This window comes from Salvelinus fontinalis, chromosome 11 (assembly GCF_029448725.1).
Source record: "Salvelinus fontinalis isolate EN_2023a chromosome 11, ASM2944872v1, whole genome shotgun sequence".
Lineage (NCBI taxonomy): Eukaryota > Metazoa > Chordata > Actinopteri > Salmoniformes > Salmonidae > Salvelinus > Salvelinus fontinalis.
The window spans coordinates 6,997,650-7,062,136 of NC_074675.1; the positions used below are offsets into that span (position 1 = coordinate 6,997,650).

At 45.4% G+C, this 64,487-nt stretch overlaps 1 protein-coding gene across 1 annotated transcript; it reads left to right on the forward strand.

The window, feature by feature from the left end:
- Positions 1-51,242: 51,242 nt before the first annotated feature.
- On the forward strand, positions 51,243-59,947 carry LOC129864938 (red-sensitive opsin-like). Its single transcript, XM_055937275.1, has 6 exons — positions 51,243-51,333; positions 51,830-52,126; positions 58,470-58,638; positions 58,751-58,916; positions 59,031-59,270; positions 59,582-59,947. The coding sequence occupies exons 1-6, from the start codon at positions 51,243-51,245 to the stop codon at positions 59,678-59,680; spliced, it is 1,062 nt and encodes a 353-aa protein (XP_055793250.1). The 3' UTR covers positions 59,681-59,947.
- Positions 59,948-64,487: the final 4,540 nt, after the last annotated feature.

Sequence of the window (64,487 nt, forward strand, 5' to 3'; positions counted from 1 at the left end):
ACTATGGTAGATTCTACAGAACTCTAACTACACTAACACTATGGTAGATTCTACAGAACTCTAACTACACTAACACTATGGTAGATTCTACAGAACTCTAACTACACTAACACTATGGTAGATTCTACAGAACTCTAACTACACTAACACTATGGTAGATTCTACAGAACTCTAACCCTACACTAACACTATGGTAGATTCTACAGAACTCTAACTACACTAACACTATGGTAGATTCTACAGAACTCTAACTACACTAACACTATGGTAGATTCTACAGAACTCTAACTACACTAACACTATGGTAGATTCTACAGAACTCTAACTACACTAACACTATGGTAGATTCTACAGAACTCTAACTACACTAACACTATGGTAGATTCTACAGAACTCTAACTACACTAACACTATGGTAGATTCTACAGAACTCTAACTACACTAACACTATGGTAGATTCTACAGAACTCTAACCCTACACTAACACTATGGTAGATTCTACAGAACTCTACCTACACTAACACTATGGTAGATTCTACAGAACTCTAACTACACAAACACTATGGTAGATTCTACAGGACTCTAACTACACTAACACTATGGTAGATTCTACAGAACTCTAACTACACTAACACTATGGTAGATTCTACAGAACTCTAACTACACTAACACTATGGTAGATTCTACAGAACTCTAACCCTACACTAACACTATGGTAGATTCTACAGAACTCTAACTACACTAACACTATGGTAGATTCTACAGAACTCTAACCCTACACTAACACTATGGTAGATTCTACAGAACTCTAACTACACTAACACTATGGTAGATTCTACAGAACTCTAACCCTACACTAACACTATGGTAGATTCTACAGAACTCTAACCCTACACTAACACTATGGTAGATTCTGACAGGACTCTAACCCTACACTAACACTATGGTAGATTCTACAGAACTCTAACTACACTAACACTATGGTAGATTCTGACAGGACTCTAACCCTACACTAACACTATGGTAGATTCTACAGAACTCTAACCCTACACTAACACTATGGTAGATTCGTACAGAACTCTAACCCTACACTAACACTATGGTAGATTCTACAGAACTCTACCTACACTAACACTATGGTAGATTCTACAGAACTCTAACCCTACACTAACACTATGGTAGATTCTACAGAACTCTAACTACACTAACACGATGGTAGATTCTGACAGAACTCTACCTACACTAACACTATGGTAGATTCTACAGAACTCTAACTACACTAACACTATGGTAGATTCTACAGAACTCTAACCCTACACTAACACTATGGTAGATTCTACAGAACTCTAACCCTACACTAACACTATGGTAGATTCTACAGAACTCTAACCCTACACTAACACTATGGTAGATTCTACAGAACTCTAACTACACTAACACTATGGTAGATTCTACAGAACTCTAACCCTACACTAACACTATGGTAGATTCTACAGAACTCTAACCCTACACTAACACTATGGTAGATTCTACAGAACTCTAACTACACTAACACTATGGTAGATTCTACAGAACACTAACCCTACACTAACACTATGGTAGATTCTACAGAACTCTAACTACACTAACACTATGGTAGATTCTACAGAACTCTAACCCTACACTAACACTATGGTAGATTCTACAGAACTCTAACTACACTAACACTATGGTAGATTCTACAGAACTCTAACTACACTAACACTATGGTAGATTCTACAGAACTCTAACCCTACACTAACACTATGGTAGATTCTACAGGACTCTAACCCTACACTAACACTATGGTAGATTCTACAGGACTCTAACTACACTAACACTATGGTAGATTCTACAGAACTCTAACCCTACACTAACACTATGGTAGATTCTACAGAACTCTAACTACACTAACACTATGGTAGATTCTACAGAACTCTAACCCTACACTAACACTATGGTAGATTCTACAGGACTCTAACTACACTAACACTATGGTAGATTCTACAGAACTCTAACTACACTAACACTATGGTAGATTCTACAGAACTCTAACCCTACACTAACACTATGGTAGATTCTACAGAACTCTAACTACACTAACACTATGGTAGATTCTACAGAACTCTAAATACACTAACACTATGGTAGATTCTACAGAACTCTAACCCTACACTAACACTATGGTAGATTCTACAGAACTCTACCTACACTAACACTATGGTAGATTCTACAGAACTCTAACTACACAAACACTATGGTAGATTCTACAGGACTCTAACTACACTAACACTATGGTAGATTCTACAGAACTCTAACTACACTAACACTATGGTAGATTCTACAGAACTCTAACTACACTAACACTATGGTAGATTCTACAGAACTCTAACCCTACACTAACACTATGGTAGATTCTACAGAACTCTAACTACACTAACACTATGGTAGATTCTACAGAACTCTAACCCTACACTAACACTATGGTAGATTCTACAGAACTCTAACTACACTAACACTATGGTAGATTCTACAGAACTCTAACCCTACACTAACACTATGGTAGATTCTACAGAACTCTAACCCTACACTAACACTATGGTAGATTCTGACAGGACTCTAACCCTACACTAACACTATGGTAGATTCTACAGAACTCTAACTACACTAACACTATGGTAGATTCTGACAGGACTCTAACCCTACACTAACACTATGGTAGATTCTACAGAACTCTAACCCTACACTAACACTATGGTAGATTTGTACAGAACTCTAACCCTACACTAACACTATGGTAGATTCTACAGAACTCTACCTACACTAACACTATGGTAGATTCTACAGAACTCTAACCCTACACTAACACTATGGTAGATTCTACAGAACTCTAACTACACTAACACGATGGTAGATTCTGACAGAACTCTACCTACACTAACACTATGGTAGATTCTACAGAACTCTAACTACACTAACACTATGGTAGATTCTACAGAACTCTAACCCTACACTAACACTATGGTAGATTCTACAGAACTCTAACCCTACACTAACACTATGGTAGATTCTACAGAACTCTAACCCTACACTAACACTATGGTAGATTCTACAGAACTCTAACTACACTAACACTATGGTAGATTCTACAGAACTCTAACCCTACACTAACACTATGGTAGATTCTACAGAACTCTAACCCTACACTAACACTATGGTAGATTCTACAGAACTCTAACTACACTAACACTATGGTAGATTCTACAGAACACTAACCCTACACTAACACTATGGTAGATTCTACAGAACTCTAACTACACTAACACTATGGTAGATTCTACAGAACTCTAACCCTACACTAACACTATGGTAGATTCTACAGAACTCTAACTACACTAACACTATGGTAGATTCTACAGAACTCTAACTACACTAACACTATGGTAGATTCTACAGAACTCTAACCCTACACTAACACTATGGTAGATTCTACAGGACTCTAACCCTACACTAACACTATGGTAGATTCTACAGGACTCTAACTACACTAACACTATGGTAGATTCTACAGAACTCTAACCCTACACTAACACTATGGTAGATTCTACAGAACTCTAACTACACTAACACTATGGTAGATTCTACAGAACTCTAACCCTACACTAACACTATGGTAGATTCTACAGGACTCTAACTACACTAACACTATGGTAGATTCTACAGAACTCTAACTACACTAACACTATGGTAGATTCTACAGAACTCTAACCCTACACTAACACTATGGTAGATTCTACAGAACTCTAACTACACTAACACTATGGTAGATTCTACAGAACTCTAACTACACTAACACTATGGTAGATTCTACAGAACTCTAACCCTACACTAACACTATGGTAGATTCTACAGAACTCTAACCCTACACTAACACTATGGTAGATTCTACAGAACTCTAACTACACTAACACTATGGTAGATTCTACAGAACTCTAACCCTACACTAACACTATGGTAGATTCTACAGAACTCTAACTACACTAACACTATGGTAGATTCTACAGAACTCTAACCCTACACTAACACTATGGTAGATTCTACAGAACTCTAACTACACTAACACTATGGTAGATTCTACAGAACTCTAACCCTACACTAACACTATGGTAGATTCTACAGAACTCTAACCCTACACTAACACTATGGTAGATTCTACAGAACTCTAACCCTACACTAACACTATGGTAGATTCTACAGAACTCTAACCCTACACTAACACTATGGTAGATTCTACATAACTCTAACCCTACACTAACACTATGGTAGATTCTACAGAACTCTAACCCTACACTAACACTATGGTAGATTCTGACAGGACTCTAACCCTACACTAACACTATGGTAGATTCTGACAGGAAAGCCCTTAGTTGTTCTTAGTTGTATTGAATGTTTTCTGTCACGATCTCTCTTTTCTTATAGCATAGATGCACATAAACACAGCGGCAAGAAATAACATACTCTTTGCGGGATTGCTTAGTACTTTTCTTGCGTGTTTGCGTTAACTTTTGTCTAAGCAAAAGTGCTCAAAACAAAGTGCCATTGACTTCCTTGTCTCTTAGGCGTCAGATTGCAGCAGGCTAGGTTCATTGGGTTGTAATATTAATATGTTTATGAAAACGATATCCGCTCCCGCTAAGAAAATGAACTGTCAAATGGCTTGCCTGAACGCAGAATAAACAGAAAACAGATAGGGCAGACATTTTTTTTTCATCTTTCAACCCGGACAGCTTACATTACGTGGCTGCTGTCACTTTAGATAAACAGGGAAATGAATTAATGCATTTAGCTTTTTTAAAAGATCCATGGCAATAACCTCTGTGGGGGCTCGCGAGGTGACATGATTTATTTGTGAATGTAATCTTAGTTTTCTGTTCCTCAAGGACCAAAATGAATTACACTTGTCGGTTGTGGTGTAGATGGAACTGCATTTGAAGTAACACGGGGGCACCAACGTTAACAGAGAGCGCACATTTTAACCAATCAGATTAGAGAGAATGTTCCGGATGTTTACTTTGTCGTTATATGGTTTCAGGCTGGTGTTTGACTGGCTGAGGTCAGGTTAGGTCTGGTCATCAACCTCAATACACTTGAGAAAATATGTGTTGTACCAGATTTATACAACAGGCTTGATGATTTATCCAGCAGGGGTGATGGTTTATCCAACAGGGTGATGAGGGGGAGTGTGTCCATGTGACTGGGGTGATGATTTATCCAACAGGGTGATGAGGGGGAGTGTATCCATGTGACTGGGGTGATGATTTATCCAACAGGGTGATGAGGGGGAGTGTATCCATGTGACTGGGGTGATGATTTATCCAACAGGGTGATGAGGGGGAGTGTATCCATGTGACTGGGGTGATGATTTATCCAACAGGGTGATGGTTTATCCAACAGGGTGATGAGGGGGAGTGTATCCATGTGACAGGGGTGATGGTTTATCCAACAGGGTGATGAGGGGGAGGGTCTCCATGTGACAGGGGTGATGGTTTATCCAACAGGGGTGATGGTTTATCCAACAGGGGTGATGGTTTATCCAACAGGGGTGATGGTTTATCCAGCAGGGGTGATGGTTTATCCAACAGGGGTGATGGTTTATCCAACAGGGTGATGAGGGGGAGTGTCTCCATGTGACTGGGGTGATGGTTTATCCAACAGGGTGATGGTTTATCCAACAGGGTGATGGTTTATCCAACAGGGGTGATGGTTTATCCAGCAGGGGTGATGGTTTATCCAACAGGGTGATGAGGGGGAGTGTCTCCATGTGACAGGGGTGATGGTTTATCCAACAGGGTGATGGTTTATCCAACAGGGTGATGGTTTATCCAACAGGGTGATGGTTTATCCAACAGGGTGATGAGGGGGAGGGTCTCCATGTGACTGGGGTGATGGTTTATCCAACAGGGTGATGAGGGGGAGTGTATCCATGTGACTGGGGTGACCCTAGATGAATACTTATGAGGTGGTATTGATTAAACAATGAAGTTCTGAGCATGAGGTGAGTCACACTTGTGTGTGTCACCTCATTAATTGTACACTGCCTAATTTTTCCTATGTGACACCATTATTTAGATTCAGTGAATTACTGTACGTCTCCTCCTGTATCCACGGAGACAGTGTTGTTGAATTACTGTATATCTCCTTCTGTATCCACGGAGACAGTGTTGTTGAATTACTGTATATCTCCTTCTGTATCCATGGAGACAGTGTTGTTGAATTACTGTATATCTCCTTCTGTATCCACGGAGACAGTGTTGTTGAATTACTGTATATCTCCTTCTGTATCCATGGAGACAGTGTTGTTGAATTACTGTATATCTCCTTCTGTATTCACGGAGACAGTGTTGTTGAATTACTGTATGTCTCCCCCTTCTGTATCCACGGAGACAGTGTTGTTGAATTACTGTATGTCTCCTCCTTCTGTATCCACGGAGACGGAGACAGTGTTGTTGAATTACTGTCTCCTCCTTCTGTATCCACGGAGACAGTGTTGTTGAATTACTGTATGTCTCCCCGTTCTGTATCTACGGAGACAGTGTTGTTGAATTACTGTATGTCTCCCCCTTCTGTATCCACGGAGACAGTGTTGTTGAATTCCTGTATGTCTTCCCCTTCTGTATCCACGGAGACAGTGTTGTTGAATTACTGTATGTCTCCTCCTTCTGTATCCACGGAGACAGTGTTGTTGAATTACTGTATGTCTCCTCCTTCTGTATCCACGGAGACAGTGTTGTTGAATTACTGTATGTCTCCTCCTTCTGTATCCACAGAGACAGTGTTGTTGAATTACTGTATGTCTCCTCCTTCTGTATCCACGGAGACAGTGTTGTTGTATTACTGTGTCTCCTCCTTCTGTATCCCCGGAGACAGTGTTGATGAATTACTCTGTTGTCACGTTCCTGATCTGTTTTCCTTTATTTTGTCTTTGTTTAGTATAGTCAGGACGTGAGCTGGGTGGGCATTCTATGTTATGTGTTTCTATGTTGGGTTCTTTTCAATTAGCCTGATATGGTTCTCAATCAGGGGCAGGTGTTTTACGTTTCCTCTGATTGAGAACCATATTAAGGTAGGCTGTTCACACTGTTTGTTTGTGTGTGATTGTTTCTGTGTCAGTGTTTGTGCCACACGGGACTGTTTCGTTTGTTAGTTTGTTCCTGTTCGTGCGTTCTTCGTTGTCTGTAAGTTCTCATGTTCAGGTCTGTTTACGTCGTTTATTGTTTTGTAGTTTGTTAAGAGTTTTTCTGTCTTCGTCCTTCTTTAATAAATCAAACATGTATTCTACCCAAGCTGCGTTTTGGTCCGATCCATGGTCCGATCCATCCAGAACGAACATTACATCCTTCTCCTCCGTCTGTATCCACGGAGACAGTGTTGTTGAATTACTGTGTCTCCTCCGTCTGTATCCACGGAGACAGTGTTGTTGAATTACTGTGTCTCCTCCGTCTGTATCCACGGAGACAGTGTTGTTGAATTACTCTGTCTCCTCCGTCTGTATCCACGGAGACAGTGTTGTTGAATTACTGTGTCTCCTCCGTCTGTATCCACGGAGACAGTGTTGTTGAATTACTGTGTCTCCTACGTCTGTATCCACGGAGACAGTGTTGTTGAATTACTCTGTCTCCTCCGTCTGTATCCACGGAGACAGTGTTGTTGAATTACTGTGTCTCCTACGTCTGTATCCACGGAGACAGTGTTGTTGAATTACTCTGTCTCCTCCGTCTGTATCCACGGGGACAGAGTTGTTAATAATAACCTGTATATAATTACTCTGAAGCTCTGAATGATACGAGAGCTTTGCTTGATTAAGTTGACGTGTTTTTCCGTAGATAGATAGTACTTGGGGAATTGCAATTCCTCACCTTAGAAAGGAATGGTTTAATGAATGTTGATAAGAAAAGCCATTTATATAAAAGGTGAGGTACTGGTCATGTCTCTCATCAGTTATAACTGATGAAGCAGAGTGTCAATATGAAATGGTACAGTACTGTATGTTTTGCAAACTAGCATTGGAGATGTCTTGGGATTTCATATCTGACCTTATCAAGCATTAGTATAATGAACGTTGAGGGGAAAAGTCCTGCATTCAAAAGGTGAGTTAGAGGCTATGAGAGTCATTAAAGAAGGTCAACACTGTGTGTTGTAATGAAACTTCTTCAGAGGAGCTTCAGACAAATAGAGACCTGTCATGTTGTCCTTAGGATTCATTCAAGATGAGGCTTTGAGAGGTGGAAGACTGAAAGTTATTGTTTCTGTAGCTGGAGTTTCTCCTATGAGCCTATCAACACCCCTACAAGTCAGTCACTCTTCCTCTATCAACACCCCTACAGTCACTCAGTCAGTCACTCTATCTCTGTCAACACCCCTACAGTCACTCAGGCAGTCACTCTTTCTCTGTCAACACCCCTACAAGTCAGTCACTCTTTCTCTGTCAACACCCCTACAGTCACTCAGTCAGTCCACCTTCCTCTGTCAGCACCCCTACAGTCACCCAGGCAGTCACTCTTTCTCTGTCAACACCCCTACAGTCACTCAGTCAGTCCCCCTTCCTCTGTCAACACCCTTACAGTCACTCAGTCAGTCCCCCTTTCTCTGGCAACACCCCTACAGTCACTCAGTCAGTCCACTTTCCTCTGTCAACACCCCTACAGTCACTCAGTCAGTCCCCTTCCTCTGTCAACACCCCTACAGTCATTCAGTCAGTCCCCCTTCCCCTGTCAACACCCCCACAGTCACTCAGTCAGTCCCCTTCCTCTGTCAACATCCCTACAGTCACTCAGTCAGTCCCTCTATCTCTATCAACACCCCTACAGTCACTCAGTCAGTCCCCATTACTCTGTCAACACCCCTACAGTCACTCAGTCAGTCCCCATTACTCTGTCAACACCCCTACAGTCACTCAGTCAGTCCACTTTCCTCTGTCAACACCCCTACAGTCACTCAGTCAGTCCCCTTCCTCTGTCAACACCCCTACAGTCATTCAGTCAGTCCCCCTTCCTCTGTCAACACCCCCACAGTCACTCAGTCAGTCCCCTTCCTCTGTCAACACCCCTACAGTCACTCAGTCAGTCCCCTTCCTCTGTCAACACCCCTACAGTCACTCAGTCAGTCCCTCTATCTCTATCAACACCCCTAGAGTCACTCAGTCAGTCCCCTTCCTCTTTCAACACCCCTAGAGTCACACAGTCAGTCCCTCTATCTATATCAACACCCCTACAGTCACTCAGTCAGTTCTCTTTCCTCTGTCAACACTCCTACAGTCACTCAGTCAGTCTCTCTATCTCTATCAACACCCCTACAGTCACTCAGTCAGTCCCCATTACTCGGTCAACACCCCTACAGTCACTCAGTCAGTCCCCATTACTCTGTCAACACCCCTACAGTCACTCAGTCAGTCCCCTTCCTTTGCCAACACCCCTACAGTCACTGTCAGTCCCCTGCCTCTGTCAACACTNCCCCTACAGTCACTCAGTCAGTCCCTCTATCTCTATCAACACCCCTAGAGTCACTCAGTCAGTCCCCTTCCTCTTTCAACACCCCTAGAGTCACACAGTCAGTCCCTCTATCTATATCAACACCCCTACAGTCACTCAGTCAGTTCTCTTTCCTCTGTCAACACTCCTACAGTCACTCAGTCAGTCTCTCTATCTCTATCAACACCCCTACAGTCACTCAGTCAGTCCCCATTACTCGGTCAACACCCCTACAGTCACTCAGTCAGTCCCCATTACTCTGTCAACACCCCTACAGTCACTCAGTCAGTCCCCTTCCTTTGCCAACACCCCTACAGTCACTGTCAGTCCCCTGCCTCTGTCAACACTCCTACAGTCACTCAGTCAGTCCCTCTATCTCTATCAACACCCCTAGAGTCACTCAGTCAGTCCCCTTCCTCTTTCAACACCCCTAGAGTCACACAGTCAGTCCCTCTATCTATATCAACACCCCTACAGTCACTCAGTCAGTTCTCTTTCCTCTGTCAACACTCCTACAGTCACTCAGTCAGTCTCTCTATCTCTATCAACACCCCTACAGTCACTCAGTCAGTCCCCATTACTCGGTCAACACCCCTACAGTCACTCAGTCAGTCCCCATTACTCTGTCAACACCCCTACAGTCACTCAGTCAGTCCCCTTCCTTTGCCAACACCCCTACAGTCACTCAGTCAGTCCCCTGCCTCTGTCAACACTCCTACAGTCACTCAGTCAGTCCCCTTCCTTAATCAGGACGCCTACAATCACTCAATTCAAGGAGAGGGAACCGTACAGGGGTTGAGAAGGGGAGGAGTTAGAGCCAGATCATTACAGACTGTGATGAGTTGAGAAGGGGAGGAGTTAGAGCCAGATCATTACAGACTGTAATGAGTTGAGAAGGGGAGGAGTTAGAGCCAGATCATTACAGATTGTGATGAGTTGAGAAGGGGAGGAGTTAGTGCCAGATCATTACAGACTGTGATGAGTTGAGAAGGGGAGGAGTTAGAGCCAGATCATTACAGACTGTGATGAGTTGAGAAGGGGAGGAGTTAGAGCCAGATCATTACAGACTGTGATGAGTTGAGAAGGGGAGGAGTTAGAGCCCGATCATTACAGACTGTGATGAGTTGAGAAGGGGAGGAGTTAGAGCCAGATCATTACAGACTGTGATGAGTTGAGAAGGGGAGGAGTTAGAGCCAGATCATTACAGACTGTGATGAGTTGAGAAGGGGAGGAGTTAGAGCCCGATCATTACAGACTGTGATGAGTTGAGAAGGGGAGGAGTTAGAGCCAGATCATTACAGACTGTGATGAGTTGAGAAGGGGAGGAGTTAGAGCCAGATCATTACAGATTGTGATGAGTTGAGAAGGGGAGGAGTTAGAGCCAGATCATTACAGATTGTGATGAGTTGAGAAGGGGAGGAGTTAGAGCCAGATCATTACAGACTGTGATTAGTTTTTTTGGTTGTGCAGATAGAGGGCCTGAATGTAGGCTGATCCATTAGTCATGATGAACTCCCAACATGATCCTCTCAACCAAAGTCAATTAAGTGAAATCACTGCATTTATCTCCTAGCTGCTGACTTGGCTGGTATTGGTATTGTTTCTAATCAGATGGAATACTTCACGCATCGCTGTGCCCGGACACAATCTAGGCCGGGCCCATCAGTATGACTGCCACCGCTGTTATGAGAGGCATTCATAATCACAGAAGGCTCAATATTCATAATGCTCTCAAGGCTTTCCAGTCTTCATACGTAGTTAGACCGTAAGAAGGACATCTTGGACATTGAGTGAAAGACGTGAAGAGTGGAGACGGACTGACTGCCTTCTCTCAACGGGACGGCTGTGGATGACTGTTTGTTTCAGAAAACAACATCATGTTTGAATTTTGTGTCTCTTCCGTTGGGAAAAACAGTGATGCTGAAAACTATGTGGAATATATCACACCTGATATATATATATATATACCGAAGGCCAAAGAAACGGTTTTCAATTTTACAGAGAATTGTAATATTAAAAGATTCTCTTATAAAATGTAATAATGTTCTCTCATCTGCACAGAAAATTACTTTAAGGGTAAGGTTAAACAAAAGCATATTTTCTGATTCAATTTAATGGCCTCGAAAAATAGTGCAAGCGAAAAAGAGCGAGAGAGAGAGAGAGAGAGAAAAAGAAAGAGAGAGAGAGAGAGAGGGGGACAGACGGACGGACGGGGAGAGAGGGAGAGAGGGAGAGATATCCATGACAGAAAAGGTCAGAGTGACATTTGCTACCTCTTTCTCTCTCTCTCTCTGAAAACAGGTATTAATTACTTCCTGCCTTGTTTAGGGCTGACGATGCAACTTCCTGCCCTGAATAATGAGGCTGTGTTTACTCACAGGCCTTAACAAGGTCCTAATGTCACATGAATGTATTCATCAGCAAACAGGGAGCCACTCCACCTGTGTGTGACTGGAACACCAAATGTCTGGCAGAGCTGGGGCCGGTCACAATAATCTCTCCTTTCTCCTGAAGTGTGCACTTGTTCACTTCCCTTCACTGATTTTAAAGTAAATGACTGGTATGTAGACACTCTCTCTCGCCCCATGCCGACACCACCCCAAACCACTGGGTACAGACGTCAGTTCAACGTCTAGTTTGATTTTACATTTGGTTTTAGTTGTCAACTAACGTGAATTCAACGTGAAATCAACCCACAATGTTAACCCGTCATTGGAATTATGTTAAAAGTAGCGTAAAAACAAATATGAAATTCCCTTACGTTGATGACTTTTTTTCAAATCCAAATCAGTTTCCTACGTTCATTCAACGTCATTACACAGAATTTTTGGGGGATGAAATAACATGAAAACAACATTGATTCAACCAGTTTTTGCCCTGTGGGAACGCTTGTGGGGAACAAGTGCATATTTCAGGAGGAAGGTGAGATTATTGGGACACAACCTTGGAATTTTGTCTGGGGGAAAAACTGGTTCACATTTCTCACATCAAGGATGCCTTGATCTCCCTCGATACCTGAAACCCTCATCAGTCTGCTTTTACCCTCCCTAACGACGAGGTCCTGGGGGAATTTGGGAGGTCAGATGGGAGGGATGTATGGTTGCAGGAACGGTTTCTTTTGAGAGATGCAGTGAATTGTCTTGGGTGGTGATTAGGTCCAGGGCCTTGCTAGTGCAATATGTTTTTATATGGGTTAGAGAAAAAAATAGTCCAAAACAGTCACTAAAAAATGTCGAAAGCTCATTTTCCGTTCATATTCTTGTCAAACTAGAAAAAGTTCTGACAAAGAGATTATAATGAAAGACAAAACAAAGAAACAAATGAAAATAATTAGCAGTCTAACCCTGTAACAACGACACCTTGGACTTCTGGAGGAAAGCTGAGGACAATGCTGATATAATAACACGAGGTTATTCCCAGACAACAGAGATGTCCTGAGGACATTATCCCTCTGACGTTCTGGGAACGTTCTGATACATGATGGTCCCAAGGGAATGTTCTTTAGGGGGACCTTTGTCTAGTTCCCTGTAAGTTCCCAGGACCTCACTGAGGACCATGTCAGGACCTATTTAGAACGTTCATTTTACTAGGCCTTAGGACTTTGGGTCTCAACGGAACGTTTTCTGGGGGGGAGCTTTATCTAGCTCCCGGTTTGATCTGGGGACACCCTACAAGACGTTTTTAGGATGTTCTTGGGACGTTGTGTCATGGTGCCCTGGAGGTTTTGTATAGTTCCTGATTTGTCTCGGGGATGTCCCTGAGTACGTTTTTGGACGTTGTCTCATGGTGCCCTGGAGGTTTTGTATAGTTCCTGATTTGTCTCGGGGATGTCCCTGAGTACGTTTTTGGACGTTGTCTCGTGATCCCCTGAAGCTTCCCTGATTATAAGTAAAGTCTTGAAATGGTTTGTGGATTTTTAAGGTAAGTAGTACGCTGTTCGGCTAATGTAGCGTTAACATCTTTAATCAATGACAATATGATTACATTTGACATGATTACTCAGTACTGACTTTTCAATATGATCCCACCTGGTATTTGAACTCACAACCTCTGGATTTGAAGTATGCTGTGAGCTGTACCACAAAGTCTGTAGAGTTTCAGAAGTCCTCTACACATTCATTTACCAATAATGCATCTCTGCACTTAACAAAAGAGTACCATCCACACTGCTATTTTAGTCATCAGTTAATCTATCTATGATTTTTTAGAATAGTTGTCTAATGTTGGTGAGGCAGATTATTCTATGATAAATATAATCGTTTTTCTTGAGTGCATTTTTTTTTAACAGTGCTGAGATTTACTTTGATGTGCAAATAGCAGCAAGATTGCCGGGAACCAAGAGGTTGTGAGTTCAAATCCCAGGTGAGGACATGTTAAGTAATAATTACTGTATGTCATTTACATTTACATTTACATTTAAGTCATTTAGCAGACGCTCTTATCCAGAGCGACTTACAAATTGGTGTATTCACCTTATGATATCCAGTGGAACAACCACTTTACAATAGTGCATCTAACTCTTTTAAGGGGGGGGGGGGGTTAGAAGGATTACTTTATCCTATCCTAGGTATTCCTTAAAGAGGTGGGGTTTCAGGTGTCTCCGGAAGGTGGTGATTGACTCCGCTGACCTGGCGTCGTGAGGGAGTTTGTTCCACCATTGGGGTGCCAGAGCAGCGAACAGTTTTGACTGGGCTGAGCGGGAACTGTACTTACTCAGAGGTAGGGAGGCGAGCAGGCCAGAGGTGGATGAACGCAGTGCCCTTGTTTGGGTGTAGGGCCTGATCAGAGCCTGAAGGTACGGAGGTGCCGTTCCCCTCACAGCTCCGTAGGCAAGCACCATGGTCTTGTAGCGGATGCGAGCTTCAACTGGAAGCCAGTGGAGAGAGCGGAGGAGCGGGGTGACGTGAGAGAACTTGGGAAAGTTGAACACCAGACGGGCTGCGGCGTTCTGGATGAGTTGTAGGGGTTTAATGGCACAGGCAGGGAGCCCAGCCAACAGCGAGTTGCAGTAATCCAGACGGGAGATGACAAGTGCCTGGATTAGGACCTGCGTCGCTTCCTGCGTGAGGCAGGGTCGTACCCTGCGAATGTTGTAGAGCATGAACCTACAGGAACGGGTCACCGCCTTGATGTTAGTTGAGAACGACAGGGTGTTGTCCAGGATCACGCCAAGGTTCTTAGCACTCTGGGAGGAGGACACAATGGAGTTGTCAACCGTGATGGCGAGATCATGGAACGGGCAGTCCTTCCCCGGGAGGAAGAGCAGCTACGTCTTGCCGAGGTTCAGCTTGAGGTGGTGATCCGTCATCCACACTGATATGTCTGCCAGACATGCAGAGATGCGATTCACCACCTGGTTATCAGAGGGGGGAAAGGAGAAGACTAATTGTGTGTCGTCTGCATAGCAATGATAGGAGAGACCATGTGAGGATATGACAGAGCCAAGTGACTTGGTGTATAGCGAGAATAGGAGAGGGCCTAGAACAGAGCCCTGGGGGACACCAGTGGTGAGAGCACGTGGTGCGGAGACAGATTCTCGCCACGCCACCTGGTAGGAGCGACCTGTCAGGTAGGACGCAATCCAAGCGTGGGCCGCGCCGGAGATGCCCAGCTCGGAGAGGGTGGAGAGGAGGATCTGATGGTTCACAGTATCAAATGCAGCCGATAGGTCTAGAAGGATGAGAGCAGAGGAGAGAGAGATAGCTTTAGCAGTGCGGAGCGCCTCCGTGACACAGAGAAGAGCAGTCTCAGTTGAATGACTAGTCTTGAAACCTGACTGATTTGGATCAAGAAGGTCATTCTGAGAGAGATAGCAGGAGAGCTGGCCAAGGACGGCACGTTCAAGAGTTTTGGAGAGAAAAGAAAGAAGGGATACTGGTCTGTAGTTGTTGACATCGGAGGGATCGAGTGTAGGTTTTTTCAGAAGGGGTGCAACTCTCGCTCTCTTGAAGACGGAAGGGACGTAGCCAGCGGTCAAGGATGAGTTGATGAGCGAGGTGAGGTAAGGGAGAAGGTCTCCGGAAATGGTCTGGAGAAGAGAGGAGGGGATAGGGTCAAGCGGGCAGGTTGTTGGGCGGCCGGCCGTCACAGACGCGAGATTTCATCTGGAGAGAGAGGGGAGAAAGAGGTCAAAGCACAGGGTAGGGCAGTGTGAGCAGAACCAGCGGTGTCGTTTGACTTAGCAAACGAGGATCGGATGTCGTCGACCTTCTTTTCAAAATGGTTGACGAAGTCATCAGCAGAGAGGGAGGAGGGGGGAGGAGGGGGAGGAGGATTCAGGAGGGAGGAGAAGGTGGCAAAGAGCTTCCTAGGGTTAGAGGCAGATGCTTGGAATTTAGAGTGGTAGAAATTGGCTTTAGCAGCAGAGACAGAAGAGGAGAATGTAGAGAGGAGGGAGTGAAAGGATGCCAGGTCCGCAGGGAGGCGAGTTTTCCTCCATTTCCGCTCGGCTGCCCGGAGCCCTGTTCTGTGAGCTCGCAAGGAGTCGTCGAGCCACGGAGCAGGAGGGGAGGACCGAGCCGGCCTGGAGGATAGGGGACATAGAGAGTCAAAGGATGCAGAAAGGGAGGAGAGGAGGGTTGAGGAGGCAGAATCAGGAGATAGGTTGGAGAAGGTTTGAGCAGAGGGAAGAGATGATAGGATGGAAGAGGAGAGAGTAGCGGGGGAGAGAGAGCGAAGGTTGGGACGGCGCGATACCATCCGAGTAGGGGCAGTGTGGGAAGTGTTGGATGAGAGCGAGAGGGAAAAGGATACAAGGTAGTGGTCGGAGACTTGGAGGGGAGTTGCAATGAGATTAGTGGAAGAACAGCATCTAGTAAAGATGAGGTCAAGCGTATTGCCTGCCTTGTGAGTAGGGGGGGAAGGTGAGAGGGTGAGGTCAAAAGAGGAGAGGAGTGGAAAGAAGGAAGCAGAGAGGAATGAGTCAAAGGTAGACGTGTGGAGGTTAAAGTCACCCAGAACTGTGAGAGGTGAGCCATCCTCAGGAAAGGAACTTATCAGGGCGTCAAGCTCATTGATGAACTCTCCAAGGGAACCTGGAGGGCGATAAATGATAAGGATGTTAAGCTTGAAAGGGCTGGTAACTGTGACAGCATGGAATTCAAAGGAGGCGATAGACAGATGGGTCAGGGGAGAAAGAGAGAATGTCCACTTGGGAGAGATGAGGATCCCAGTGCCACCACCCCGCTGACCAGAAGCTCTCGGGGTGTGCGAGAACACGTGGGCAGACGAGGAGAGAGCAGTAGGAGTAGCAGTGTTATCAGTGGTAATCCATGTTTCCGTCAGTGCCAAGAAGTCGAGGGACTGGAGGGAAGCATAGGCTAAGATGAACTCTGCCTTGTTGGCCGCAGATCGGCAGTTCCAGAGGCTGCCTGAGACCTGGAACTCCACGTGGGTCGTGCGCGCTGGGACCACCAGGTTAGAGTAGCAGCGGCCACGCGGTGTGAAGCGTTTGTATGGTCTGTGCAGAGAGGAGAGAACAGGGATAGACAGACACATAGTTGACAGGCTACAGAAGAGGCTACGCTAATGCAAAGGAGATTGGAATGACAAGTGGACTACACGTCTCGAATGTTCAGAAAGTTAAGCTTACGTTGCAAAAAATCTTATTGACTAAAATGATATAGTACTGCTGGCTGGTGAAATAGGCTAGCTAGCAGTGGCTGCGTTGTTGACTTTGTTTGAAAGTGTAGCTGGCTAGGTAACCTCTAACTGGCTAGGTAACCTCGACAATTACTCTAGACTACACAATTATCTTGGATACAAAGACGGCTTTGTAGCCAGCTAAGATCAAACAAATCAAACTGTTGTACTGTAATGAAATGAAATGTAATACTACCTGTGGAGCAAAGCGGAATGCAACTACTCACTCCAACCCGGAAGTGCGTATCGTAGAGGGAGAGGCAATAGAAGTGTTGTTTCTTGTATTATTGTCTTTTGTGTCTTTAGAGGACTGCTTCACCTTAATGTCCCCTTTCCCCCCTTTCCCTTTTGTCAAATGTCAAATATCTAAGTAGAAATTCACTGTTTGCCAAAAGACAAACAGCTGTGAGTGGTTCACCAATCAGAGTCTTGATGGGCCTGGTAACATTAACAAGGGGTGATGGGTAATGAAAATAGGGTCCAGGTGACCTAGGTAGAATGTTTTTTTTCTTCATGTTTATTTAAGGCCATCAGGTGACGTCCATCGGGACAAACCAGGAACTAGACAAAAATCTCCAGGGGTCCATGAGACAACATCCGAAGAATGTCCTCAGAGACATCCCCAGGACAAACCAGGAACTACACAAAACCTCCAGGAGACAACATCGTAAAAATGTCCTCCGAGACATCCCCAGGACAAACCAGGAACTACACAAAACCTCCAGGAGACCATAAAACAACATCCTAAAAATCTCCCCGGGGACATCCCCAGGACAAACCAGGAACTACACAAAACCTCCAGGAGACCAGGACACAACTTTAGGGGACCATTTCCATCTGGGCATTTGACCTGCAGGATGGAGATGTTGTTTGTTTGTTATTTATTTTATAGTGACTTGGTTCCTGGCCCTGCACCCCACTAAAGCATGTGTGTTTGATCAAGCTTGACTACAGGGTTATAGTTGACACCAGATCAACTCTATAGCAGGGAACCTTTGATCCAGGGGCAAACTAACAATTCGTGATTCTCTTTCATCCATTTAACAATAACACTATCCAATCCACTAACTATACACTCTCTGTGTTTGGGATGAACCATGGAGGATATGTGTGGATGTGTCCCCAAAAATGGCACCTTGGCTGTCACAGTTTTGTCCCCTCATGACAGTGTGTGTTTCACGTTATGTCTGGCCTTATGCCACGTCTCTCTTTTCTTCCTCATGAATCTATTCCTATCAGAGGTAAAACAACAGAAACAAAATCTGTGAAAAAAAGACAATGAAAAAATATCTAATTGAATCTGTTCCCTTCATAGAGGGATCTGGTCTAAAGCAGTGCACTACAGAGGGAACGGGGTGGGCTCTGGTCTAAAGCAGTGCACTACAGAGGGAACGGGGTGAGCTCTGGTCTAAAGCAGTGCACTACAGAGGGAACGGGGTGGGCTCTGGTCTAAAGCAGTGCACTACAGAGGGAACAGGGTGGGCTCTGGTCTAAAGCAGTGCACTACAGAGGGAACGGGGTGGGCTCTGGTCTAAAGCAGTGCACTACAGAGGGAACGGGGTGGGCTCTGGTCTAAAGCAGTGCACTACAGAGGGAACGGGGTGGGCTCTGGTCTAAAGCAGTGCACTACAGAGGGAACGGGGTGGGCTCTGGTCTAAAGCAGTGCACTACAGAGGGAACGGGGTGGGCTCTGGTCTAAAGCAGTGCACTACAGAGGGAACGGGGTGGGCTCTGGTCTAAAGCAGTGCACTACAGAGGGAACGGGATGGGCTCTGGTCTAAAGCAGTGCACTACAGAGGGAACGGGGTAGGCTCTGGTCTAAAGCAGTGCACTACAGAGGGAACGGGGTGGGCTCTGGTCTAAAGCAGTGCACTACAGAGGGAACGGGGTGGGCTCTGGTCTAAAGCAGTGCACTACAGAGGGAACTGGGTGGGCTCTGGTCTAAAGCAGTGCACTACAGAGGGAACGGAGTGCTATTTGGTAGGATAGTAGGAGTGCACCTGATGAGACAGCAGTCTTACGACACCCTCCTGAGGGGAGACTGAGGGCCCTGAGGTAAAGCTTAGCTGCTCTGATATGGATGGTATAATTAATGTTCGTTTAATTCAGCAAGGCGTCATTACCTTTGTACCGGAACAAATTGAAATTATGCTACAGAAAAGGGCCTCGCATTGTCTTGCCTTACAATACGTTCAAACACAGAAGAAGAAAAAAAGATAGATAGGACGCCTGGCCGCTTTTCTGACAGCTAATTCACCTGATGATTAAGCATTTTTCTCTGCCAACCCGCGCATGTGTGTCACCTTTTAAAACATTCCTCCGTTTCTGAGGTAATGGACTTGGGAACGAGCACTGTGTAGCAAAGCGCTGACCGACCGTCAGAGTTCGATTTGGGCTAAACGCAACGCAGTGAGGCAGAAAATGAGCGATCGTCTCTCGCTTGCTGCTGCTTGGCCGTGAAAGGACCATGATAGGGCGGGCGGGTCGCGGGCGAGGTTTGAGCCTCCGCTGGCTGTGGACACACACCAACCGGCTTAATGAGCCACAGAGGGGATCCGTTTAGCCTCCGTGTGCTAACGTGGTGATGTGGCCCCTGGCCGCGCTACATTAGACATGGAATGAATTGACCCACATTCAGAAGTTCTGTAGGAAAAGACAGTGCTCACTACGTTAACCAAGTGTCAGCCCAGCTTTTGTGTCTTCTCCTGGTGTTGTTTTTTGATTGTTGGATTTAATCCCGCCTGATAATCATCAAATCAAGTTTATTTTATATAGCCCTTCGTACATCAGCTAATGTCTCGAAGTGCTGTACAGAAACCCAGCCTAATACCCCAAACAGCAAGCAATGCAGGTGTAGAAGCACGGTGGCTAGGAAAAACTCCCTAGAAAGGCCAAAACATAGGAAGAAACCTAGAGAGGAACCAGGCTATGAGGGGTGGCCAGTCCTCTTCTGGCTGTGCCGGGTGGAGATTATAACAGAACATGGCCAAGATGTTCAAAATGTTCATAAGTGACAAGCATGGTCAAATAATAATCAGGAATAAATGTCAGTTGGCTTTTCATAGCCGATCATTAAGAGTTGAAAACAGCAGGTCTGGGACAGGTAGGGGTTCCATAACTGCAGGCAAAACAGTTGAAACTGGAATAGCAGCAAGGCCAGGTGGACTGGGGACAGCAAGGAGTCATCATGCCCGGTAGTCCTGACGTATGGTCGTAGGGATCAGGTCCTCCGAGAGAGAGAAAGAAAGCGAGAAGGAGAGAATTAGAGATAATCACTGATAATATGACGTTCCAATGGGATGCGTGATGTCATGGTATTTAAAATTGACGGTATTCATTACAAAAAAAAGATAGAAAATACAAAATGAATGAAAAGATGTGTCTGCATAGCAGAGATAGAGGACCTCACAGTCAAATGCCTACTGTATTACCTCCCAAGAGAATTCAGTTAAAGTCACAGCCGTGTATATTCCCCCTCATGCAGATACCACGACGGCCCTCAGAGAACTTCACATATCCTGAGGCTGCATTTACTGTAGCTGAGGATTTTAACAAAGCAAATGTGAGGAAAACGCTACCAAAGTTCTAGCAACACATTGACTGTAGAACTCGCGCTGCTAAAACACTCGACCGCTGCTACTCCAACTACCGGGATGCCTACAGGATGCCCTGCCTTCGGAAAAACTGATCACGACTCCATTTTGCTCCTCCCTTCCTATAGGCAGAAACTCAAACAGGAAGTACCCGTGCAAGGACTATTCAACACTGGTTTGACCAATCGGAATTCACACTTCAAGATTGTTTTGATCACACGGACTGGGATATGTTCCGGGAAGCTTCAGAGAATAACATTGACGAATACACTGATACGGGGACCGAGTTTATCAGGAAGTGTATAGGAGATGTTGTACCCACTGTGACTATTATAACCTACACTAACCAGAAACCGTGGATAGATGGCAGCATTCCCAAACAACACCCTATGTCTTATCTTTTTTAATTAACCTTTATTTAACTAGGCAAGTCAGTTAAGAAGAAATCCTTATTTACAATGTTAGCCCAGGAACAGTGGGTTAACTGCCTTGTTCAGGAGCAGAACGACAAATGTTTTCCTTATTCAGCTCGGGGATTCAATCTAGCAACCTTTCGGTTACTGGCCCAACACTCTAACTACTAGGCTATCTGCCGCCCCATATAGTGCACTGCATTTGACCAGGGCCCATAGGGCTCTATTCAACAAAAAGGGTCAGATGACAATTAGGGGAAAGAAAAAATAAATCTATTGAAGCTCCCTCTGAGGAGATCTGTGGTGCTCTCCATCCTGATTGCTTCAGGAAAGTCTGTGGTAAGAGTGAGTGCATTCAGAAACTATTCAGACCCCTTTACTTGTTCCACATTTTGTTACATTACAGCCTTATTCTAAAATGGATGAAATAGTTTTTTTCCTCATCAATTTACACACAATACCCCATAATGACATCACAATACCCCATAATGACATCACAATACCCCATAATGGCAAAGCAAAAACTGGTTTTTAGTTTTTTACATTAAGGAAATATAACATTTACATAAGTATTCAGACCCTTTACTCAGGACTTTGTTGAAACAACTTTGGCAGCGATTACAGCCTTGAGTCTTCTTGGGTATGACGCCACAAGCTTGGCTCACCTGTATTTTGGGAGTTTCTCCCATTCTTCTCTGCAGCAGACCAGAGCCCTCTCAAGCTCTGTCAGGTTTGATGGGAAGCGTCCTATTCCCTACTACATAGGGAATAGGACTCTGGTCTAAAGTAGTGCACTATATAGGGAATAGGGCTCTGGTCTAAAGTAGTGCACTATATATGGAATAGGGCTTTGGTCTAAAGTAGTGCACTATATAGGGAATAGGGCTCTGGTCTAAAGTAGTACACTATATATAGGGAAAAGGGCTCTGGTCTAATGTAGTGCACTATATAGGGAATAGGGCTCTGGTCTAAAGTAGTGCACTATATAGGGAATAGGGCTCTGGTCTAAAGTAGTGCACTATATAGGGAATAGGGCTCTGGTCTAAAGTAGTGCACTATATAGGGAATAGGGCTCTGGTCTAAAGTAGTGCACTATATAGGGAATAGGGCTCTGGTCTAAAGTAGTGCACTATATAGGGAATATGGTGGCATCTGGGACACACATCCTGTGACACGTCTATCATTTTGGGACAAAAAGATATCCCAGCTATGAGAGCATTTGTTATTTGTCAAGTAGAAAACTTGACAAGATGCAATCATCCCCCCAAAAACCTGTTTCAAAGGGTACAGGGGACAACACAAAGAGGAAGTGACACGGAGATACGAACGCATCGGAGAACAGCAAATAGAACGAGATGAATATGGAAATGTCTCTGTTTGATTTCCTGCCATTATCTAGTGACAAATAAATGGAAACAGAACTGCGATGTAATTTTCCCTCTGTGTGTGTGAGACCTGTTATTACGTTGGCTATTTGCCTGACATGGAACTACTTCTTTTTTTCCTCTGAAAAAGGCCATTTAGATGGAAAATCAACGGAGAGCATATTAACCCTTCTTCTGCTGGAGTCAATCGATTGTTTTAAATGATTTACTTACTTTGATTCAATTCAGTTTGATTCCTTTAACTACGGCGTAAATGTTCCCGGAGTGGCGCAGAGGTCCATGGCACTGCATCTTAGTGCTAGTGGTGTCACTACAGACCCTGGTTCAATTCCAGACTGTATCACAAACAGCCGTGATTGGGATTCCCATAGCACAGCGCGCAATTGCCCCAGCGTCGTCCGGGTTAGGGTTTGACCGGGGTTAGGCTGTCATTGTAAATAAGAATGAGTTTTTTACTGACTAGTTAATTAAAGTTGAATCAAAAAATATGAATATGTTGAAGTGCACACTGTCTGAATGTGTTCATACAATCACTTACCATGCCCCAAGTTGACACAAATACTGACCTGCACGTGTGTAAAGGACGTCACGCTACCTGCTTAGCAACTACCACTTCCTCTTGACTCGAACCCAGGAGATCTGCCCCTCAAACCCACACGACCACCCTCCCGATGCATCTTACCAGCCGCTGCACTGGAAAACTAACTCAAGTGGGGACACATCAGGCTGAGTTCCACAGTTCTCCATCTGCGTATATAGAAAGTCCATCCACACAGACATACACACCTGTAAGTATTGAGAGATTGTGAGACAAGTACCTCTCTTGACCCATTGTGGATCCACACTCCTCAACCATCCTCTGTATCGTCCTGTAATGACACAACCAGCCTCTGTATCGTCCTGTAATGATACAACCAGCCTCTGTATCGTCCTGTAATGATACAACCAGCCTCTGTATCATCCTGTAATGATACAACCATCCTCTGTATCATCCTGTAATGATACAACCATCCTCTGTATCATCATGTAATGTTACAACCATCCTCTGTATCATCCTGTAATGATACAACCATCCTCTGTATCATACTGTAATGATACGATGAGTCCACATGAACACAAACAGCCTTTTACCCAGAAGAACTCATTCACTTACTGTACTCCGGTGTTCTGATAGAAGGACCAGAACGGGGTGCTACTAATTTACAATTCTAACAACTTGTTTCATTATGTGTCCATGTGTTCAATCAGGCAGGGTGGCCTGTCTTTTATTCAGGCGCTAAGTAGCCCAGCGGGGAGTCCAGACTGGGCCCGGTGGCTCCCTCTAGCTAGGTGACCTGGAGGTTAGGGTATTTCCATATCTGTGTCCCAAATGGCAGCCTGTTTCCTTTATAGGACGCTACATTTGGCCAGGCTGGTAGTGCTCTATAGGGTGTCATTTGGGACACATCCCATTTCTGTTTGAGGTTTTACTCCACCAAAACGGTCCGTGAATTCCTTCAGTTGTTCCGTCAAACGGCTGCTTGGTTCTGTTCTGCATTAGTGGCCACTTTTCTCTAACAGTATGACTGTGTTGGCATCCCAAATAGCAACCTATTCCTCATAGGGCTCAGGATAAAACTAGTGCACTATATAGGGTATAGGGGGCCATTTGGGATGAATATTTGGCTGTGTCTCGCTGGTCTGAGACATTTTTCTTATTATTTTTTTGTTTGTTTGTTATGTTGTTGTTGATGTTGTTGTCCTTTGTTGTTCATTACAAAGCCACTTTGAGGCCCTTATTCATCATATGCTGACAGTACGTTTCATAACTCCAAGTGTCGGACTGTAAGAGGCCACTCAAGTCTCACCCTGCCGGCTCGCCCCCTTCTCTCCACTCATCCTCCACATCCAGCCTCAGGCCATGTGGACCATGTGGAGCCTGGCCTCCCAGCTTCCTTGTCTCCCAGCCTCCTTGTCTCCCAGCCTCCTAGTCTCCCAGCCTCCTTGTCTCCGAGCCTCCTTGTCTCCCAGCCTCCTAGTCTCCCAGCCTCCTTGTCTCCGAGCCTCCTTGCCTTCTTGCTTCCCAGACTGCCAGCCTCCCAGCCTCCTAGCCTCCTAGCTTCCCAGACTGCCAGCTTCCCAGTCTCCCAGCCTCCTAACTTCCCAGACTGCCAGCCTCCCAGCCTCCTAGCTTCCCAGACTGCCAGCCTCCTAGCTTCCCAGACTGGCTGCCTACTAGCCTCCTAGCCTCCTAGCTTCCCAGCCTCCTAGCTTCCCAGACTGCCAGCCTACTAGCCTCCTAGCCTCCTAGCTTCCCAGCCTCCTAGCTTCCCAGCCTCCTAGCTTCCCAGCCTCCTAGCTTCCCAGCCTCACAGCATCCCAGCCTCCCAGCCTCCTAGCCTCTTTTTCTGCTGCTCAGCCAACAGCCATGTTTTCTATTTCCCATTGTGCATAACTCTCTCTCTGTCACCTACGATCTACAGCCCTCAGCTGTTAACACCTCCCTCCCTCCTGTCCTCCTGTGAGAAGCCAAGCAGAGTCTTCTCAGACGTCGGTTCAGAGCGTAATGTATTCCTCCAGAGACTCCCAGATTCTTAGGTATGCATGTGACTAAGAATCCATCCGTCCACCTCCATCCCTCTACCTCCATCATTCCATCCCTCCATCCTCCTCCTCCTCCTCAGCGAGTGTACAAGAGCAGCCGTTGAGAAGTGTAAAGGTCACAGATTCTCATTAAGGCTGTGTTCAATCCAAGGAAATACTATATTAGCTGACAGCAAACACTGATTCTAAAAAGGAGAGAAAAAAAATGAACGGTTTGACGGCCATTTTAAGTTGTCTGTTTTTATTTGTCCAATTAGCCAAGTTAGAATCCCTCTACCCCTCTCCTACCTCTCTTCTGTAAGCTACTACTTCTGATGTGGGTCGCGCTGTTGGTCACGTGGCAGTAAATCCTGACAAAATGGTACATATTATCTCCACTACTACAGAAGTGGTGTGAAAAGTACCATTAGCGCACCAGAGAAGCTGGGCCTTTTGTTTCCTGAGACATCCAGCTGTACTCCTCAGATCTGCAGGCCTTTGACTTTCTCTTCCAATTAAAAGCTAATTAGTAAAGTGATTAAGATGGATGTAGTAGGAGTGCACCAGATAAAAGTTCACAGAAACACAGTTTAAACTCCTTTCTATGGATCCACTAAAAATCTTATATTATTTTCTTATAACTAATGACTGTTTAATGGGCGTCGTCGATCTGGATTCTGGAGAAACAAAACAATACTCTTGCCGCTACGCTTCATAAAATGTCCTTTAGTTTGGTTTAGTGATAAATTAAACAAACAAACAAACAATGGGCAAGATATGTGGGGAAAAAGTGAACTGAGAAATGGTGATAAAGTAGCCTCTACAGAGACAATAACAAAGGAGGATGAGACTGACTTGATCAATTATCGGACACACATCCTGACGAATTCTGTCACCGCTAGACATTAGAAATACAGTAATCAAACCTATTGGCCCTGATCTTTTTCTGCAGTGAAATATAAATAATGTGAGAGGTACTTGTTTTGGATCTGCTGTTCAGGGTGTGTTTTGGCTGAGGCATGGTGACTATGGTGACTATTTAACACAGTCAGAAAGATATCACCTTCACTCCATGTCTCCTGTCCTCACTGGCTTCACAAAACACTTGTGAACGTTTGTTAGACGACATCTCTGCTAAAGTAATGAAACGCTCACTTTCAAATGTTCTCTACATGGACTCTTAGCAGGAGGAGGAGAAGAGAGGGAGAAGAGGAGAGGAGAAGAGGAGAGGAGGAGGAGGAGGAGATGAGAGGGACACGAGGAGAGGAGAAGAGAAGAGGAGGAGGAGGAAGAGGAGAGAAGAGGATGGGAAGAAGAGAGGAGGAGGAGAGGGGGGAGAGGGAGAAGAGGAGGAGAGGAGGAGAGAAGGAAGAGGAAGAGAGTAGGAAGAGGAGAGGAGAGGAGAGGAGAGGAGAGGAGAGGAGAGGAGAGGAGAGGAGAGGAGAGGAGAGGAGAGGAGAGGAGAGGAGAGGAGAGGAGAGGAGAGGAGAGGAGAAGAGGGAGGAGGAGAGACTGACATTATCTCCTGTGGGACAAAGCAGTGCCATGTCTACTTCAACCCGACCCCCAAGACAGACACATTCTACTGGCCATGACAACTGTCTCACCATGAGGAATTACTTCCTACTTCCCTTTTAAAGCTCTTTATTCTCTGCTCTTTCTCAGTCATCACCAACTGTGAGTCTCAATAGAGAATATACAATTTTCTGTACTTGCCGTCTACAGTGTCAAACCAGGCGAGCAACGCCATTAGCGAAACTGACTGTTCCGTTTCCTTTAATACATTTTAATTCACTAATCATATTTGTCTGAATTGAACGAAAATATAATTGTTCACTCCACTGAGATAATATAAAGACTCATTATTCCTGATCTGGAGTGGTCCTCCATTACTCTGCTGATAATATAAAGACTTGTTATTCCTGATCTGGAGTGATCCTCCATTACTCTACTGATAATATAAAGACTCATTATTCCTGATCTGGAGTGATCCTCCATTACTCTACTGATAATATAAAGACTCGTTATTCCTGATCTGGAGTGATCCTCCATTACTCTACTGATAATATAAAGACTCGTTATTCCTGATCTTGAGTGATCCTCCATTACTCTACTGATAATATAAAGACTCATTATTCCTGATCTGGAGTGATCCTCCATTACTCTACTGATAATATAAAGACTCATTATTCCTGATCTGGAGTGATCCTCCATTACTCTACTGATAATATAAAGACTCGTTATTCCTGATCTGGAGTGATCTTCCATTACTCTACTGATAACATAAAGACTCGTTATTCCTGATCTGGAGTGATCCTCCATTACTCTACTGGTAATATAAAGACTCATTATTCCTGATCTGGAGTGATCCTCCATTACTCTACTGATAATATAAAGACTCGTTATTCCTGATCTGGAGTGATCTTCCATTACTCTACTGATAATATAAAGACTCATTATTCCTGATCTGGAGTGATCCTCCATTACTCTACTGTTAATATAAAGACTCGTTATTCCTGATCTGGAGTGATCCTCCATTACTCTACTGATAACATAAAGACTCGTTATTCCTGATCTGGAGTGATCCTCCATTACTCTACTGGTAATATAAAGACTCATTATTCCTGATCTGGAGTGATCCTCCATTACTCTACTGATAATATAAAGACTTATTATTCCTGATCTGGAGTGATCCTCCGTTACTCTACTGATAATATAAAGACTCATTATTCCTGATCTGGAGTGATCCTCCATTACTCTACTGACAATATAAAGACTCATTATTCCTGATCTGGAGTGATCCTCCATTACTCTACTGTTAATATAAAGACTCGTTATTCCTGATCTGGAGTGATCCTCCATTACTCTACTGATAATATAAAGACTCGTTATTCCTGATCTGGAGTGATCCTCCATTACTCTACTGATAATATAAAGACTCATTATTCCTGATCTGGAGTGATCCTCCATTACTCTACTGATAATATAAAGACTCGTTATTCCTGATCTGGAGTGATCTTCCATTACTCTACTGATAACATAAAGACTCGTTATTCCTGATCTGGAGTGATCTTCCATTACTCTACTGATAACATAAAGACTCGTTATTCCTGATCTGGAGTGATCCTCCATTACTCTACTGATAATATAAAGACTCATTATTCCTGATCTGGAGTGGTCCTCCGGTCTTATAGTTCAAGGGCCTAAAAACATTTTGAAAGTGAGTGACTTGCGGTTTGAGTAGGAAACGGGTAATAATTGAAAAATTCTTATTATTCAGTTGTGTTCTGTGATTACAGACAGACAGTAGAAGGGTTGTATTGTCTTCACACCTCGTTTTACAGTTCCACAGCAGGAATGGATTTCTATTGGCTCAATTCAATGTTCTCTTTTCATGTTGACCAAGTTACTTCTCATCAAACTGGTACGAGTGGCCCAGTGTGTTAAATACGATGAATACTCCTGGCTGGAGGTGGGTTTAGTGATCCAGTGTGTTAAATAATGCAATGTCTCCTGGCTGGAGGTGGGTTTAGTGGCCCAGTGTGTTAAATAATGTAAATTCTCCTGACTGGAGGTTGGTTTAGTGGCCCAGTGTGTTAAATAATGTAATGTCTCCTGACTGGAGGTGGGTTTAGTGGCCCAGTGTGTTAAATAATGTAAATTCTCCTGACTGGAGGTTGGTTTAGTGGCCCAGTGTGTTAAATAATGTAATGTCTCCTGACTGGAGGTGGGTTTAGTGGCCCAGTGTGTTAAATAATGTAAATTCTCCTGACTGGAGGTTGGTTTAGTGGCCCAGTGTGTTAAATAATGTAATGTCTCCTGACTGGAGGTGGGTTTAGTGGCCCAGTGGGTTAAATAATATAAAGTCTCCTGACTGGAGGTGGGTTTAGTGGCCCAGTGTGTTAAATAATGTAATGTCTCCTGACTGGAGGTGGGTTTAGTGGCCCAGTGTGTTAAATACGATAAATACTCCTGACTGGAGGTGGGTTTAGTGGCCCAGTGTGTTAAATAATGTAAATTCTCCTGACTGGAGGTGGGTTTAGTGGCCCAGTGTGTTAAATAGATGAATTATCCTGACTGGAGGTGGGTTTAGTGGCCCAGTGTGTTAAATAAGATGAATTCTCCTGACTGGAGGTGGGTTTAGTGGCCCAGTGTGTTAAATAGATGAATTATCCTGACTGGAGGTGGGTTTAGTGGCCCAGTGTGTTAAATGAGATGAATTCTCCTGACTGGAGGTGGGTTTAGTGGCCCAGTGTGTTAAATAGATGAATTATCCTGACTGGAGGTGGGTTTAGTGGCCCAGTGTGTTAAATGAGATGAATTCTCCTGACTGGAGGTGGGTTTAGTGGCCCAGTGTGTTAAATACGATGAATTCTCCTGACTGGAGGTGGGTTTAGTGGCCCAGTGTGTTAAATACGATGAATTCTCCTGACTGGAGGTGGGTTTAGTGGCCCAGTGTGTTAAATACGATGAATTATCCTGACTGGAGGTGGGTTTAGTGGCCCAGTGTGTTAAATAGATGAATTCTCCTGACTGGAGGTGGGTTTAGTGGCCCAGTGTTTTAAATACGATGAATTCTCCTGACTGGAGGTGGGTTTAGTGGCCCAGTGTGTTAAATACGATGAATTATCCTGACTGGAGGTGGGTTTAGTGGCCCAGTGTGTTAAATAGATGAATACTCCTGACTGGAGGTGGGTTTAGTGGCCCAGTGTGTTAAATACGATAAATACTCCTGACTGGAGGTGGGTTTAGTGGCCCAGTGTGTTAAATAATGTAATGTCTCCTGACTGGAGGTGGGTTTAGTGGCCCAGTGTGTTAAATAAGATGAATTCTCCTGGCTGGAGGTGGGTTTAGTGGCCCAGTGTGTTAAATACGATAAATACTCCTGACTGGAGGTGGGTTTAGTGGCCCAGTGTGTTAAATAAGATGAATTCTCCTGACTGGAGGTGGGTTTAGTGGCCCAGTGTGTTAAATAATGTAATGTCTCCTGACTGGAGGTGGGTTTAGTGGCCCAGTGTGTTAAATAATGTAATGTCTCCTGACTGGAGGTGGGTTTAGTGGCCCAGTGTGTTAAATAATGTAATGTCTCCTGACTGGAGGTGGGTTTAGTGGCCCAGTGTGTTAAATAATGTAATGTCTCCTGACTGGAGGTGGGTTTAGTGGCCCAGTGTGTTAAATAAGATGAATTATCCTGACTGGAGGTGGGTTTAGTGTCCCAGTTTGTTAAATAATATAACTTTTCCTGCCTGGAGCGGTTTATGAAATAGATCAATATTACTAATGGCTAAAGCTAGAGAGTTACAGACTGTACAACTGTACCGCCAGAGCAACCTTGCAGATAGAGTTAAATATACCAGACGTACTGCTTTCATCTCCACATAGAAACCAATCAATGTTATGTATCCGCTCCTCTCCTGGTCGTCTTTAAAACGCCCACATGCTGTTAATGTATTCAGTACATCGTCTTAGCAGCCGTCTGTTCCACAGTGGAGACATTCTGTTCTCCTTCTAGGTTCAGTAGGTACTGAGCAGCTGTGGACTGTACTTTTCATTTGAGAGGCAAGTGTCCTGACAACAGAGTAGTTTTCTTCTGTTTTCTATGTCAGTGAACCCCCCCCCCCCCCAGCTCTGGTTAGATAAGAAATAAAATAAATGGTTCGTCTAAATGACGGCCCCAAGCCGACATACAGCATTTCTTCTCCACCGTCACACCTGTGTTTTGTTTTTTTATGGGACAGATCAGCTTTAATATCGCAGATAGATTGTGATCTGATTGTGATCTGATTGTGATCTGATTGTGATCTGATTGTGATCTGATTGTGATCTGATTGTGGCTTCTATCAATGTAATTGTCTGCATCATCTCCAGTCCACCATATATATATAAATCTGCAGAGCTGGAAAGTTTGTATCCCCCATATAACATTCTATTGGTTGCAAGAATTTTGTATAATAATTTAAAAACCTCTAAAAATCTCTAAAAAATCTGTCTCCCAACCTGGAGGAATGAAGCTGTCGGTTTTTTTGTTCCTTAAATTAAACTGGAATAGTTTTCAAATGGAATCTTTATGCTGTTTTTGTCTTCAATGCAGAGGCCTTCAGACAAGGTCCTTACCTTCTCCCCTTTCCACTTGCCTCCTCCATTTTGCTGTAATGGTGCATTCAGTTGGCTGTAATTTTGGGTATTTGGGACATTTCCGTATATTTTTGTTAACTGCATATTTGACATAAGTCCACCAGTCCTATTTATGATATAGTTTGCAAAGATTATACCGATTATACATTTGAGTTTAACCATAATGTTTGTTCTAACATTTGTTGTCTTTTCTCATGTATTAAACATGGGATGAGCGATTCTTACTCATCTGCTAGAGACCAGTTTGGATTGAAGTATAGTTGTATGATTGAAGTATAGTTGTATGATTGAAGTATAGTTGTTGTATGATTGAAGTATAGTTGTAGTATGATTGAAGTATAGTTGTTGGTTGATTGAAGTATAGTTGTAGTATGATTGAAGTATAGTTGTTGTATGATTGAAGTATAGTTGTTGGTTGATTGAAGTATAGTTGTAGTATGATTGAAGTATAGTTGTTGTATGATTGAAGTATAGTTGTTGTATGATTGAAGTATAGTTGTAGTATGATTGAAGTATAGTTGTAGTATGATTGAAGTATAGTTGTAGTATGATTGAAGTATAGTTGTAGTATGATTGAAGTATAGTTGTTGTATGATTGAAGTATAGTTGTTGTATGATTGAAGTATAGTTGTTGTATGATTGAAGTATAGTTGTAGTATGATTGAAGTATAGTTGTTGGTTGATTGAAGTATAGTTGTAGTATGATTGAAGTATAGTTGTTGTATGATTGAAGTATAGTTGTTGGTTGATTGAAGTATAGTTGTAGTATGATTGAAGTATAGTTGTTGTATGATTGAAGTATAGTTGTTGGTTGATTGAAGTATAGTTGTAGTATGATTGAAGTATAGTTGTTGTATGATTGAAGTATAGTTGTTGTATGATGGAAGTATAGTTGTTGTATGATTGAAGCATTTCGCTACACCTGCAACAACATATGCTCCCGAGTGGCGCAGCGGTCTAAGTCACTGCATCTCAGTGCTAGAGGCATCACTGCCGACCCTGGTTCGATCCCGGGCTGTATCACACCTGGCTGTGATCGGGCGTCCCATAGGGAAGGAAAGATTAGGCCATCGTTGTAAATAAGAATGTTGTTCTCAACTGACATGCCTCGTTTAATAAAATAACAGGTGTATGCGACTAATTAAAATGTGATTTAGTGAGACGTCCAATACGTTAATATTTAATCGTTTCATACCAGTGTTGTTGTTTTGTCACTTTCTCTCCAGATGGTGGCTTGAGTTTCCTCTCAGACTGTCAGCTTCCGATAACTCATTTGTTTTTAATTGAAACGTGTCACAGGTGTTCCCATTATGACGTCTAGTTAGGCCTGACGACACATCTGAGATCTGAGACGGGGTAAAGTAAGACACAAAATCGAATGTCTCCAATGAATTTAACTAGGACTTCTACGGCAGCCATCTAGTAGAAAAACCACCCTGTAAATCCAGCCTAATGTGACTTGTACCTCTCCACAGGGTCTGTGTGACTTCAGCTGACAATATGTGAGGAAACCTAGCACCCACTTTGATGAGTTGTTATGGTAATAGTTGTTATGGTAATAGTCCCTACAGTAAAACAGGTCTATACTATGTTTCTCTGCACTACAATCTACAGTCCTGAGACTCAGCTGTAGGCGTTCAGCTCTTGACGGATACCTGCTGCATCAGTGAAGCAAAAGTCCAGCTGGTGGGACAGAATTACCAGTAATTGTCACACCCTGATCTGTTTCACCTGTCGTTGTGATTGTCTCCAACCCCCTCCAGGTGTCGTCCATCTTCTCCATTATCCCCTGTGTATTTATACCTGTGTTCTCTGTTTGTATGTTGCCAGTTCCTTTTGTTTTGTGAAGCCTACCAGCGGTTTTCCCTCTGCTCCTGTCTAGCGATTGTTCTTGGTTTCCCGGTGTTAACCATTCTGCCTGTCGTCCTGCACCTTTGCCCCAGCTCTCTGGATTACTGATCTCTGTCTACCCTGAGCCTGCCTGCCGTCCTGTACCTTTGCCCCAGCTATCTGGATTACTGACCTTTGCCTACCATGAGCCTGCCTGCCATCCTGTACCTTTGCCCCAGCTATCTGGATTACTGACCTCTGCCTACCATGAGCCTGCCTGCCATCCTGTACCTTTGCCCCAGCTATCTGGATTACTGACCTCTGCCTACCCTGAGCCTGCCTGCCATCCTGTATCTTTGCCCCAGCAATTTGGAATACTGAACCCTGCCTGCCCTTGACCTGTCTTTTGCCCCTGTTGGATTAATAAACTGTTGTTACTCTGACGTTGTCTGCATCTGGCTCTTACCTGAAACCTGATAGTATTGTTCCTAACTATAGACTGATGTTAAGTCAGCTGGAACACTATGCTGTGAAAGTGGGAGAGTTATTAACATGATAACGCAACATTATCCTGCAAAGTACACTATCACAATTACATCCAATCTGTCTTTGGTGAAAAAAAGGTCTGAAAAGGTCACCAACCCCAGATATAACCTTCCATGGTAAAGAACTGCTCTGAGACTGTCACCAAGCCCTGATATAATCTTCCATGGTAAAGAACTGCTCTGAAACTGTCACCCAGCCCAGATATAACCTTCCATGGTAAAGAACTGCTCTGAGACTGTCACCAACCCCAGATATAACCTTCCATGGTAAAGAACTGCTCTGAGACTGTCACCAACCCCAGATATAACCTTCCATGGTAAAGAACTGGTCTGAAACTGTCACCAACCCCAGATATAATCTTCCATGGTAAAGAACTGCTCTGAGACTGTCACCCAGCCCAGATATAACCTTCCATGGTAAAGACCTGGTCTGAGACTGTCACCAACCCCAGATATAACCTTCCATGGTAAAGAACTGCTCTGAGACTGTCACCAACCCCAGATATAACCTTCCATGGTAAAGAACTGGTCTGAAACTGTCACCAACCCCAGATATAATCTTCCATGGTAAAGAACTGCTCTGAGACTGTCACCCAGCCCAGATATAACCTTCCATGGTAAAGACCTGGTCTGAGACTGTCACCAACCCCAGATATAACCTTCCATGGTAAAGAACTGCTCTGAGACTGTCACCAACCCCAGATATAACCTTCCATGGTAAAGAACTGGTCTGAGACTGTCACCAACCCCAGATATAACCTTCCATGGTAAAGAACTGGTCTGAGACTGTCACCAACCCCAGATATAACCTTCCATGGTAAAGAACTGCTCTGAAACTGTCACCAAGCCCAGCTATAGCCTTCCATGGTAAAGAACTGCTCTGAGACTGTCACCAAGCCCAGCTATAGCCTTCCATGGTAAAGAACTGCTCTTAGACTGTCACCAAGCCCAAATATAACCTTCCATGGTAAAGAACTGCTCTGAGACTGTTACCAACCCCAGATATAACCTTCCATGGTAAAGAACTGGTCTGAGACTGTTACCAACCCCAGATATAACCTTCCATGGTAAAGAACTGCTCTGAGACTGTCACCAAGCCCAGCTATAGCCTTCCATGGTAAAGAACTGGTCTGAGACTGTCACCAAGCCCAGCTATAGCCTTCCATGGTAAAGAACTGGTCTGAGACTGTCACCAAGCCCAGCTATAGCCTTCCATGGTAAAGAACTGGTCTGAGACTGTCACCAAGCCCAGCTATAGCCTTCCATGGTAAAGAACTGGTCTGAGACTGTTACCCAGCCCAGATATAGCCTTCCATGGTAAAGAACTGCTCTGAGACTGTCACCAAGCCCAAATATAACCGTCCATGGTAAAGAACTGGTCTGAGACTGTTACCAACCCCAGATATAACCTTCCATGGTAAAGAACTGGTCTGAGACTGTCACCCAGCCCAGCTATAGCCTTCCATGGTAAAGAACTGGTCTGAGACTGTTACCAACCCCAGATATAACCTTCCATGGTAAAGAACTGGTCTGAGACTGTTACCAAGCCCAGATATAACCTTCCATGGTAAAGAACTGGTCTGAGACTGTCACCCAGCCCAGCTATAGCCTTCCATGGTAAAGAACTGGTCTGAGACTGTTACCAACCCCAGATATAACCTTCCATGGTAAAGAACTGGTCTGAAACTGTCACCAAGCCCTGATATCGCCTTCCATGGTAAAGAACTGCTCTGAGACTGTCACCAAGCCCAGATATAACCTTCCATGGTAAAGAACTGGTCTGAGACTGTCACCAAGCCCAGCTATAGCCTTCCATGGTAAAGAACTGGTCTGAGACTGTCACCAACCCCAGCTATAACCTTCCATGGTAAAGAACTGGTCTGAGACTGTCACCAAGCCCAGATATAACCTTCCATGGTAAAGAACTGGTCTGAGACTGTCACCAAGCCCAGCTATCGCCTTCCATCTCTCCCTGTAGGCTGACCGACAGACCCAACACATTAGTAGTAATCAATACCCAACACCCCAGAAAGATGGAGGGATGTGTGTGATGGATGGAGAGATCAATACACAAGGAGGGAAAAAGAGTGAACTTTAATCTTGATTCTTTTATTTTCTTTCTTGTTGTTGTTTCTTTTCAGTTGAGGGACGGAGGGAGGGACAGAGGGAGGGAGTGTGGGGCTGAGGGGTGACATGTTGTGTTCAGAAAGCAATCTTCTCCATGCCAGTGAGGTGGGTGGCTGGTGGCTGGGCCCGGGTGGGGTAGGTAGGTAGGGTGAGTTGGGATGAGGATTGAAGGAGCTAGCTAACTCCATCCCCCTGAAATTAACTGTCGCGTCAATATGAGTTATTTCATCTGTATTCTCCCTCACCTTTCTGAGTTAGATTAACACAGACATATTATTTCTCCTGTACGCTCTGTGGCTAAATAACTCTCTCTCTCTCAATAAATGAATGTGTGTCCAAATATTGATCCGTCACATTTGTCACGCCACGTTTCAGTCCCCATGGTTCTGTGTATTAGTTTCAATCAGAAGGAAGTGTGGCTCTACTTTTACTTGCTGAGCCATTTACTAGTTTAGAGGAAGTCTCTGTGTCTGGCTCTACTTCTACTTGCTGAGCCATTTACTAGTTTAGAGGAAGTCTCTGTGTCTGTCTTTTACTTCTACTTGCTGAGCCATTTACTAGTTTAGAGTAAGTCTCTGTGTCTGGCTTCTACTTCTACTTGCTGAGCCATTTACTAGTTTAGAGGAAGTCTCTGTGTCTTCCTTCTACTTCTACTTGCTGAGCCATTTACTAGTTTAGAGGAAGTCTATATGTCTGGCTCTACTTCTACTTGCTGAGCCATTTACTAGTTTAGAGGAAGTCTCTGTGTCTGGCTCGACTTTTACTTGCTGAGCCATTTATTAGTTTAGAGGAAGTGTCTGGCTTCTACTTCTACTTGCTGAGCCATTTACTAGTTAGAGGAAGTCTCTGTGTCTGGCTCTACTTCTACTTGCTGAGCCATTTACTAGTTTAGAGGAAGTCTCTGTGTCTGGCTCTACTTCTACTTGCTGAGCCATTTACTAGTTTAGAGGAAGTCTCTGTCTGGCTTCTACTTCTACTTGCTGAGCCATTTACTAGTTTAGAGGAAGTCTCTGTGTCTGGCTCTACTTCTACTTGCTGAGCCATTTACTAGTTTAGAGGAAGTCTCTGTGTCTTCCTTCTACTTCTACTTGCTGAGCCATTTACCAGTTTAGAGGAAGTCTCTGTGTCTGGTTCTACTTCTACTTGCTGAGCCATTTACTAGTTAGAGGATGTCTCTGTGTCTGGCTTCTACTTCTACTTGCTGAGCCATTTACTAGTTAGAGGAAGTCTCAGTGTCTGGCTTCTACTTCTACTTGCTGAGCCATTTACTAGTTAGAGGAAGTCTCTGTGTCTGGCTCGACTTTTACTTGCTGAGCCATTTACTAGTTAGAGGAAGTCGCTGTGTCTGTCTTTTACTTCTACTTGCTGAGCCATTTACTAGTTAGAGGAAGTCTCTGTGTCTGGCTCGACTTCTACTTGCTGAGCCATTTACTAGTTTAGAGGAAGTCTCTGTGTCTGGCTTCTACTTCTACTTGCCGAGCCATTTACTAGTTAGAGGAAGTCTCTGTGTCTGGCTCTACTTTTACTTGCTGAGCCATTTACTAGTTAGAGGAAGTCTCTGTGTCTGGCTCTACTTCTACTTGCTGAGCCATTTACTAGTTTAGAGGAAGTCTCTGTGTGTGTCTCTACTTCTACTTGCTGAGCCATTTACTAGTTTAGAGGATGTCTCTGTGTCTGGCTTCTACTTCTACTTGCTGAGCCATTTACTAGTTTAGAGGAAGTCTCTGTGTCTGGCTCTACTTCTACTTGCTGAGCCATTTACTAGTTTAGAGAAAGTCTCTGTGTCTTCCTTCTACTTCTACTTGCTGAGCCATTTACCAGTTTAGAGGAAGTCTCTGTGTCTGGTTCTACTTCTACTTGCTGAGCCATTTACTAGTTAGAGGATGTCTCTGTGTCTGGCTTCTACTTCTACTTGCTGAGCCATTTACTAGTTAGAGGAAGTCGCTGTGTCTGGCTTCTACTTCTACTTGCTCAGCCATTTACTAGTTAGAGGAAGTCTCTGTGTCTGGCTCGACTTTTACTTGCTGAGCCATTTACTAGTTAGAGGAAGTCTCTGTGTCTGGCTCTACTTCTACTTGCTGAGCCATTTACTAGTTTAGAGGAAGTCTCTGTGTCTGGCTTCTACTTCTACTTGCCGAGCCATTTACTAGTTAGAGGAAGTCTCTGTGTCTGGCTCTACTTTTACTTGCTGAGCCATTTACTAGTTAGAGGAAGTCTCTGTGTCTGGCTCTACTTCTACTTGCTGAGCCATTTACTAGTTTAGAGGAAGTCTCTGTGTCTGTCTCTACTTCTACTTGCTGAGCCATTTACTAGTTTAGAGGAAGTCTCTGTGTCTGGCTTCTACTTCTACTTGCTGAGCCATTTACTAGTTTAGAGGAAGTCTCTGTCTGGCTTCTACTTCTACTTGCTGAACCATTTACTAGTTTGGAGGAAGTCTCTGTGTCTCTGGCTTCTACTTCTACTTGCTGAACCATTTACTAGTTTGGAGGAAGTCTCTGTGTCTGGCTTCTACTTCTACTTGCTGAACCATTTACTAGTTTGGAGGAAGTCTCTGTGTCTGGCACTACTTCATATTGTCTGAGTGATGATGAGGGATTCCTCTGTTATGCTCTGTTCTGTGCAATACAAAATGCCCTCGTGTTAATCTATGGAATCTGAATGTTCTTTTCAACTCTATTCAACTCTATGCACCTTTCTAAACGGGTTGTTACACATGTTAAAAGAGAGACACTGTAGTGTGAAAAACATGTTGAATGTTAGCGCGTGTCTAATTGTATGGTGTGGTAAATACAGCTCATTAAGTGTATGGCAGCGCCACCAGTCTATACTTTAGGTGTCACGTTCTGACCATAGTTCCCTTTTGTAGGTCTTTATTTTGGTTTGGTCAGGGCGTGAGTTGGGGTGGGCCTTCTATGATGTTTTTCTATGTTTTCCATTTCTATGTGTTTGGCCTGGTGTGGTTCCCAATCAGAGGCAGCTGTCTATCGTCGTCTCTGATTGAGAACCAGACTTAGGTAGCCTTTTCCCACCTGGTGTTTGTGGGTAGTTGTCTCTGATTGAGAACCATACTTAGGTAGCCTGTTCCCACCTGGTGTTTGTGGGTAGTTGTCTCTGATTGAGAACCATACTTAGGTAGCCTGTTCCCACCTGGTGTTTGTGGGTAGTTGTTTCTGATTGAGAACCATACTTAGGTAGCCTTTTCCCACCTGGTGTTTGTGGGTAGTTGTCTCTGATTGAGAACCATACTTAGGTAGCCTTTTCCCACCTGGTGTGTGTGGGTAGTTGTTTCCTGTTTTTGTGTTTCTTTCACCATTCAGGACTGTTTCGATTTTCTTTGTCATTCACTTTGTTATTTTTGTCTTTTTCCCGTATTCAGTTAATAAATTTAACACGGACACTTACCACGCTGCATTTTGGTCCGATCCTTCATATTCCTCATCGGAAGAAGAAGAAAATCGTTACAAGAGGGGAAATTATATTGCCCTTGTTCAGTTCTGTCAGGTAGGGCTAGGAAGCATGAAGGGCAGTGGGAGGGGGATTTGGTTATTATGTGAAATATAAAAATATGAAATATAACCACAGCTCAGAGGCATAGTGATGATAAGAGGAAGGAACTGAGTCTCAAAAAGGCACCCTATTCTCTATGGGCCCTATGGTCAAAAGTAGTGCACTACGTAGGGAATAGGGAGCCATTTGGGACGTAGGCCTGATTCCTTCCCATGAGTTATCTGGTAACCTGTCCAAGCCTGACCCTGCATCACTGCATCACTGCATCAGCGTAGCGCTACACAACACAAAGCCCGGGACTCATCCGTTTGGGGGAGTAAGGTTGGCCGGTCAACGGCCGGTGATTGATAACGTCCATTATTGATGATGTCGTTTTAATATGGCGGAGACGGAAGAGATGGAGTCAGCGGAGTAGTAAAGGGCTTTGTGGGTAAAGCTGCAGGGTGTTGGAGGCGGAGTTAACCCCTGGAAATAGAGGGAGAGAAGAAACATGACGTCAGGACCTACGGGACAGTTTGGTGCTAATAAGAGATGGAGGGTGGAGGGGAGGGAGGGGTGGAGGGGAGGGAGGGGTGGAGGGTGGGGGGGGGGGGGTGGAGGGGTGGAGGGGAGGGAGGGGTGGAGGGGTGGGGGGGAGGGGGTGGAGGGAGGGGTGGAGGGGTGAGGGGTGGAGGGGAGGGAGGGGTAGAGGGGGAGGGGAGGAGGGGAGGGAGGGTGGAGGGAGGGAGGGGTGGGAGGGTGGAGAGGTGGAGAGGTGGAGAGGTGGAGGGGTGAGGGGTGGAGGGTGGAGGGGTGGAGGGGAGGGAGGAGTGGATGGAGGGGTGGTGGGTGGAGGGGTGGAGGGGGCGGTGTGGTGGGTGAAGGGCTGGGGGGAGGGGTGGGGTGGTGTTGTGGGGCGTTGTGGTGGGTGGAGGGAGGGGTGGGGTGGTGTGGTGGGTGGAGGGCTAGGGTGGAGGGGTGGGGCGGCGGTGTTGTGGGGCGGTGTGGTGGGTGGAGGGCTGGGGTGGAGGGGTGGGGCGGTGTTGTGGGGCGGTGTGGTGGGTGGAGGGGTGGTGTGGTGGGTGAAGGGCTGGGGGGAGGGGTGGGGTGGTGTTTTGGGGCGGTGTGGTGGGTGGAGGGGGGGGAGGGGAGGGGTGGTTTGTGGGAGTTCTTCATAATGGACTTTTGCCCTGCAGTAGGTCAACTGGAGTGTTGAACTCAACAGCAGTGATTAGAGGACCTCAGTGCTTGTCTGGTCAATCTGACGTTTTTCTACATGGACTTTTGCTCTTAAAGAGGGTCAACTTTAACGAACCGTCAAGGTCAGAAGGTCAAGTAGCTGAATCACTTGACATTCTAAAAGGCTTTCTAATGCCGAGTTAAATAAAGGTTCAAACATTTTGATTTTAAGAATGGATTCTCACGGCCAGCTAAACCACTGTATACTTCTACTTAAGCGTCCTCTTTTATTGAACTGTTGACCTGACATTTACTCTACGTTGGCTACATTACATAGTGACATGTTGAGTCCTCTCCTCTTCTCCATCCTAAACACTGGAGCTACTGCTGAGAGTCCTCTCCTCTTCTCCATCCTAAACACTGGAGCTACTACTGAGAGTCCTCTCCTCTTCTCCATCCTAAACACTGGAGCTACTGCTGAGAGTCCTCTCCTCCCCTCCATCCTAAACACTGGAGCTAATGCTGAGAGTCCTCTCCTCCCCTCCATCCTAAACACTGGAGCTACTGCTGAGAGTCCTCTCCTCCCCTCCATCCTAAACACTGGAGCTACTACTGAGAGTCCTCTCCTCCCCTCCATCCTAAACACTGGAGCTACTACTGAGAGTCCTCTCCTCTTCTCCATCCTAAACACTGGAGCTACTGCTGAGAGTCCTCTCCTCTTCTCCATCCTAAACACTGGAGCTACTACTGAGAGTCCTCTCGTCTTCTCCATCCTAAACACTGGAGCTACTACTGAGAGTCCTCTCCTCTTCTCCATCCTAAACACTACTGCTGAGAGTCCTCTCCTCTTCTCCATCCTAAACACTGGAGCTACTACTGAGAGTCCTCTCCTCTTCTCCATCCTAAACACTGGAGCTACTACTGAGAGTCCTCTCGTCTTCTCCATCCTAAACACTGGAGCTACTACTGAGAGTCCTCTCCTCTTCTCCATCCTAAACACTGGAGCTACTGTTGGGAGTCCTCTCCTCTTCTCCATCCTAAACACTGGAGCTACTGTTGGGAGTCCTCTCCTCTTCTCCATCCTAAACACTGGAGCTACTGCTGAGAGTCCTCTCCTCTTCTCCATCCTAAACACTGGAGCTACTGTTGAGAGTCCTCTCCTCTTCTCCATCCTAAACACTGGAGCTACTGTTGGGAGTCCTCTCCTCTTCTCCATCCTAAACACTGGAGCTACTGCTGAGAGTCCTCTCCTCCCCTCCATCCTAAACACTGGAGCTACTGCTGAGAGTCCTCTCCTCCCCTCCATCCTAAACACTGGGGCTACTACTGAGAGTCCTCTCATCTTCTCCATCCTAAACACTGGAGCTACTGTTGAGAGTCCTCTCCTCTTCTCCATCCTAAACACTGGAGCTACTACTGAGAGTCCTCTCCTCTTCTCCATCCTAAACACTGGAGCTACTGCTGAGAGTCCTCTCCTCTTCTCCATCCTAAACACTACTGCTGAGAGTCCTCTCCTCTTCTCCATCCTAAACACTGGAGCTACTACTGAGAGTCCTCTCCTCTTCTCCATCCTAAACACTGGAGCTACTGCTGAGAGTCCTCTCCTCCCCTCCATCCTAAACACTGGAGCTACTGCTGAGAGTCCTCTCCTCTTCTCCATCCTAAACACTGGAGCTATTTCAATCAATGAATAACATTAACACAATGAATCCATTTTAAACTTTCACCTCAAAATGTCCTCGACCAGGTCACTTTGAAACTCTATGTAACCAAAGCGTCAGTCATATTTAGGATCTGCAGAGGAAAATACCCTATCATTTACAGTAAGCATATTTCACAAGACAAAGAGGAGTGAGGTTCAACGTGCAGGGATTTGATTATGGCTGGTCATGGCTCACATCAACAGCATCCTCCCGGACACCCTGGACCCACTCCAATTCACATACCGCCCCAACAGATTCACAGATGACGCAATCTCAATCGCATTCCACACTGCCCTTTCTCACCTGGCCTAAAGGAGCACCTACGTGAGAATGCTGTTAATTGACTACAGCTCAGCATTCAACACAATAGTCCCCACGAAGCTCATCACTAAGTTAAGGACTCTGGGACTAAAAACCTCCCTCTGAAACTGGATCCTGGACTTCCTGACGGGCCGCCCCCAGGTGGTAAGAGTAGGCAACAATACGTCTGCCACGCTGATCTTTAACACTGGGGCCCCTCAGGGATGTGTACTTAGTCCCCTCCTTTATTACCTGTTCACCCATGACTGCATGGCCAAACACGACTCCAACACCATCATTAAGTTTGCTGACGACACAACAGTGGTAGGCCTGATCACCGACAACGATGAGACGGCCTATAGGGAGGAGGTCAGAGAACTGGCTGTGTGGTGCCAGGACAACAACCTCTCCTTCAATGTGAGCAAGACAAAGGAGCTGATCGTGGACTACAGGAAAAGGTGGGCAGAACGGGTCTCCATTAACATCGACGGGGCTGGAGTGGAGCAGGTCGAGAGTTTCAAGTTCTTTGGTGTCCACATCCCCAACAAACTATCATGATCCAAACATACCAAGACAGTCGTGAAGAGGGCTCGACAAAACCTTTTCCCCCTCAGGAGACTGAAAATATTTGGTATGGGCTCCCAGATTCTCAAAAAGTTCTTCAGCTGCACCATTGAAAGCATCATGACCGGTTGCATCACCTTCTGGTATGGCAACTGCTCGGTATCTGACCGTAAGGCACTACAGAGGGTAGTGAGAACAGCCCAGTACATCACTGGGGCCAACCTTCCTGCCATCCAGGACCTCTATAAAAGGCAGTGTCAGAGGAAAGCCCATAAAATTGTCAGAGACTCTAGTCACCCAAGTTATAGAGTGTTTTCTCTGCTACCGCACGGCAAGCGGTACCAGAACGCCAAGTCTAGGACCAAAAGGCTCCTCAACAGCTTCTACCCCCAAGCCATTAGACTGCTGAACAATTCATAAAAATCGTCACCCGACATTTTTGACATCATTGATGTCAAGTAGCTCCCCCTCCCCTTGTACACTGCTGCTACTTGCTGTTTGTTTGTTACCTATGCATAGTCACTTCGCCCCCACCTACATCTACAGATTACCTCAACTAGCCTGTACCCCTGCACACTGACTTGGTACCTGTGCCCCCTGTATATAGCCTCGTTATTGTTATTCTTATTGTGTTACTTTTTATTATACCCTTTTATTTTATTCTACTTGGTAAATATTTTCTTCTTCTTGAACTGCACTGTTGGTTAAGGGATTGTAAGTAAGCATTTCACGGTAAAGTCTACACTTGTTGTGTTCGGCGCACGTGACAAATAAAGTTTTGTTTTGGTTCTAATGCTTCCTTTATCTAATGCCGTGTCCTCCTGGTATCATGGTGATCTGGCACCTTTGTTGGGTGTTGCCAGGTCTTCCTAGTAGTCAACTGGATTTCTGTATCTCAGCTATTTACCCTGGACTGACTCCTTAACTTCCTAATCCTTCCTTTTAACAATCACCTAATTACCTCATTCACACCTTGCCAACATCACAGTGTTTAGTCTAATGACGCAAGCTGTCCTCAGATATCTTCCTGCGGACATTATCTCTGCGTTGCACAGTCCAACGGTTCAGTGATGATGCAAGTCTGACGTTTTATGTTTTATTACACACAGCAGAAGGTAAAGGGGTCCAGGTGTCAATGTCACTGTCAATGTGCAATATCTAATGTCAAAGTTCACCCCATTAGGGTGCAGGTCTCTCTCCCTCTCTCTCTCTCTCTCTCTCTCTCTCTCTCTCTCTCTCTCTCTCTCTCTCTCTCTCTCTCTCTCTCTCTCTCTCTCTCTCTCTCTCTCTCTCTCTCTCTCTCTGTCTGTCTGTCTGTCTGTCTGTCTGTCTGTCTGTCTGTCTGTCTGTCTGTCTGTCTGTCTGTCTGTCTGTCTGTCTGTCTCTCTGTCTGTCTGTCTGTCTGTCTGTCTGTCTGTCTGTCTGTGTTATCCTTTCATAAACAACATCCTTAAAACCAACATCCCCCTTTCCACAGGAGTTTTATTAACGTTGCTGGTGTCTTGAAGAAAGTCGAGGTCAAATCCCAGTTCTATTACGAACCATGAAGAGTTCCTACCTAGCGGCTGCAGCATCTTACGGAGGATCTGAATGAGGAGACGGTAGGGGAGCCCGGGGCTGCTTGTCACTGTTTACTATCCTGTGTTTCACAGCGCCAATACATCTATTATATCTGTTCAACATCAGGACAAAGACCAAGGTCTTGGTGTTGAAACGGGACCCCTTTTTATCCTCATATCTCAATCCAACATGGAGTTATGAGCCATCAAACACACTCTGACTACTTGTGACAACCAGCCACATCATAGCCTTATACCAGCCCCATCACAGCCTTATACCAGCCCCATCACAGCCTATACCAGCCCCATCACAGCCCCATACCAGCCCCATCACAGCCTTATACCAGCCCCATCACAGCCCTATACCAGCCCCATCACAGCCCTATACCAGCCCCATCACAGCCTTATACCAGCCCCATCACAGCCTTATACCAGCCCCATCACAGCCCTATACCAGCCCCATCACAGCCCTATACCAGCCCCATCACAGCCCTATACCATCCCCATCACAGCCTTATACCAGCCCCATCACAGCCTTATACCAGCCCCATCACAGCCTTATACCAGCCCTATACCACCTCCATCACAGCCTTATACCAGCCCCATCACAGCCTATACCAGCCCCATCACAGCCTTATACCAGCCCCATCACAGCCTTATACCAGCCCAATCACAGCCTTATACCAGCCCCATCACAGCCTTATACCAGCCCCATCACAGCCTTATAACAGCCCCATCACAGCCTTATACCAGCCCCATCACAGCCTTATACCAGCCCCATAACAGCCTTATACCAGCCCCATCACAGCCTTATACCAGCCCCATCACAGCCTTATACCAGCCCCATCACAGCCTTATACCAGCCCCATCACAGCCTTATACCAGCCCCATCACAGCCCTATACCAGCCCCATCACAGCCCTATACCAGCCCCATCACAGCCTTATACCAGCCCCATTACAGCCCTATACCAGCCCCATCATAGCCTTATACCAGCCCCATCACAGCCTTATAACAGCCCCATCACAGCCTTATAACAGCCCCATCACAGCCTTATACCAGCCCCATTACAGCCCTATACCAGCCCCATCATAGCCTTATACCAGCCCCATCACAGCCTTATAACAGCCCCATCACAGCCTTATAACAGCCCCATCACAGCCTTATACCAGCCCCATTACAGCCCTATACCAGCCCCATCATAGCCTTATACCAGCCCCATCATAGCCTTATACCAGCCCCATCACAGCCTTATAACAGCCCCATCACAGCCTTATACCAGCCCCATTACAGCCCTATACCAGCCCCATCATAGCCTTATACCAGCCCCATCACAGCCTTATACCAGCCCCATCACAGCCTTATACCAGCCCCATCACAGCCCTATACCAGCCCCATCACAGCCTTATACCAGCCCCATCAAAGCCTTATACCAGCCCAATCACATCCTTATACCAGCCCCATCACAGCCCTATACCAGCCCCATCACAGCCTTATACCAGCCCCATCACAGCCTTATACCAGCCCCATCACATCCTTATACCAGCCCCATCACAGCCTTATACCAGCCCCATCACAGCCTTATACCAGCCCCATCACAGCCTTATACCAGCCCCATCACAGCCTTATACCAGCCCCATCATAGCCTTATACCAGCCCCATCACAGCCCTATACCAGCCCCATCACAGCCTTATACCAGCCCCATCACAGCCTTATACCAGCCCCATCACAGCCTTATACCAGCCCCATCACATCCCTATACCAGCCTTATACCAGCCCCATCACAACCCTACACCAGCCCAGTCAGAGCCCTATACCAGCCCCATCACAGCCTTATACCAGCCCCATCACAGCCTTATACCAGCCCCATCACAGCCTTATACCAGCCCCATCACAGCCCTATACCAGCCTTATACCAGCCCCATCACAGCCTTATACCAGCCCCATCACAGCCTTATACCAGCCCCATCACAGCCTTATACCAGCCCCATCACAGCCCTATACCAGCCCCATCACAGCCCTATACCAGCCCCATCACAGCCCTATACCAGCCCCATCACAGCCTTATACCAGCCCCATCACATCCCTATACCAGCCTTATACCAGCCCCATCACAGCCTTATACCAGCCCCATCACATCCCTATACCAGCCTTATACCAGCCCCATCACAGCCTTATACCAGCCTTATACCACCTCCATCACAGCCCTATACCAGCCCAGTCTTAGCCCTATACCAGCCCCATCACAGCCTTATACCAGCCCCATCACAGCCTTATACCAGCCCCATAACAGCCCTATACCAGCCCAGTCTTAGCCCTATACCAGCCCCATCACAGCCTTATACCAGCCCCATTACAGCCTTATACCAGCCCCATCACAGCCTTATACCAGCCCCATCACAGCCTTATACCAGCCCAGTCACAGCCCTGTACCAGCACCATGGTGGGGTTGGCTCCATCACAGCCCTCTACTAGCACCATGGTGGGGTTGGCTCCATCACATCCCTCTACCAGCCCCATGGTGGGGTTGGCTCTATCACAGACCTATACCAGCCCCATGGTGGGGTTGGCTCTATCACAGACCTATTCCAGCCCCATGGTGGGGTTGGCTCCATCACATCCCTCTACCAGCCCCATGGTCGGGTTGGCTCTATCACAGACCTTTTCCAGCACCATGGTGGGGTTGGCTCTATCACAGCCCTCGATCAGCCCCATGGTGGGGTTGGCTCTATCACAGTCCTATACCAGCCCCATGGTGGGGTTGGCTCTATCACAGACCTATACCAGCACCATGGTGGGGTTGGCTCCATCACATCCCTATACCAGCCCCATGGTGGGGTTGGCTCTATCACAGTCCTCTACCAGCCCCATGGTGGGGTTGGCTCTATCACAGACCTATACCAGCCCCATGGTGGGGTTGGCTCTATCACAGACCTATACCAGCCCCATGGTGGGGTTGGCTCTATCACAGTCCTCTACCAGCACCATGATGGGGTTGGCTCTATCACAGCCCTCTACCAACCCCATCACAGTCCTATACCAGCCCCATGGTGGGGTTGGCTCTATCACAGCCCTCTACCAGCACCATGGTGGGGTTGGCTCTATCACAGCCCTCGATCAGCCCCATGGTGGGGTTGGCTCTATCACAGTCCTATACCAGCCCCATGGTGGGGTTGGCTCTATCACAGCCCTCTACCAGCCCCATGGTGGGGTTGGCTCTATCACAGTCCTCTACCAGCACCATGATGGGGTTGGCTCTATCACAGCCCTCTACCAACCCCATCACAGTCCTATACCAGCCCCATGGTGGGGTTGGCTCTATCACAGCCCTCTACCAGCCCCATGGTGGGGTTGGCTCTATCATAGTCCTCTACCAGCCCCACGTTGGGGTTGACTCTATCACAGTCCTCTAACAGCACCATGGTGGGGTTGGCTTTATCACAGCCCTCTACCAGCCCCATCACAGTCCTCTACCAGCACCATGGTGGGGTTGGCTCTATCATAGTCCTCTACCAGCCCCATGGTGGGGTTGGCTCTATCACAGCCCTATACCAGCCCCATGGTGGGGTTGGCTCTATCACAGTCCTCTACCAGCCCAATGGTGGGGTTGGCTCTATCACAGTCCTCTACCAGCCCCATGGTGGGGTTGGCTCTATCACAGCCCTATACCAGCCCCATGGTGGGGTTGGCTCTATCACAGTCCTCTACCACCCCCATGGTGGGGTTGGCTCTATCACAGCCCTATACCAGCCCCATGGTGGGGTTGGCTCTATCACAGCCCTATACCAGCACCATGGTGGGGTTGGCTCTATCACAGCCCTATACCAGCCCCATGGTGGGGTTGGCTCTATCACAGTCCTCTACCAGCCCAATGGTGGGGTTGGCTCTATCACAGTCCTCTACCAGCCCCATGGTGGGGTTGGCTCTATCACAGCCCTATACCAGCCCCATGGTGGGGTTGGCTCTATCACAGTCCTCTACCACCCCCATGGTGGTGTTGGCTCTATCACAGCCCTATACCAGCCCCATGGTGGGGTTGGCTCTATCACAGCCCTATACCAGCACCATGGTGGGGTTGGCTCTATCACAGCCCTATACCAGCCCCATGGTGGGGTTGGCTCTATCACAGCCCTATACCAGCACCACTACTTGGGCTCTACCTTCTACTATTTTTCTAAGAGTGTACCATGTCAGAAATTATAACATTCAATTGAATGTTTCAGTTGTGGTATAGCTGGAAATATTTTGCACAAAAGGAGGAGGAGCATCTGTCACCAGTCAAGAATGGTGAAAACAGAAGCAAATTAATAAAACGTCAGGGAGACGTACAACCTTTTCAGACTGTTGCCCTGCGTCATCATGACTGCTGGCGCCAAACTCTCCTATTCCTGCAGGTCTTCTGAGGGCTGAGAGTCTCATTCAGCAGCTCTATTAGCGCAGGGTTCAAACCTGACTCCCTTCACGTTTTGGGATGAACTCTGCTTCCCCAAAATGAACCTTCATTTAGGAGAGATTAACCGGTTTCTGACTGCTCTTCTGTCAACGCCAATTAGATGTTCCAACGTTAAGTCCAGCGGAACCCCACTTGTCCAAATAAGCTTCTTTACCACTTGGAATTGTCACATAGTACCGGCCTGGCATTGTCTAAGGATACCATTCTACATGTTACATAGTACAGGCCTGGCATTGTCTACGGATACCATTCTACATGTTACATAGTACCGGCCTGGCATTGTCTAAGGATACCATTCTACATGTTACATAATACAGGACTAACATTGTCTTAGGATACCATTCTACATGTTACATAGTACAGGCCTGGCATTGTCTACGGATACCATTCTACATGTTACATAGTACCGGCCTGGCATTGTCTAAGGATACCATTCTACATGTTACATAGTACAGGCCTGGCATTGTCTACGGATACCATTCTACATGTTACATAGTACAGGCCTGGCATTGTCTAAGGATACCATTCTACATGTTACATAGTACAGGCCTGGCATTGTCTACGGATACCATTCTACATGTTACATAGTACAGGCCTGGCATTGTCTAAGGATACCATTCTACATGTTACATAGTACAGGCCTGGCATTGTCTACGGATACCATTCTACATGTCACATAGTACAGGCCTGGCATTGTCTAAGGATACCATTCTACATGTTACATAGTACAGGCCTGACATTGTTTTAGGATACCATTCTACATGTTACATAGTACCGGCCTGGCATTGTCTACGGATACCATTCTACATGTTACATAGTACAGGCCTGGCATTGTCTAAGGATACCATTCTACATGCTACATAATACAGGACTAACATTGTCTTAGGATACCATTCTACATGTTACATAGTACAGGCTTAATATTGTCATTAGTGATTTGATGGGACTTAATTAGATCTTGGTCATACTTTTTATTATTATTCTGCACACTACTCCTCTTACAATGTTTAATCTAGAAACGCCTTTTCAACTTTAAACCGTGTCGACTGGTCTGGATGGAGTTTCTTACATGTAACTTGTTGATGTCTTCTATACGTTCAGGTCTCCATCCACTTTAATGGGATCTCCTTAACATTCTAAAAGCTCCCTATTGTGACATCACGACTTCTGACACAAATCAGCTGCTTCGACCACATGACCAACAAGTTAGACGACAACGCAGACGGTGAGACATCTTGGTCTGCGTCTCGGGCTATTCAAATCTGGAACGGGAAACAGAAAACAGCTGGTACAGATCTAAACGATACGGCTGTTTTAGTAGCCACATCAACTCATTTAGCTAACTTCCCGCTCACCGCTGAAATAACTGCCATGGAACTTCTCAGAACTTCTCAGAACTTTCAAATGATAACAATAGGAGGAGCGCATTCTAAGCGCATTCTATTCTGTTACTATGTAACATTCATGCATTCTAAGTGCATTCTATTCTGTTACTATGTAACATTCATGCATTCTAAGCATGAGACAATGAGTCAACAGTGGGACTTTTGAGACTAATCAGCTACCTTGACCACTTTTCCCAACGATGCATCGAAGACAAAAACTTAAAGAGTATGTGACCTCGGTCTACTTCTCTGATATTCAAATCTGGAACCAGAACAGCAATAAGTACTACCAATCACTACCCCCCCCCCCAAAAAAAAAAATATTACCTGTAAAGTGTTAAAGCAAGTCCCACAAATTTTTCTTGATGGAAAATGACCATCTAGTTATTCATAATGTTGTAATTTGATGGATATGAGGTGTTTGATTTGATTTGATTGTGTATTGTCAACCTGAAGAGTGATTGCGTGATGGTGATTGTGTTTTTTGAAGGTTAGATATTTAACACTCACTTACCTTGTCCCAATGCCATTCAACTGACACGTCTGGGCCACAGTTACAGCAGCAGCATTCCATTTTATATTACTTTTAACCTCCTCTGCCACCAATGCCCTTTCAAACAAGATTATGGGCCTCTGAAATCCTCCTTAATTAGTCGTTTGTGGTAATTAACGGTAATTAAGAAAAGACAGTCCAGTCCAAACCATCGCACCCCCTGTCCTAATTCCTACAAGGCCGTAATCCTCTAAAAACACCCAAAGGATGCTATATAAACGAGGACAGTGGAGAAGCACAGACTTCAGCAGTCGACTTCACTAACTCCTATTAACCAGTCCAGGATGGCAGAGCTAGGAGTGTTTGCTGCAAGGCGACAAGAAGATACAACCAGAGAATCAGGCTTCGCCTACACCAACAGCAATCATACCAAAGGTACAGAACATCCTGTCAGGGTAGTTCCTGGGCGTGATATCATACCAAAGGTACAGAACATCCTGTCAGGGTAGTGCCTGGGATTGATATCATCCGGTAGAGGGAGTGAAAGAGCCTAATTCTGTGGATTCTCCTAAAGTATTGTAGTTGTTGTAGATTTACAGAGTATAATGGTAAGTGATGTTACCATTATAAGTGATATAAGTGATGTTGCTAAAGGTCTTTTCCTTCATAAGATATGTCACCAACAGCAGACATACCATTCACAACTGGCAGTAGCAGTATACACAATAATACAAACAGAACATTTAAGTATTTTTATCAGGAGTATCATGACAATGTTTTCCTTGTTCATAACTTTTGATGCACACATTCTCTTCAACATATTACTTACTGTTCTCATTTGACTACATCAATAAGTCAGGTCATTTATATTCAATTTATATTCAAATATATGTACATGTCTTTGTTTTTGGTTTCTCTTTATCTTCTGCAGATCCTTTTGAGGGCCCCAACTACCACATCGCTCCGAGATGGGTGTACAATATCTCAACACTTTGGATGCTCTTTGTGGTCGTGGCCTCGACCTTCACCAACGGCCTGGTGCTGGTGGCCACTGCCAAATTCAAGAAGCTCCAACATCCTCTCAACTGGATCCTGGTCAACCTGGCGTTTGCCGACATTGCGGAGACTCTGTTGGCTAGCACCATCAGCGTTTGCAACCAGATGTTTGGCTACTTTATCCTCGGACACCCGATGTGTGTCTTTGAGGGATTCACCGTCGCCACGTGTGGTAAGATGCATTTTTTTATACGGACTACATTTTGTTTGATATTTAACCCTTGTGTGGTGTTCAAGCCAGCAGTATACCACCCTACATCCCACTGCTGGCTTGCTTCTGGAGCTAAGCAGCGTTGGTCCTGGTTGGTCTTGATTGTCCCTGGTTGGTCCTGGTTGGTCCTGGTTGGTCCTGGTTGGTCCCTGGATGGTCCTGGTTGGTCCTGGTTGGTCCTGGTTGGTCCTGGTTGGTCCCTGGATGGGAGACCAGATGCTGCTGGAAGTGGTGTTGGAGGGCCAGTTGGAAACACCCTTTCCTTTGGTCTAGAAAAAATAGCCCAATGTCCCAGGGCAGTGATTGGTGACATTGCCCTGTGAAAGGTGCCTGTCTCTCGGATGGGATGTTAAACGGGTGTCCTGACTCTCTGTGGTCACTAATGATCCCATGGCACTCAATGTAAGAGTAGTGGTGTTAACCCTGCTGTCCCAATCTGTCCTTCATACCACCTAATAATCCCCAGCTTCCAATTGGCTCATTCATCCCCCCCTCCTCTCCCCTGTAACTATTCCCCAGGTCGTTGCTGTAAATGAGAATGTTCTCAGTCAATTGACCTGGTAAAATAAGGGTAAAATAAATAAAAATACCCTTAAAAAAAAAAAAAAAGTTCTTCACCCAATGTTCGCAAGTCTGATGGACCCACAACATTAATGGGTTTTTAAAACAATACAGCCATAACAATTTACATAAAAAATACTTAATACTTCGATGTTGACTTATATCAATTACAAGCACTATCGACAGCATACATGGTTAATATTTGCCGTTAACTTCTGCTACATCACATTTATCAATTAAAGAGCTATTTGTTTTTTTTACTGAAATGTGATTTTTGCCAACAAAAATCTATTCTAATCAAGAAATGGGTGGAATAAATCATGTTTATCTTGAACAAATATAAATGAAACAAGGTTTTCATCACGATTGATGTTTATTGCTTTGAACTGAACAAATTGGAAGGACACATTTTACATTCAGTATTTTATGGAAATGATAAATGAGCCCCATTGAAGAACAAATGAAGGCTGGTCTACACACCACATGAGGGACAGAGTTTTACTGTGTGTGTGTGTTGCAAATGTATTTCTTGCACTTCTTGCATGTGTACTGTGTCTTCCTGTCCTTCTTGGGTCCACACACATCGCAGTGCTTCTTCTTGTTGCTACCGGCTACAATCTAGAAGGATGGAAACACTTAGTTCAGGATTTTTACTGACATCTGACTCACTCACATATAGTTACAGCAGGCCAGGTAGGAGAGTCAGACTCACTCACATATAGTTACAGCAGACCAGGTAGGAGAGTCAGACTCACACACATATAGTTACAGCAGACCAGGTAGGAGAGTCAGACTCACTCACATATAGTTACAGCAGACCAGGTAGGAGAGTCAGACTCACTCACATATAGTTACAGCAGACCAGGTAGGAGAGTCAGACTCACTCACATATAGTTACAGCAGGCCAGGTAGGAGAGTCAGACTCACTCACACATAGTTACAGCAGACCAGGTAGGAGAGTCAGACTCACTCACACATAGTTACAGCAGACCAGGTAGGAGAGTCAGACTCACTCACATATAGTTACAGCAGACCAGGTAGGAGAGTCAGACTCACTCACATATAGTTACAGCAGACCAGGTAGGAGAGTCAGACTCACTCACATATAGTTACAGCAGGCCAGGTAGGAGAGTCAGACTCACTCACATATAGTTACAGCAGACCAGGTAGGAGAGTCAGACTCACTCACATATAGTTACAGCAGACCAGGTAGGAGAGTCAGACTCACTCACATATAGTTACAGCAGACCAGGTAGGAGAGTCAGACTCACTCACATATAGTTACAGCAGACCAGGTAGGAGAGTCAGACTCACTCACATATAGTTACAGCAGACCAGGTAGGAGAGTCAGACTCACTCACATATAGTTACAGCAGGCCAGGTAGGAGAGTCAGACTCACTCACATATAGTTACAGCAGGCCAGGTAGGAGAGTCAGACTCACTCACACATAGTTACAGCAGACCAGGTAGGAGAGTCAGACTCACTCACACATAGTTACAGCAGACCAGGTAGGAGAGTCAGACTCACTCACATATAGTTACAGCAGGCCAGGTAGGAGAGTCAGACTCACTCACATATAGTTACAGCAGGCCAGGTAGGAGAGTCAGACTCACTCACATATAGTTACATATAGTTACAGCAGACCAGGTAGGAGAGTCAGACTCACTCACACATAGTTACAGCAGGCCAGGTAGGAGAGTCAGACTCACTCACATATAGTTACAGCAGACCAGGTAGGAGAGTCAGACTCACTGACATATAGTTACAGCAGACCAGGTAGGAGAGTCAGACTCACTCACATATAGTTACAGCAGACCAGGTAGGAGAGTCAGACTCACTCACATATAGTTACAGCAGACCGGGTAGGAGAGTCAGACTCACTCACATATAGTTACAGCAGACCAGGTAGGAGAGTCAGACTCACTCACATATAGTTACAGCAGACCAGGTAGGAGAGTCAGACTCACTCACATATAGTTACAGCAGGCCAGGTAGGAGAGTCAGACTCACTCACATATAGTTACAGCAGGCCAGGTAGGAGAGTCAGACTCACTCACATATAGTTACTTAGTTCAGCAGGCCAGGTAGGAGAGTCAGACTCACTCACATATAGTTACAGCAGGCCAGGTAGGAGAGTCAGACTCACTCACATATAGTTACAGCAGGCCAGGTAGGAGAGTCAGACTCACTCACATATAGTTACAGCAGGCCAGGTAGGAGAGTCAGACTCACTCACATATAGTTACAGCAGGCCAGGTAGGAGAGTCAGACTCACTCACATATAGTTACAGCAGACCAGGTAGGAGAGTCAGACTCACTCACATATAGTTACAGCAGGCCAGGTAGGAGAGTCAGACACACACATGCAACAACATCACTCACACTTACTTCCGGTATCAGAGTTGCTGGTTCTGTGGGTCGGGCGGACGGGCGGACGGGGCACCAGCATCCTCCTCCTGAATCCTCCACACAGTGGCTGCAGAAACTGGGGTGCTTGGGATATGTTGCCTCCTCTGGATTTGAGGTCTTACCAATGCCTTGCCCAGCTCCTCGAGAAAGAGCCGTCTCCTCTGGATCCTCCCTCTGTTCCAATCTGGGTTCAGCGCCGTCCAGATGACTAACGTGTTGTACGCCGAGATGTCCAAGATGTTGAAGAATATCACAAGTGGCCAGCGTAGGGTTCTTCGTTTGCAGCTGTATCCAGTCACAAGCTTGTCTAAATTGTCCACCCCTCCAGTAGTGGCATTCTAATCCATTATGATTTCTAGTTTTTGATGTTCCTGGCCACAGATTCTCCCATCCCTATGCAGCCTACTCATGAGTACCATATTTTTGCCTTTCTTTGGTATGTGGGACACTAGGGACGTGTCGGCCGTGAACACAAACGTAGAGGAATTGATAGGCTTGTTCCGTGTATCCAACAGCTGAGGTAGGAGCTCTAGCTTGCTTTTTCATACTGTTCCAACCATCGTCAGCTTCCTCTTGAGGAGTTCCTGTTCCAACTTGTGTGAAGTAAAAAAAATGATTGCATGTGATGTTCTGGCCACGGAATCCCTATGACACGTCCAGGACAAACGCATCCGTTGGTTCTTCTCAGGGGGCTCCTCCATCTGGCTTCCACGTATACACTTGCAAGTTCCACGCATAGGAGGAAGCAGCATCACAGGCAGCCCAGATCTTGGTTCCAGATTGTGATGGTTTAGACGGTATGTACTGCCTGATGGGACAGCGGCCCCTAAATGTCATAAGCTGCTCATCAACAGTAACGCTGGGCCCAGGGTTGTAAAACAGGGGAAGGCAGTCCACACACTTGTCCCACACTGACCTGATTGCAGCTATCTTGTCTCTCTGCCGCCGAGCTGGTCTGGTGTCTCGGTTATCGAAGGGGAAAATCCTGGAAATAATGAGGAAGTTTTCCAGAGACATTGTTGCACGGAAAAGTTCTCTGCTAGTTTCTGCATCCCACGGGGATTCTGTGGATTCCCATTGGATCTGAAAACACCAGCAAGGATAAGAACCCCAAAGGATGCATGTAAATGAGTTTGGTCCATCTCCTTCAATCTCTCCCCAAAAACACGCCTTCCCTCCAAATGAGTGCAGTCCAGAATGATTTTCTGGATGGTGTCTGGGATGAACACTTCATAAGAAGACTTTATGTCCTACGCATGAGTAACCGCCAACCGTGTCGGCCCTGGTTGCATCCTTATTACATTGGCAGCCATGTGGGTGGCTCATTCCTTGGGGAAGAAGACCATTCAATAAAAAAAAATGACATCCATATTTCTCCCCCTGCAGGCTGCTGATGAGCTGGCTGCTGACGGGCTGGTCCTGTGGCTGGTTGCTGACAGGCTGGTCCTGGGGCTGGCTGCTGACGGGCTGGTCCTGGGGCTGGCTGCTGACCGGCTGGTCCTGGGGCTGGTTGCTGACGGGCTGGTCCTGGGGCTGGCTGCTGACAGGCTGGTCCTGGGGCTGGCTGCTGATGGGCTGGTCCTGGGGCTGGCTGCTGACCGGCTGGTCCTGGGGCTGGCTGCTGACCGGCTGGTCCTGGGGCTGGCTGCTGACCGGCTGGTCCTGGGGCTGGCTGCTGACCGGCTGGTCCTGGGGCTGGCTGCTGACCGGCTGGTCCTGGGGCTGGCTGCTGACCGGCTGGTCCTGGGGCTGGCTGCTGACCGGCTGGTCCTGGGGCTGGCTGCTGACCGGCTGGTCCTGGGGCTGGCTGCTGACCGGCTGGTCCTGGGGCTGGCTGCTGACCGGCTGGTCCTGGGGCTGGCTGCTGACCGGCTGGTCCTGGGGCTGGCTGAGGGTCAATCTCATCCTCTCCTTCCAACTCACCATCAGACTCCAAATTGACAGAGACATTATCCTCATATTCTGACATGTCTTCCTCACTACCTTCTTTCTATGCAAAAATTATTTGTAAGGCCCTCTGAGCAGAGATTATTTTTGGCATACCGATACCGATTGTGGTAAGGAGCCACACGTGCAAAGATATTTATTTGTTGTGTCCCTCCCACAATTTGCACCTGGGTGGGGTAGAGTGTGTGAAAATACAGCATGTTTAACAATGTCTTGAAATAATGTATTGTAATAATGTATTGAAATAATGTATTGAAATAATGTCTTGAAATAATGTATTGAAATAATGTCTTGAAATAATGTATTGAAATAATGTATTGTAATAACATTGTGCAGGTTCCCGCAAGACATTGTGTAGTTTCACACACTACAAAGGTGAGAAAAGCAGGAGACAGGTAGACAGGCAGGGAGACAGACAGGTTATTGGTGCTATGTTGAATCAGCAGGCCCAGAGAGGAGGAAGACAGGTAGACAGGCAGGGAGACAGACAGGTTATTGGTGCTATGTTGAAACAGCAGGCCCAGAGAGGAGGAAGACAGGTAGACAGGCAGGGAGACAGACAGGTTATTGGTGCTATGTTGAAACAGCAGGCCCAGAGAGGAGGAAGACAGGTAGACAGGCAGGGAGACAGACAGGTTATTGGTGCTATGTTGAATCAGCAGGCCCAGGGAGGAGGAAGACAGGTAGACAGGCAGGGAGACAGACAGGTTATTGGTGCTATGTTGAATCAGCAGGCCCAGAGAGGAGGAAGACAGGTAGACAGGCAGGGAGACAGACAGGTTATTGGTGCTATGTTGAATCAGCAGGCCCAGAGAGGAGGAAGACAGGTAGACAGGCAGGGAGACAGACAGGTTATTGGTGCTATGTTGAATCAGTAGGCCCAGAGAGGAGGAAGACAGGTAGACAGGCAGGGAGACAGACAGGTTATTGGTGCTATGTTGAATCAGCAGGCCCAGAGAGGAGGAAGACAGAGTGAAGGCACACAGCAAACCTATTTGTTTCATTTTTACTTGTTTTCACCTACACACACACTTTTCCACACTTTTATTACCCTCGGGTCCAGTGGACCCGAACACCACATATGTAATATAAATGTGTAGGGAAGTGCAGTGTGCACTCAATGAAATTGTATTCTTTTATATGTTCTTCACAGGAAATGAGCCAAGGCCAATGAGTCTCAGATTGAAAAAAAAAAGAAAGTTGTATCATTTTTCTTTTAGTAAACATTGAAAATGGGTCCCACAGACCCGAACACCACACGAGGTAATTCTACATTGCTACACAGCGCTGATAAAGACTAATTGGCTGTTGATAAAACACCATTACATAGTGACAGTAATCAGAATGGATATTTTGTGTATATCTAATGTGTATATCTAACGCAGGTATTGCTGGTCTGTGGTCTCTGGCTGTTATCTCCTGGGAGAGATGGGTGGTGGTGTGTAAGCCCTTTGGAAATGTCAAGTTTGATGCTAAATGGGCCATGGGGGGTATTATCTTCTCCTGGGTCTGGTCTGCTTTCTGGTGCACCCCTCCTATCTTCGGCTGGAGCAGGTGAGACATCGTCTCTTTTTCTTTCGCTGAGGAATGAAAAAAAAAAAGTCACATTGTTCAAAAAACGTTTTCATTATTCAAACCCGTCTCTGTGTCTCTCTCCCTCCGTCAGGTACTGGCCTCATGGACTGAAGACTTCCTGTGGACCTGATGTGTTCGGAGGCAACGAGGATCCTGGAGTCCTGTCATACATGATCGTTCTGATGATTACATGTTGCTTCCTGCCCCTGGGAGTGATTGTCTTCTGTTACCTGTTCGTGTGGCTGGCCATCCGTGCTGTAAGGGATATTTCAAATATACTATACTGTAACAAGCAGCTATGTTGTACCGTTTGAAAATGCATATTAGAGGGTTACATCTGACCGTGTGATACTCCGTCTGGATGACCACAGGTTGCAGCGCAGCAGAAAGACTCTGAGTCAACACAGAAGGCTGAGAAGGAAGTGTCCAGGATGGTTGTTGTCATGATTTTTGCTTACTGTGTCTGCTGGGGACCTTACACGGCCTTTGCCTGTTTTGCTGCGGCTAACCCCGGGTATGCTTTTCACCCTCTGGCTGCCGCTCTGCCGGCCTACTTTGCCAAAAGCGCCACCATCTGGAATCCAGTGATCTATGTCTTCATGAATAAACAGGTGTGTTTGTTTGATAGCTGCGATACTTCGATCCATTTACTACTAAAATAGTTATTAAAGGCCTCATGTCTTAATTAAATGTAGACTTTTATTTTGAAAAGCTTCTCTCTTCATGTTACATTCTTCTTCTTCTTCTCCTTCTTCTTCTCCTCCTTCTTCTTCTTCGTCTTCTTCTTCTTCTTCGTCTTCGTCTTCTTCTTCTTCGTCTTCTTCTTCTTCTTCGTCTTCGTCTTCTTCTTCTTCGTCTTCTTCTTCTTCTTCTTCTTCTTCTTCTTCTTCTTCTTCTTCTTCTTCTTCTTCTCTCTCACCAGTTCCGTACGTGCATCATGCAGCTCTTTGGCAAGGAAGTCGACGACGGCTCGGAGGTGTCTACATCAAAAACAGAGGTTTCCACCGTGGCACCGGCATAAAACCCCCCAGACAACGTTGTACCTCTTGGAAACAAATCACGAACGTTCTGAGATATTCCACACGGGACTTTTTCAAATGTACAGTTCATCCTCTTTTGTTTCTGAAACACCATTTTTGCAGGAGAAAATTAAGCTTTACGTCATACAGTTGTAATGTGTTTAAAAACATTACCCACCAAACTGAAATGGCTATGAATCACCTCAAGGAGTTTTTATAATCCATGGTCTTCAAAATAACTGAAATTGCTATGAATCACCTCAAGGGGTTTTTATATTCCATGGTCTTCAAAATAACTGAAATAGCTATGAATCACCTCAAGGGGTTTTTATATTCCATGGTCTTCAAAATAACCAGAGAGTCGTGTGGCAATTGATATGTGTACTGTAGCTGTTGCAGTGGCACATTGTGGGAATAGGTATGGTCCTATCAATGTCTGTCGAAGTGACCCCCCCCCACCCATTTTGGACTGCATTCCCTTCACTCTGTAGAGGCTAAACTAGACAGAATCACAGCTGAGGAGAACTGACATGAACTGCCAATGGAAATCTGATCATCACAAAACTATGGGAATAATTGATGGTTCCAAAACCCTTTACTTTATAGGTAACTTATGAGCTAAACACTTTGTAGCCCACTTGCAAATAAAAAATAAAAAAATAAAAAAAATAATATTAAATAGATAATTGTGTATACAATGTATTTAACAATGTTTTTGTAGCCCACTTGCAAATAAAAAATGGTTAAAAAAATAAATGCATGAAATGCATGATATGAGAATACCCTCTGGTCTCACTTTCTATGTTTATCCTGTTTATCCTGTTTATTCCCTGTTTATCCCCTGTTTATTCCCTGTTTATCCTGTTTATCCCCCGTTTATTCCCTGTTTATCCTGTTTATCCCCTGTTTATCCCCTGTTTATCCTGTTTATCCCCTGTTTATCCTGTTTATCCTGTTTATCCCCTGTTTGTCCCCTGTTTATCCCCTGTTTATCCTGTTTATTCCCTGTTTATTCCCTGTTTATCCTGTTTAGTCCCTGTTTATCCCCTGTTTATCCTGTTTAGTCCCTGTTTAGTCCCTGTTTATTCCCTGTTTATCCTGTTTAGTCCCTGTTTATCCCCTGTTTATCCTGTTTAGTCCCTGTTTATTCCCTGTTTATCCAGTTTATTCCCTGTTTATCCTGTTTAGTCCCTGTTTATCCCCTGTTTATCCTGTTTAGTCCCTGTTTATCCCCTGTTTATCCTGTTTAGTCCCTGTTTAGTCCCTGTTTATCCCCTGTTTATCCTGTTTAGTCCCTGTTTAGTCCCAGTTTATCCCCTGTTTATCCAGTTTATTCACTGTTTATCCCCTGTTTAGCCTGTTTATTCCCTGTTCATTCCCTGTCAATTCCCCGTGTATCACATGTTTATCCCCTGTTTATCCTGTTTATCCCCTGTTTATCCTGTTTATTCCCTGTTTATCCCCTGTTTATTCCCTGTTTATTCCCTGTTTATCCCCTGTTTATTCCCTGTTTATTCCTTGTTTATTCCCTGTTTATCCTGTTTATCCCCTGTTTATCCCCTGTTTATCCAGTTTATCCCCTGTTTATCCTGTTTATCCCCTGTTTAGTCCCTGTTTATTCCTTGTTTATTCCCTGTTTATCCTGTTTATCCCCTGTTTATCCCCTGTTTATCCAGTTTATCCCCTGTTTATTCCCTGTTTATCCCCTGTTTATCCTGTTTATTCCCTGTTTATCCTGTGTATTCCCTGTTTATTCCTTGTTTGTCCCCTGTTTAGTCCCTGTTTATTCCCTGTTTATCCCCTGTTTATTCCCTGTTTATCCCCTGTTTAGTCCCTGTTTATTCCCTATTTATCCTGTTTATCCCCTGTTTATCCCCTGTTTAGTCCCTGTTTATTCCCTGTTTATCCTGTTTATTCCCTGTTTATCCCCTGTTTATTCCCTGTTTGTCCCCTGTTTAGTCCCTGTTTATCCCCTGTTTAGTCCCTGTTTATTCCCTGTTTATCACCTGTTTATTCCCTGTTTATTCCTTGTTTATCCCCTGTTTATTCTGTTTATCCCCTGTTTATCGTATTTATTCCCTGTTTATTCCCTGTTTATCCCCTGTTTATTCCCTGTTTATCCTGTTTGTCCCCTGTTTATCCCCTGTTTATCCTGTTTATCCCCTGTTTACCCTGTTAATCCGGTTTATTCCCTGTTTAGCCCCTGTTTATCCTGTTTATTCCCTGTTTATTCCCTGTTTATCCTGTTTGTCCCCTGTTTATCCCCTGTTTATCCTGTTTATTCCCTGTTTATTCCCTCTTTATTCCCTGTTTATCCTGTTTGTCCTGTTTGTCCCCTGTTTATCCCCTGTTTATCCTGTTTGTCCCCTGTTTATCCCCTGTTTATCCTGTTTATCCTGTTTATTCCCTGTTTATCCTGTTTATCCTGTTTATCCTGTTTTTCCTGTTTATTCCCTGTTTATTCCCTGTTTATCCCCTGTTTATTCCCTGTTTATCCCCTGTTTATCCTGTTTATTCCCTGTTTATCCTGTTTGTCCCCTGTTTATCCCCTGTTTATCCTGTTTATCCCCTGTTTATCCTGGTTAGTCCCTGTTTATCCTGTTTAGTTCCTGTTTATCCTGGTTAGTCCCTGTTGAACCCCTGTTTATTCCCTGTTTATCACCTGTTTATCTCCTGTTTGTCCCCTGTTTATTCCCTGTTTACCCCCTTTGTTGAGCTTCACAATCCACTTGAGATACTATTGAATGATTTGCTAACGTTGGTCCCATGACTTGAGTGGGATTTGTGCCACACATACTAAAACCCTCTCGCTTCACTTCTTCCTCTCGGATCGAACCCACAGCCCTGACGTTGCAAGCATCATGCCAATTAGCAACACGAGACCAATCACCTTGGACGTGGGGGTTTGATGTGCATGTGTTCATTTCAAAGAAGCAACAGCACATGTTGTTATTATAAGGATGGAGCGAAAGAACCTTTTTCCCATGATTCCAGAACATAAACAAGGTGTACGGCTGGGAAGAGAACATGTATTTCCAGCTACAACAGGGAGACTGAACGCTTCTTTTGGCAGAAGCTTTAATTAGTTCAATCTTGCTTAAGTGGCCATTTGAGATTTCAATTATGGGAAGTTTAAAACGTTAATGGTCCTTACAAGCCACTAAAGCTTGGCGATTAAAACGAAATGCAGAATGACTTGTCAAGAGTCAAGGAGAGACGTGGGCCTTGAGGAAGGAGAACAAGAGCTGAACAGACGAGCTTCATGAACACAGATCTCACACCAATAACAAACCCACTGAATGACACCGATGACGCCAATAATCCTAACAAAACACTGCAATGCAATGTCACAGTGGAGAGAAGAAAGGAGAAGGAGTCCAAACGTGGATTTAATCATTCAAGGTGATAACAAACTCAGTAAACAGTAAACACACTGCAGTCTGAATACACACTGAGAGGAGTCACAACAACACACTGCAGTCTGAATACACACTGAGAGGAGTCACGACAACACACTGCAGTCTGAATACACACTGAGAGGAGTCACAACACACTGCAGTCTGAATACACACTGAGAGGAATCACAACAACACACTGCAGTCTGAATACACACTGAGAGGAGTCACAACAACACACTGCAGTCTGAATACACACTGAGAGGAGTCACAACAACACACTGCAGTCTGAATACACACTGAGAGGAGTCACAACAACACACTGCAGTCTGAATACACACTGAGAGGAATCACAACAACACACTGCAGTCTGAATACACACTGAGAGGAGTCACAACAACACACTGCAGTCTGAATACACACTGAGAGGAGTCACAACAACACACTGCAGTCTGAATACACACTGAGAGGAGTCACAACAACACACTGCAGTCTGAATACACACTGAGAGGAGTCACAACAACACACTGCAGTCTGAATACACACTGAGAGGAGTCACAACAACACACTGCAGTCTGAATACACACTGAGAGGAGTCACAACAACACACTGCAGTCTGAATACACACTGAGAGGAGTCACAACAACACACTGCAGTCTGAATACACACTGAGAGGAGTCACAACAACACACTGCAGTCTGAATACACACTGAGAGGAGTCACAACAACACACTGCAGTCTGAATACACACTGAGAGGAGTCACAACACACTGCAGTCTGAATACACACTGAGAGGAGTCACGACAACACACTGCAGTCTGAATACACACTGAGAGGAATCACAACAACACACTGCAGTCTGAATACACACTGAGAGGAGTCACAACAACACACTGCAGTCTGAATACACACTGAGAGGAGTCACGACAAACACACTGCAGTCTGAATACACACTGAGAGGAGTCACAACAACACACTGTAGTCTGAATACACACTGAGAGGAGTCTCAACACACTGCAGTCTGAATACACACTGAGAGGAGTCACGACAACACACTGCAGTCTGAATACACACTGAGAGGAGTCACAACAACACACTGCAGTCTGAATACACACTGAGAGGAGTCACAACAACACACTGCAGTCTGAATACACACTGAGAGGAATCACAACAACACACTGCAGTCTGAATACACACTGAGAGGAGTCACAACAACACACTGCAGTCTGAATACACACTGAGAGGAGTCACAACACACTGCAGTCTGAATACACACTGAGAGGAGTCACGAAAACACACTGCAGTCTGAATACACACTGAGAGGAGTCACAACAACACACTGCAGTCTGAATACACACTGAGAGGAGTCACAACAACACACTGCAGTCTGAATACACACTGAGAGGAGTCACAA

Bases quoted from the DNA above. Each gene is read 5' to 3' on its own strand.
- LOC129864938 (XM_055937275.1), top strand. From the start codon at position 51,243: ATGGCAGAGCTAGGAGTGTTTGCTGCAAGGCGACAAGAAGATACAACC. The intron at 52,127-58,469 runs GTAAGATGCATT...TATCTAACGCAG, and splicing joins ATTCACCGTCGCCACGTGTG to GTATTGCTGGTCTGTGGTCT. The intron at 58,917-59,030 runs GTAAGGGATATT...GGATGACCACAG, and splicing joins TGTGGCTGGCCATCCGTGCT to GTTGCAGCGCAGCAGAAAGA.